Source organism: Acipenser ruthenus, chromosome 55 (assembly GCF_902713425.1).
Source record: "Acipenser ruthenus chromosome 55, fAciRut3.2 maternal haplotype, whole genome shotgun sequence".
Taxonomy (NCBI): domain Eukaryota; kingdom Metazoa; phylum Chordata; class Actinopteri; order Acipenseriformes; family Acipenseridae; genus Acipenser; species Acipenser ruthenus.
Window position 1 is genome coordinate 6,328,220 of NC_081243.1, and position 72,089 is coordinate 6,400,308.

Sequence of the window (72,089 nt, forward strand, 5' to 3'; positions counted from 1 at the left end):
TATGACGATCCCACATATCCCATAATTCTTTTCAACGTCCCATCCCTGCAGCACATTCAAATTTCAAAATGTACAGACAGACACGGAGCATGATTTAGCTTATTTGTTTTTAAGCTACTGACTGTCTCTGTTGAACCGAATACTGTTTTGTTTTTAGACGTATTTTTATTTTCATCGGCAGATGCGCTCTGGATGCAAGCACAGTGCTGACATGTCATTTCATAAAATTATATTAAGCAAGGTTTCAGGTAAATATATAAAGAAAAAAGGCAGTGTGTATTTGAGCACTACTACAAGACCATATACGGAACTAAAACGAGTGGACTAAATAATAGTAATTGTTTTGTAACAATTTAATTGGTTTAAAAGCAAACAAGATTATCCATAAACTATGTTCACAGAAAATAAATATAAAAAGAGAATTTTGACAAAAGCTGCCGCAAAGCACTATGGTTGAAAGTGAAAACGTTACCCACTTAACGTTTTTTCCCCCAGAAAGCAGAAATGCAGAAAAATCTGTTAACGTTTCTCTAGTGAGACTGGGTTGCACCACTACCCCATACTACTGCCAGATTATCAATTCAAACAAGTGGTGGAAGTGGTTGTAGTTTCTGGAAGTGAATGAGGAAATAAAAATACGCGCAAAGACAATCCCGTTCACCGCAGAAGAAAACGAGTTTGTGGACGCGGATTCATCGGTCTCGGTTCGCTGTGCACATAGGCAGCCTGGCCAGGGCGAACGAAACTGAATTGGCGCTCCACCAGCGTTAAAACGTCAGTCTTATTAGAAGCGAGATCGCTGGAGTCAAGCGGTTTGGCAGCGGTGAGTTTGTAACCTCAGTGGCGTGCCGTGACCAAATGGACTGAGTCGTTGCACCCCTCTCCCCTCTCCTCTTTTTTTTTTTTAAGTGGCAGCTACCTGAAAGCCACAGATACCTGTCATAATTTGAATTCTGAAAGTGTCGAGTATATCCTTCAGCTTCCTGTGTCAGCTCGGGGATCTGTGGTGTATATCTCCCTTTTTCAGAGAAAGTTCTCCTTGAAAAATGATTTGTAACCAAATCGACTATGATGTCTCCTTTTTCTCACATTTTTATTTTTTTTATTTTAGTGTAAAATAAAATTCGAAATAATTAGATGTTGTAAAGGTATTTGTATTTATCAATGTATATTTATAAGCAATATCGTGCAAAATCCAACTATCCTCCTAACTGCATTGTTAACCAAGGAATATGGGGTAGCAGTGTGGAGTAGTGGTTAGGGTTTTCGGCTCTTGACCAGAGGGTCGTGGGTTCAATCCCAGGTGGGGGACACTGCTGCTGTACCCTTGAGCAAGGTACTTTACCTAAATTGCTCCAGTAAAAACCCAACTGTATAAATGGGTAACTGTATGTAAAAAATAATTTAATTGTATGTAAAAAATAATGTGGTATCTTGTTTCAATTGTAAGTCACCCTGGATAAGGGCGTCTGCTAAGAAATACATCATAATAATATTCATATTTTGGTGTTGCTCACTAACGATTGGTCAGCTGTCAGAGCTTGACTTTTCCATTGGTTGCTAAGCAGGGCCTTCAAGTGAGGCAGAGAATACCCTAAGAGATTTATGGCCGGCCTCTGCTCACTCCTGATTGGTCGCCTGTCTAAAAAAAGGACATTCTTTGACTCGCCTATTGGTTAAACTCACCCAAGACCTTCAACTGAAACGGAGAAATACTCTCAACTGTTTTGTTTTTAGCGTCAGGTCGTTGTTTTAGACTTATGCGGGGGAAATGCAGATCTCTTATTGGCTGATCACATCCCCTTCAGGAACCCTAGACTCTTAAAAAAACCTCTAGTAAACCCTGTAAGTCATCTTGGATAAGGGCGTCAGACAAATTAACAAATAATAATAATAGAGTAGTATGTTTCATAGTATAAGCAAGCACACTGTACGCAAGTGAGTGAGGCAACGTAATGTCATTTGACTGACGGTTTACTTGGCACTGTCTGGTCAGCAGAGAATACCTTGAAGGTCCTGACGGCGTGCCTTTTTATGCGCAGCAGATAATTCTTATGTATGAACTATATAGGGCAGGAAATGGTTTCGTCATTTGGAAATGTTTGTGACTGTGAAGAAGCTTCACATTGGGGTGCATTCTCCAATGCAATATAATCTTAGATGTCGTTTATAAACAGTGCGTCTTCATTTTTTTTCCTGAAAGTCTATGTAAGTAAATCCTAACAAGTTTTAGTATTTTGATTAGTCTTTTATTTTGTTAATGTGAAGAGTGGTCAAAGTGGGTGTCGCTTTGAACAGGATGGAGAGAGAGAGAGAGAGAGATAGAATGTATATACATATGTAGAGTATGTATATTTTATATGAAAAATTAATTATTGCATATTTTTTAGAAGAATGAAGAGCGTTATTATTACAATATTTATTCATATTAAGACATTTTTGATCAAACTCCTTCCTGTGTTTGGGTAGAAAGTGAAAGTAAGCACAGTTTGCTTTTGACTGAGGTTCTCTATTCTCTACTGCAGACTTGCATTCAGTGACGGATCTAGCCTTGTAACTTGACAGTTTCTCTAATTTCTTGCCTGGGAATATATCTTGAAATGTTTTAAAAAGGTCGATTTTAGAGACAAAAAGTCCCACAATACAGATCACAGAAATGATTAGCCTAATAATTTAACACAAATTTGTTACATTAGCCAGTAGCAAGCAACTGTTTTTTTTACGTTTGTGTTTCATTTTAGTTTCATACGACTTACTGCCAGACATAAAGAAGTGTAACATTTCTTTACGTTGTCAGGGATCTTTGTAGCCATTTCTGTGCTTAGGTACTATGGGATAATTAAAATAATATATAAGTTCACATGGTTTGAACTTATTGAATCAAGTCCAGCTACTTGTAACTAATAGAAGATCAATCTTTTTTATACAGCTGTCGATTCAACTTTATAGGACAAAATATTAAATATAGCACTGTGCAATTTGGCAACTTGCTTCTCTGAAAATTGCTGTGTCACTAGATTTGTTGCTTGTCGCTTTGACCATGTTTTTTTGTCACTAGGAAAACCCAAAAGTCGCTAGATCTAGCTACAAAATCGCTAACTTGGCACAGGATTCCAATGGCTGTACAATGGTTGATTATTAATTAAAACAGTAGTTATTTCTAATCAATTCATTACACAAAGCACTGTTTCCAAATCATATCCTGTTGGGGTCACAAAGACAAATCTGCCCAATTCCAGCCTTGCTGAAGCACCCCCAGATGAGTCCAATTTTCAGCTTTGCCCAACACCTGGTCGTCTAATGGTTAGACGGAGACCTGGAGAGGCCTACAAGCCACAGTGTCTCGCACCCACTGTGAAATGTGGTGGAGGATCGGTGATGATCTGGGGGTGCTTCAGCAAGGCTGGAATCGGGCAGCTTTGGCATGAATCAAGCCAAGTACAAGGTTGTCCTGGAAGAAAACTTGCTTCCTTCTGCCCTGACAATATTCCCCAACTCTGAGGATTGGTTTTTCCAGCAGGATAATGCTCCATGCCACACAGCCAGGTCAATCAAGTTGTAGATGGAGGACCACCAGATCAAGACCCTGTCATGGCCAGCCCAATCTCCAGACCTGAACCCCATTGAAAACCTCTGGAATGTGATCAAGAGGAAGATGGATGGTCACAAGCCATCAAACAAAGCCGAGCTGCTTGAATTTTTGCGCCAGGAGTGGCATTAAGTCACCCAACATCAATGTGAAAGACTGGTGGACAGCATGCCAAGACGCATGAAAGCTGTGCTTGAAAATCAGGGTTATTCCACCAAATATTGATTTCTGAACTCTTCCTAAGTTAAAACATTAGTATTGTGTTGTTTAAAAATGAATATGAACTTATTTTCTTTGCATTATTCGAGGTCTGACAACACTGCATCTTTTTTTGTTATTTTGACCAGTTGTCATTTTCTGCAAATAAATGCTCTAAATGACAATATTTTTATTTGGAATTTGGGAGAAATGTTGTCAGTAGTTTATAGAATAAAACAAAAATGTTCATTTTACCCAAACACATACCTATAAATAGTAAAACTAGAGAAACTGATAATTTTGCAGTGGTCTCTTTTCCAGAGCTGTATATATATATATATATATATATATATATATATATATATATATATATATATATATATATATAACAGTATGGTAAACAGCTTATCATTTTGACTTGTTTGCTGCACACAGTAATTCAGCAACACTATTCATCTTAGCAGATATATAGGAGCTCATTTACACATTCATTTAATTCAGTTTAGGGACAAGTCTAAAACCCGTTCTGTCTCAAAGTGTCCTGGGATTGTGGAGCCTGTTTGCAATCCTAGTTCATTGTCCAGACTGCCAGGCTTTTACAATAGATGAGGTTTGCTTTATTGAAGACTAACTCTTCTCATCCGTTCCATCTTCGCTGTGTATTTCTTTTTCTCATCAGGCAGTAGATTTTCTCCTCTGGAAATCTTCGCCAGCAGGTCAGAATTTTTCTTCATTGTTTCTAAGTTTTGGATGCGGTCCTCGAACCCGGGTTTTTTATCTTCTTTCTCACTGCGAATGAGGAGGTCGATGTATTCCGATGTTGACAGAGTTTTGGGTTTCAAAGCGATTTCTTCAAGTCGAGCCAGACAGCTGGACGAGAGCCCAATGAGTTGCATCAATTTGTCTTCAATACTGTAAAACTCATCTTCCAGCCTTGTGAGAATTTCTTTGGTGCTCATAAACTCACCGGTTGCTTTTACGAAATTTTCCTTTAGCTTCGAGACTGTAGTTTTTACCTTCACTGGTTCGTATTCCCAAATTACTTTTTCAGATAAATGGGAGTCGTAGCGACAGTTCCCAGGGCATATTACACAGTTTCCATCATCATCCATGACTGCACATGACCTTATCTCTTCAGGCGTGGGCAGATAGCAGGCAGGGTGGCAAGAAAAATTACATGTGTTGCAGTTGGTCGACAAAACGTGTGTTACTTTCCTTTTACCTTTCAACTCTTGTTTTTCAACTTCAAAATCTTTATTTGCATTTATGTTTGCTTCGCTCTGTTCCAGGCATGACTTTGTACTTTTGATTTCACTCAGCTTTAACAAGCCTATTTGGATCTGAGGCACCAGTTTTTCCAGGGCGATCTCAAGGCGCTGGCGCTCTTCAAGCACTTTTCTCGTTAAAACTAAACTCCTTTGTTCCACTTTCTCCAACATCCTAAAGAACTTTTTCATGTTTTTTGAAGTGTCAACCCAGACGTCTTTCTTCTTCCGAAGGATGTTGTCCTCATCATCGCTTTCGGAATCTGAATCCGAATCCTCATCATCATCAAAAAGTTTCTTCATTGCAACATTGCTTATATATAACGCAGAATTATTAAAAGCAAAATTAGTCGGTTTCCCTTTTTTATCTTTGCTGCAGGGCAACTCCGCTGCCTTGATAGCTTCTAAAGCAGGGATATCTTTACAGTCTGCAAATGTGACCACTATCAATATATTGTTCTCAATGTCTTTTCCGAAAATGGAAAGGATTGAATCAAAGATGTACTGTTGTGTTTTAGTAAGGCGCGGCAGAGAGGCCTGGACAACGAAGCACACCGCGTCGATATGATCAACTCCATCTGGGTCTGAAAAGAAATCTTTAAGCTGCTGAGTGATCAGTTTGTCTTTATCCATACCTCTGGTGTCTCCAAACCCAGGTGTGTCGATGATGGTGAGAGAGAATGGGACCTGGAATCCCTCCTGGCGACTCAGTTCATACGCCGTCACAATGGAAGTCTGGCTTTCTGCTTGCGTTCGTTTCGTATCTTCATGGATCAGTTTGAAACGAAAATGATCTTCCCACTGAACCCCCAAGATGTAATTTACCATTCCATTGATGAGGGTGGACTTCCCTGCTCCTGTAGCCCCCACAACCATCACCACTTTATTGGTCTCCTTTCCCACCCCCCTTCCGAATATAAACTTCTGATAATGCTCACTGTTCCCCAGGGGCTCTTCATGTAAGGACAGCTGATGAACTGCAGGAGGCCCTTCTCCTATAGGAATGGAGAATTCTAGGAATCTTTCACTCTGTATTTCATCCTGAAGTTTTTTCTTTGATTTAGCTTCCTCCTCCGATAGTGTTGCAATTACTACTTCAGCACTCAGTGCACTCTTCCCTGCTTCTCCACAATCAGAAGACACCCTGAATCTGTAGCGATGACTGGGTTTTAGATTCTCCACTGTGTGCAGGCACTTTGTTTTCTGTGTTTTTACTTCAGTCCATTTTCCAGTTTCATCGCAATCTTCTCTGTATTGAACTGTGTAGCAAAGAATAGTTGCTCCCTCTCCTATAGACAAGGGCTTATCCCAAACCACTGTAATGGACTGCGCGTCAATGTGGTTCTTTGAAAGATTATCAGGAGGGCTTGTTGGGAGTGTCTTGCTCTCTGTTGGATCACTAGTCAAGCTTTTGCCTGGTTTGCACACTGCTTCATACTGAAACATGTAGTTTGTATTCGCTTCTAAACCCGACACGGTAAACGATTCGGTTTTGACTTTAGTATCCAGTGTGATCCATTCACTGTTCTCCACTTTCTGGTACATCACCTGATACTTCACAATCTCACTGAAGCCATTCTGCAGAGGAGGGAATGTTAGCTCCATACTGTTATGAGTTGTTCTACCGACAACTGGTGGCTCGGGTTTGGAGGGGAGCTCAAAGTTTTTACTCTCCAAAATCCCTCTTTTAAAGAGATAAACTGAAGAACCCAGATTGGTGTCATCTTGTATGGAGGCCACAATGAACTTGAGGCTCTCTTTACTTTTGTTTGCTTCCTCGAAATCCAAAAACAATCGCACACGTTCTGTCACCTGCATGGATATCTCGGCAGATCTGAACCATTTATCTTCTGCTTCCTCTGACTCACAAGTGTCCGTTGTTTTTACTTCACTGATTTCAGATGTTTGGCATGCTAGGTAGGTTCTTAAACTCTTCAGATAAGTTTCTTTTTGCTTTAAAGAAGTAAACGTGAAGCACACTACAAACTCATTGCTAGGATCCAGGACTATGTGGTCCAGCTCACTGCTTGATGACACCAGCGTTGCATTTTTCATGATGCTGAAATGGGACCTCAAGACATTTATCTCTCGTTCTTTATCTTCCAGCCACCCTGCCAGCATCTCGTTTCGGAACGGTGACTGCTCCTTGCCGGTCAGTATGTCTGTCACCACGCCTTCCTCTTTCCCCCCTCCACGGATGGAAGGCAGTGTTCTAGCTAAAGACTTCTGAAACACCAGCTTGTACTCTGAACACATGCCTTTGAAATTTCTGATCTTTGTTTTAATCTCTGGAAACTGGACAGCGATTCGGTCGTTCATCAGATCATTGCATTGTGCATCGCATTCATTTAACTCTTCCAAGACTTGCTGGGAGCGCCGGATGAGCCCAATGCTAATTTCCCTCACAAGCTGAGCTGCTTGGGAGTCCAGTTTATTTAGTGGGTAAAGCCACACCCTCATGGGTACAGCATGTTCACCGTTTTGCCCAAGCAGTTTTGGGGAGAAGGCTGTAGGTTTTAATTGCTTCCTCAAAAGTGACAGGATTGTTTTCCAGAGCAAAATCACCGTAGAATTTGCAACTGAACTGCTCAGTACTTTTTTTTTCTTCATCTGTCATTTTGAGAGATCCTTCCCCTTCAATTGATATCAAAGGTATTTTTTTTATCATAACTTTCAAATTGCCCTGAATGTCTTGTTCATTCTCTTCAGAAGAAACCTGTTTATCAAAGACAAAAAACGCCTGGGCGCCATATAACACAGCAGTAATGACATGAGTAGCTGTCCCATCTTTAAACACATTGGGATAGGTTACATTTTCAGGCCCTAGCTGGTTCATTGTGAGCTGTTCGAAGCGAGTGTGTGTCAAATACTGCACGGTGACACGAGATTGCCTTTTAGAAGATTTCTTGTCATTTAAATACTTTGCAGATCCTTCAACCTTGACCAGGCCACACAAAAAGCTTGCGGACAGCGATGCTTCAATATTCAAAGCTGATGCTTTATCCTCTATTGAGTCTGACGCAATGATCTGGAAATCTGTGTAAGGTTGAGGACGTCTGTCGATGTCTTTTTGCAGCTCCTCAAAGTTCCACAAGGTTACACCTAGTGAGAAAAAAACAGATCATAAATGCCTTGTTTTATTATTACTGTATTGGCCTCACTGTAAGGTGAGGTTGTTCTCATAAAGTCAGAGCTCAAGAAATACAACTTGCTTTATATTTGCAGACTATACTCAGAGTCTAATTGACATGCTCACTTATGTCTGTAGCCTACTGTGAGAGAGATCTAATGATTCTTGGTGTTAGATCTCCGTCCCGACCATGGGGGCACTGTATAAAAAGGAACAGAGTACCCTTAACTAAATGCCACGACAATTTATTCCTTAGGGTAGGTGGAAGTTGGTCATTTAGGAAGGGGGCAGAGCTACGGTACCCAAACTCAATGACTTAGACGGGAAACGGAGTGACATTCGAGGATTGGAGGAGCAGATGAGCTCGTTAACCTAGGGGTCATGAGTGAGGGTATAAATAGGGGGCGTAGTGCAAGTGATCTGTTCCTTGGTAAATAGTTAGTGTTTTAAACCTACAATGAGTCTGTGTTGCAGTATTGTGACCTGTGAGTTTTGTCTTGTGTTTGTTAACTGTTGACTGTTTTTTAATAGACTACCTGTAGCATGATCCGGAGCTGTAGCGAAAGCTAGCATAAACCCGGACATCACTTTCATCCCTGCATTTCACAGAGAACTGTAATACACCTCTTGCACTTATTCACTATCACTAGGAACTGTGTTTGTGTTTTGTGTTTTGTGTTGGTGTGTAAAACTGGACTTTTGGTTACGGGTCAAACCCGGGGATTTACAAATACCGAGTGATACACGCCGCTGTATCACTCCATTATTATTATTTACAGGTGTTTGCCATAAGGCTCTGGGCATTTGTCAATTAAATCAATAATCACCCTTGCATCTGGAAATCATTGTCTGTCTGTTTTGTATCCACTCTGCACTGCACTCACCTATATTCAAATCACCACTTTGCCACACCTACATATGCATACTGGTAATGTTTGGCTGTCAAGTGTGAAATGGCGTAAGTGCGTTGTCACTGTACTGAGTGTTAGAAAAGGTCTGCATCTGAAAATGGATAACCGAACTGCAGTAATCATATTCATTGCTGGAATTGATAAATTCAGGCCAATATGGTATTATCATCATCATCATCATCAAAAATGGATTGAAAACAGAGGCAGTTATCAAAGGGATAAGGTTTAAGATCATGATTATAATTATAATTCAAGTTAGGGGCAGTTCTATTAAGAGCAGATACATAGATATATTTCAGGGCAGTAGTGTGGAACAGTGGTGGTGACGGTGGATTTGTATGTATACAATATTGTGATATAATCTTGTAACAGCTGCATGTTGACATGGATAAGGGGGGCAGAGGTTTCCTTGTTGTCTTTTTGTTTAAGTTAAGTTTTTTTTTCTGAGATCGTCTATTCTTGTCTGGTCTTACCTGGAATCAGAGCATCGCTGCGGCAATCGTACAACATTCCGAGCTGGAAAGGTCGTCCCAGGGTCGCCAACTCAACAGCACTCTCCGAGTCGGACATTTTTCCCTCCGGATCGCTGCTCCAGGAAAAACTGCGATTGTCGAGAAAACAGCATGGCTTGTTTCACAAACTTTGATCAGCACAAGTCAGCACAAGTCTTTAACTACCTTGCTTAAAATAGCATTTAACGGTTCCTATAAACCAGAGGCAGTGTTGCCTCCTACTTGAGGAAAGTTACTGGATCCTCTGTAAGAAAAAAAAAAACAGCTTGTCGCTAGGTAAGGATATAGATACTAAAACATGCAGGTAGGTGGGAAAGGGAGGCACACTGGTGGTATTTGTAAAATATTAATACTATGCCTTGAGTGAGCAACAAATTTATTTATCAAATTATGATGCCAGTTTACTAATTTACAGATTGATTGTTTCTACAAAAAAACGGAAAACACTGCAGTAGCCAACTATTACTGAAGTTGTGCAGCACTGCTAAAATAAAAAAATATATATATTTATATAGCGACTTTCATAACCAGTATCTCAAGACACTTTACAATGATTAAAACATAGAAAACCAAGATAAACCAACAATTACAAAAACATTAAAAAGCAATAATATAAGACATGGGATATATATGGGAAATGGACGAAATAGTTGTACATGATGTTGTTTGTTGTGTTTGTTGTATTTACTGATCTCCGCTTGGTGTTGTGGATGTGTTGCATGTGTTGAATATGTTGAAACCCTGTGTGTCACCGTCTCCGAGAGAGTGGTAAAAATAGGTTCGGGGGGCTCTTTTGTAAGGTTGTTATTGAGTGATTTAACTGTGCCTATGGTAGGTGTTAAAAAAAAAAAAAAACACTGGTTATATGCAGCTTCTTAAGAATCAGTGGAATTCTTCATCAAACCATTACATTGGTGTTAGAAGCGCATTTGTAATGGGAATTGGATATAGATTTTTTTAAGTATATCTAACTCAAATGAGAAAAGTTGTCCTATCAAAAACTAAATGAGTAGCTAAGCTTAATTCATTTAAGGCAATGAGTTTACTTTACGGTAAACTTAGCTTACTAGGTTTTGCAGTGTGCATAACCTGACGTATTAGTGCATGATGTAAATGGGAAAAACACATTCCCTACGCAGTGCGGCACGAGTTATGTTTTTATGTTTGTCCGTTTTATTTGAATGAAGTTACATCGAAGTTCGTTGGTTTGTTTTATGAAAACCTTATTTCCAGCTTTTTATATAAGGGGAAAACAAACAATGAACTAGTAGACTTTTCATCATTCAAAAAACAAACATGTGCTGTGCCTGTGATATTATCATTATTTATATAGCTATAGTTTAATTTTTTCTTAGGATACGCCCCTTATTCAGAGCGATGTACTGTAGTTGTTACAAAATATTACATTCCAAATTCACTGTATGCAGTAGCGACTAAGAGGATATTCAAATAAAAGCATACAATACAGATTTCAAATAAGGGCAATTTTAAGGCATATACAGGCTATGTTCTTGTCTCTACTTGCTACCTCCTGTGGTCCAAAATACTCTGCCTGGCCCTCTGGCTCTCCCGTACAGTTTACGCTCATGTGTGCTGGTACAGTTTTAAAAAAAACAAAAACAGCAAGTTCCACCCAGCTCCCCCGAACGGCAGAGGTTAAATCGATACTGTTAACATGAAGTAATGCTTTCTTCTTGATTATTTGCAAATCCAAATTGAATGTAAAATAACAATAGCTATTATGTATCCCTGCATTGTGTTCTTTTTTTAATTAACGTGACATGCAGAATAATTAACTAAATCTAGTAGGTTTACAACATGGGAAAAAATAATCCTAAATGTGATCTTTAAAATAAGATTGTCAGTTTATTAACTTCCACACTGCGTTTAGTTTAGTTTCCTGTAGTTCTATTAGTTTGTTTTCTCTCTCTATCTCCCCCTTGCTCATTTAAATAATGTTTCCCTTTAAATGCTACCTACCAGATAATAAAACCCCAAAACTAGAAACATAAACCACAGAGAGCTACGGTAAAGCAGATTCCAAAAACTGGGCAAAGTACATCTACATATAATACTCACCAAAAGAGACCAAACAACACTCATCAAACACTGGCAACGCTGAAGTCTTTGTCGTCAAGAGATATCTTTTATATGTGAAAGAATTTAAAACCTTACAAAGGTTGTGAGCAGCGTGCATGTGATCAGTGTCATAAAGAAGTGATGATTATGCTTTTTCTTATCATGTGCAAAGACCATTGCTGTTCCTAAATCAGAGTGCATGGAATTAAATGAGATAAGGACGAGACAAAGGTTAAATGCTTAAATAAACCTTCACTGACAAATATGTAGGTGCTTAAAAAGGGCTCTTCATCTAAACAGGTAAGAACTTACCGTCTTTTCTTAATTTATTATTATTATTATTATTATTATTATTATTATTATTATTATTATTATTATTATTATTATTATTTACTAATAGTTTTTTTATCAGGCATTTAAATCTAAAAGTAAACCCGGAGTGAAATTACATAAGAAATATGCTAAATATATTTATGGCAAATAGTCTATATATAGGCTCTGTGTTAAAATATATGTTACAATACACCGTCATATTTTCATGGAAAATATATTACAATATCTTGTAATATACTTTTAAATATAATGTGTAATTTAATGAGGAATTACTTGAATCTTTGTTTTCTTTTAATCTTTTTTTTGTTCCCTTTGTTTACATCTTCCAGGAATTCTTCAATAAAAAAGAAAATAAAGATGGGTGGAGGTCGATCTAAAGTTAAACGCAGAGAAGTTCATGTTACTAAAGACATTTATCATTGTTGCAATTGTGGATGTGAAACCGATGGTCATTTCAGACACGGACGGGCAGTTTATTGCCAACCGTGTTACAATGTTGAAGCAGGAAAAAGGGCAGATGCAGAATCTACAAGGAAAAAAAATGTTCAAGATCGATATAAGGAGGCGGAGGAGAGAATTCGAATACAAAGAGAAGTGAAGGACAAAAAGATGAAAGAAGAGCAGGCGGCAATGGCAGTTCAGTAACGCCTCAAAGAACATTTTAGTGCATTGCAACAAACAAATAAAAAATAATCAGAAGTCATGATCGCTTGTTTTTGTGACATTGCAGCAAATTGCAATGTTCTGGGTCCCTGCTGTGTTTAATAATAAATGTTGTGTTTTGTAATGAACTGCAGGGTATAATAATGAACTGCGAGGTTTAATTATGAAAGCTGTGTTTTATAATGAGCTGCTGTGTTTAATAATGAACTGCGAGGTTTAATAAGGAACTGCTGTGTTTAATAATGAACTGTGAGGTTTAATTATGAAAGCTGTGTTTTATAATGAGCTGCTGTGTTTTATAATGAACTGCGAGGTTTAATAAGGAACTGCTGGGTTTAATAATGAACTGATATGTGGATAAACGATGGCCATACCAAAATGCTATTATTTTAAAAACAAATAAAATCTATTATTTCTGTTGCTTTTTTTTTACTTCCAGTTCTATTTTTTCCAATTCCATTTTTGTAAATGAAAGCAGTTGTATTCTGTTCTAAACGTGTTGATTTTGAACTGCAATTAAAGTAATGTGAAAAAGGTGTTATTGTTGCTGTAAAAGTAAAAGGTATTCTGAAACTGCCATAATAGTAATACTAGTCATATTGAATGAATGTCAATATGAAGACTGTATCTAAAAGGCTTGGTGTTTGTAATTTTCTTTCATTATTATTTGATTATGATTGTTGACTCTGCCTGAGACCTGTAACACATAGGCATAATAGGGGCGAGGTAAGGTTGCATACCTTAATGTCCCATTTCCTGACTGCAAAAATGTGACTGCAATGCTGAAATAAAATGTATACTACCACAGTGATGTGGCACGTCAATATTATTATTATTTATTTATTTATTTATTTATTAGCAGACACCCTTATCCAGGACGACTTACAATTATTACAATATATCACATTATTATTTTACATACAATATATACAGTCACCTCCAAAATTATTGGCACCCTTGATAAAAAAGCCTGTATAAAATAAACAACACAGGTAATGAGCTCAAATATATGGGAAAACCATATTATTTTATTCTAATACAATTGCTCAGAGAAAAAGTTTTTTTATTAACAAGTAATACATTTTTTTTTCAAAAGATAGCTGTCAGAATTATTGTCACCCCTAAAGATTCTTATAAATGAAATCAAACAAAATTAAATCTGCATTAACATTCTACTTCTTTAAGTTCATCTCAGTCTTAAGGAACAGTATTGTGGCCTTCCACGGCTTCCTGTTTCACTGGGATATAAAAATGAGGTAACACATTCATTTGTTATCTATCGCCATGAGGAAAGGCAAATAACTCACAAATGAAAAGAGACAAATGGTTGTTGACCTTCATAAATCAGGCAATGGGTACAAAACAATATCTAAAAACTAAATATACCACTATTAGGGCAATAATTAAGAAGTTCAAAACCACTGGAACAGTGGTAAACTGGACTGGTAGAGGACGCAAGTGTATCTTGCCCCCACTCACAGTGAGGCAGATGGTTCAGGAGGCAAAGGGAAATCCAAGGGCCACAGTTGGAGAATTACAGAACTTGGTTGTATCTTGTGGTCACCAAGTCTCCAAATCTACAATTAGACGCCACCAATAGGCTATTTGGAAAGGTTGCCAGAAAAAAGCCTTTACTGAGAGCAACCAACAAAAGTAAGCACCTGGAGTTTGCTAAATGGCATTGGCACTTCAATTGGAACAGGATGCTATGGTCAGATGAGACGAAAATAGAGCTCTTTGGCCACGCACACCAGCGGTGGGTTTGGCGTTGAAAGAAGGATGTGTGTGCAGAAAAGAACCTCATACCTACTGTAAAATATGGTGGTGGATCTTTGATGTTATGGGGCTGTTTTGCTTCCACTGGTCCTTGGGCCCTTGTTAAGGTCAACCGCATCATGAACTAAACCCAGTACCACGACATTTTAGCCAAAAACCTGGTTTCCTCTGCCAGGAGGCTGAAACTTGGCCGCAAGTGGATCTTCCAACAAGACAATGACCCCAAGCACACATCAAAATCCACAAAGAAATGTTTAATTGACCACAAAATCAACATTGTGCAATGGCCATCTCAGTCTCCGGACTTGAACCCCATTGAAAACCTATGGTTTCAATTGAAGACGGCAGTCCATAAGCGCAGACCGAAGGACATCAAGGATCTTGAAAGATTCTGTTTGGAGGAATGGTCTGAGATCCCTTCCAATGTGTTCTACAATCTCATTAAACATTATAGAAAAAGTGTCATGCCGTTATCCTTGCAAGGAGAGGGTGCACAAAGTACTGAAAACAAGGGTGCCAATAATTGAGACACTTCATTTTTTTTGGAAATAAATTTATAATTTGAGAAATGTGTAATTTTGGTTGATTCCATTGAATCATTAATCAAGTCAAATATATTCCACATGTTGGAAAGTTACAATATAGCTCAATAATGGTATTATTTATTTTATACAGTCTTTTTTGCTCATCTTTATCAATGTGCAATGTGCATTATAAATATCATATGGGAGATACTGAAATTGAAGAAGGGAACTATGAAAAAGACCTAGGAGTTTATGTTGGCTCAGAAATGTCTTCATCTAGAAAATGTGGGGAAGCTATAAAAAGGCCAACAAGATGCTCGGATATATTGTGAGGAGTGTTGAATTTAAATCAAGGGAAGTAATGTTAAAACTTTACAATGCATTAGTAAGACCTCACCTAGAATATTGTGTTCAGTTCTGGTCACCTCGTTACAAAAAGGATATTGCTGCTCTAGAAAGAGTGCAAAGAAGAGCAACCAGAATTATCCCGGGTTTAAAAGGCATGTCGTATGCAGACAGGCTAAAAGAATTGAATCTATTCAGTCTTGAACAAAGAAGACTATGTGGTGATCTGATTCAAGCATTTAAAATCCTAAAAGGTATAGATAATGTCGACCAAGGGGACTTTTTTGACCTGAAAAAAGAAACAAGGACCAGGGGTCACAAATGGAGATTAGATAAAGGGGAATTCAGAACAGAAAATAGGAGGCACTTTTTTACACAGAGAATTGTGAGTGTCTGGAACCAACTCCCCAGTAATGTTGTTGAAGCTGACACCCTGGGATCCTTCAAGAAGCTGCTTGATGAGATTCTGGGATCAATAAGCTACTAACAACTAAACGAGCAAGATGGGCTGAATGACCTCCTCTCGTTTGTAAACTCTTATGTTCTTAAGGGTGCCAAAAATTTTGGAGGTGACTGTATATATATATATAAGTGGCTATATATTATTATTATTATTATTATTTGTTTATTTAGCAGACGCCTTTATCCAAGGCGACTTACAGAGACCAGGTTGTGTGAACTATGCATCAGCTGCAGAATCACTTACAATTATGTCTCACCCGAAAGACAGAGCACAAGGAGGTTAAGTGACTTGCTCAGGGTCACACAATGAGTCAGTGGCTGAGGTGGGATTTGAACCGGGGATTTCCTGGTTACAAGCCCTTTTCTTTAACCACTGGACCACACAGCCTCCTCTATCTGCATCAAATCATACATACTGTCCGCAAATTCTCTATTGATATCTACGATTCGAGAAGTGTAGTTAGATATATAAAAAAAGTGTGCACCAGGTGTAGGACGCCCAAAACACTCCTCCTTTCAAATCACTCTAGGGTCTATAAGGAAGCAAAATAAAATGCTATTACTGCTATTTCTTACAAGCCATACAAATTGCAATTTTACCATTAACCAATTTTTCTTTAGATTCTGATAATAGTTTGATAGTTTGCGTGCTGCAAAAGCTGAGTTCATTTTTAACAACAATTTGAACCCTTACAATACTGTAACAGTTCAAGGGTAAATGGAGCAGCTCAACAGCCCTTATAAGGACTATGATAGAGGGGAGCAAAAGCAATACTAATACACTCACATTGTGTGCACACATCACCCTGTGTACGTGCAAATGTTCCCTCCGGATCACAGCTCCAGGAAAAACTGTGAATTACAGGAAAACAGCAAGAACACCAACAGTACAATAAAACAGACTTGAACTCTTTTGGCTTGTTTACAAACCTTGATCAGCACAAATCTTTAACTACCTTGCTTCAAATATAACTTAACAACAGTACAATAAAACAGATTTGAACCCTTTTGGCTTGTTTACAAACCTTGATCAGCACAAGTCTTTAACTGCCATGCATACAATAGCATTTAATGGTTACTATAAACCAGAGGCAGTGTTGCCAACTCCTACTTGAGGAAAGTTACTGGACCTGCTGAGGCCGGTTGCAATAAAGTTGGTCTTGAAGTCTGACTTGAAGCTGGACTAAAAGTCAGACTTAGTGTCAAGTCGGACTAGGATAAGCCTGGCTTGAGAAACTGTTGCAGTATTGAAGACTTAAACTAGCTGGACTTGAAGTAGGACTTCAGTAGGATTTACATCTTATCAAGGGAAAATAAATGGCCACACACACTGTGACTTTTCTGTATTTTTATTATCAATATTGGATATAGGCTACTTCAATTGGAACGAGCATTTATTATATAACATGTAATAACTATAGCTAAGCAGACGCCACTTTTAATCACGACAACATTATAATGATCTACGTATTTTGTAGTTGCTAACTACAATCATAAACCAGTATCCCAAACAAATGTGTATCTTTGACTTGGAGTTTTAATTACACCAAATGCTAATGCAGCCAAGGTTCTCCCCACGAATTTTTACTAGCCGGGAGGCAGAATTATTATTATTATTATTATTATTATTATTATTATTATTATTATTATTATTATTATTATTATTATTATAATATTTCGCATAAACAAAAATCTATATAGAGCATTTCAAACTGAAACATAAAATAAGACAGAATACTGCCACATTTTTAATCTATAAAATGCAATTCTAAATACTGAAGTCTTGTAGGCCTATTATTTTCTCAATAATATTCAAAATTCAATTCATATTATTTTTTAATCGCGTTAGCATTCGTTCGTGGTGCAAGTTAAAATAATGCATTAGTTGAATGGGTGGATCCACACATCCCAATCACTCGGCGGAGCTGCAGTTTTCCTGAAACATCACGTAAATCTCAGGTTGAGTATCGGTACTTGTATTACTTCTGATTCCACTTCTGTAATCTTCCTTCTTATACCACTACTCTTTGTACATGTCAACGGATTCATTTTAAATTCTTAATGCACCTGGAAATAGGGCTGTGGCAGGGCAGGGCCCTGCCTGTAAATAATAATAATATTGTTGTTGTGCGGAAATTTTGGTGGTGGTTGGCAGGGATGGGGTTAATTTACTATCCCTGCCAAAATGCACGTGAGAATGTGGCTGGAGCTAATTGAATAATTGATAATTAGGCTCCAGCCACATGGTATAAAAAGAGAAAATCCTTTGTTTGGTGGTGGGAGTTTTGGGTTGAGTGAACAGTATGGCACCACATTTGTTTGGTGTGACAAAGTTCAGTGAAGGCTCTGCCCAGCCTGAGCAGTTTAGTTTAAACTTTTGTTTTGGCCCTTGTGCCAGTTATTTTGTAAGTGTTTATTGTGTGCGAGATTTGTTTTTGTTTAACTGTTTTATTTTTGCTCTGTGTTTTGTTCAAGTTTTTGATTTACTTTTGTTGATTAAACTGCGCAGCAGCGCTTTAACTGCAGTTTCCTGGTCTCTGAGTCTCTTTGCCTGGGCCGGCAAGGCTACCCTCTCACAAGGGCCCACTGTTTTGAAATGCACTCTGTCAGTTGTAGTCTATACTCTGCCTGAAAATGCTCTGCTTTGTTTGCACTCCGGGAGTTGCAGTCTACAGCCAGAGATTTATTACCTCAATAAGCCTTGTGTAGGCCTATGTACTGTATAATGTTAATGTGTAGGGGACCATGGGTGTTGTTTTGTCATAATGTTTATTTTACTTCAAAACAAAGGTAACAACTCAGGTAAGACAGCCATTAAATGTATTTATCTCAATGCTAGAAGTCTCAGAAACAAAATGTTAGAATTTGAAGCTACTGCACTAACAAGTAACTATGATTTGGTAGGTGTTACAGAAACTTGGTTGTCTGAGAGTGAAGGAGATGAATATAATATTAGTGGGTATACACTGTATAGGCAGGAGAGAAGAGGAGGAGGGATAGCGCTATACATGAGAAATATTCTTGAAGCCCAGGTGTCAAATCTGGACAAAGAAAACAACGCTGATTCAATGGGTCAGAATAATGGACAAAAATAATCTGTTATACAATGACATTAGAAATGCATGTAGAAAAGGAGAAGCCATACTAATGGGGGATTTCAACTTCCCCCGTATAAAATGGGAAAACCAGGTGGGAAGCACGACGGAAGAAATTAAAATGGTGGAAATGACAAATGACTGCTTCCTAACGCAATTTGTCAAGGCACCGACTAGAGGGGAGGCATGCTTTGATTTAGTCTTTTCAAATAACTAAGACAGAATAACTAAAACAGAGGTCAGAGAACCATTGGCAAACTCAGACCACAACATGGTCTCATTTGAAGTGATTTTTAAAACCAAACTAAAAAGCAAACTATGAAGGTCTGAAGCAGAGACTAACAGAAGTAAATTGGAGTAAAATAGAGAAAACATCCACTGAAAAAGGATGGCTGTTTTTTAAAAAATGTAGTACTAGAGGTGCAAAACAGTTACATCCCAAAAGCAGACAAAGCTAAATCTAAAACAAAATGGCCAAAATGGTTTAATAGATCAATTAAAAAAAATATTCAGTGAAAAAAGGCACTTTACAGAGCGTTTCAAAGAGATCAAAAACAAAGTACACAGAAAGAGTACTTGGAACTGCAAACGCAAGTCAAAAAGGAAGTTAGAAAGGCCAAGAGAGAGACAGAAATGCACATTGCTAAGGGGGCTAAAACAAATTCCAAAATGTTTTTCCAATATTATAACAGCAAGAGAACATTCAAAGAGGAGGTTAAATGGCTAAGCGATACAAATGGCAAAATCATAGACAAAGTAAAAAAATAGCAAATATATTAAATTATTACTTTTCACAAGTTTTTACAAAGGAGGATACAGACAACATACCACACATGTCAATCTGACCTGCTAACCTGCTTGACTTCTTTGAGGATGCAACATTGACAATGGATAATTGCAAAGTATACGACATGGTTTATTTAGATTTCCAGAAAGCTTTTGACAAAGTCCCGCGTTAAAAGATTAATTCTCAAACTGAACGCAGTAGGGATTCAAGGAAATGTATGCGCATGGATTAGGGAGTGGTTAACATATAGAAAACAGAAAGTACTGATTAGAGGAGAATCCTCAAAATGGAGCGAGGTAACCAGTGGTGTACCGCAGGGATCAGTATTAGGTCCTCTGCTATTCCTAATCTACATTAATGATTTAGATTCTGGTATAGTAAGCAAACTTGTTAAATTTGCAGACAACACAAAAATAGGAGGAGTGGCAAACACTGTTGCAGCAGCAAAGATCATTCAAAATGATCTAAACAGCTTTCAGAACTGGGCAGACACGTGGCAAATGACATTTAATAGAGAAAAGTGTAAGTTACTGCACGCAGGCAATACAAATGTGCATTATAAATATCATATGGGAGTTACTGAAATTGAAGAAGGAATCTATGAAAAAGACCTAGGAGTTTATGTTGACTCAGAAATGTCTTCATCTAGACAATGTGGGGAAGCTATAAAAAGGCTAACAAGATGCTCGGATATATTGTGAGAAGTGTTGAATTTAAATCAAGGGAAGTAATGTTAAAACTTTACAATGCATTAGTAAGACCTCACCTAGAATATTGTGTTCAGTTCTGGTCACCTCGTTACAAAAAATGATATTGCTGCTCTAGAAAGAGTGCAAAGAAGAGCAACCAGAATTATCCCGGGTTTAAAAGGCATGTCGTATGCAGACAGGCTAAAAGAATTGAATCTATTCAGTCTTGAACAAAGAAGACTACGCGGTGATCTGATTCAAGCATTCAAAATCCTAAAAGGTATAGACAATGTCGACCCAGGGGACTTTTTTGACCTGAACAAAGAAACAAGGACCAGGGGTCACAAATGGAGATTAGATAAAGGGGCATTCAGAACAGAAAATAGGAGGCACTTTTTTACACAGAGAATTGTGAGGGTCTGGAACCAACTCCCCAGTAATGTTGTTGAAGCTGACACCCTGGGATCCTTCAAGAAGCTGCTTGATGAGATTCTGGGATCATTAAGCTACTAACAACCAAACAAGCAAGATGTGCTGAATGGCCTCCTCTCGTTTGTAAACTTTCTTATGTTCCTATGTTCTTACCTCAAAATGGAGCAAGGTAAACAGTGGTGTAACGCAGGGATCAGTATTAGGTCCTCTGCTATTCCTAATCTACATTAATGATTTAGATTCTGGTGTAGTAAGCAAACATGTTAAATTTGCAGATGACACAAAAATAGCAGTGGCAAACACTGTTGCAGCAGCAGAGGTCATTCAAAATGATCTAGACATCATTCAGAACTGCACAGACACGTGGCAAATGTCATTTAATAGAGAATAGTGTAAGTTACTGCACACAGGCAATACAAATGTGCATTATAAATATCATATGGGAGATACAGAAATTGAAGAAGGAATCTATGAAAAAGACCTAGGAGTTTATGTTGACTCAGAAATGTCTTCATCTAGACAATGTGGGGAAGATATAAATATGGCCAACAAGATGCTTGGATATATTGTGATAAGTGTTGAATTTAAATCAAGGGAAGTAATGTTAAAACTTTACAATGCATTAGTAAGACCTCATATAGAATATTGTGTTCAGTTCTGGTCCCCTTGTTACAAAAAGGATATTGCTGCTCTAGAAAGAATGCAAAGAAGAGTGACCAGAATTATTCTGGGTTTGAAAGGCATGTCGTATGTAGACAGGCTAAAAGAATTGAATCTATTCTTGAACAAAGACGACTACGCAGTGATCTGATTCAAGCATTCAAAATTCTAAAAGGTATTGACAAAGTCGACCCAGGGAACTTTTTCGACCAGAAAAAAGAAACAAGGACCAGGTGTCACAAAAGGGGCATTCAGAACAGAAAATAGGAGGCAGTTTTTACACAGAGAATTGTGAGTGTCTGGAACCAACTCCCCAGTAATGTTGTTGAAGCTGACACCCTGGGATCCTTCAAGAAGCTGCTTGATGAGATTCTGGGATAAATAAGCTACTAACAACCAAACGAGCAAGATGGGCCGTATGGGGCCTCCTCTCGTTTGGAAACTTTATTATATTCTTGTGTCTTAATACACGCCGCTGTATTACTTATCAATATTATTATTTACTGTTTGTTTTGCCATTAGCTACTCAACATAAAAGAAATAAAAACAAACCTTTGCACCTGGATTACAATTGTCTGTCTGTTCTTTGATCACCTGTACCTGCACACTTTGCCACAATCCCATACACAGTGAAAGAAAGAAAGGTACAGTTACTGATCTTTACCAAATGCTTCACATACCGGATGACTCTCTGGTAGACTGGGAGAAAAAAACTAGACCTACTGTGTTTCCCAGACTTGTACACTCATGGAATTCATGCTGAACGGATGCCCCATTTGAATCCAACAGAGTTTGTCAAAGCTCTGCTTCAGTCATGCCATGTGCAAAAGGCTGAATCAGCAATATATCTTTCACCTGTAACATCAGGCCAATCTTTGCCAGATTAACGGAGGACCTGGACTGACCTGGGACAATACATAAAGGTGAATGGACCAGGGTTTGCAAACATGCCCATCAGTGAACTTGTTGCACAAGATCCTGTCAGTGTATCTCAGTTCATGCACAACACGTTTCTTGCAATCTTGAATTTTATCACATCCCCAAATGGCCCTCTGGGGGAAGTTACACTTTACTTTTGGTGCAGAGAGTACCAGGGTCATGGAAGGCAGAACTTCCACATAGAGAGTACCAGGGTCATGGAAGGCAGCACTTCCACATAGAGAGTACCAGGGTCGTGGAAGGCAGCAATTCCACATAGAGAGTACCAGGGTCATGGAAGGCAGCACTTCCACATAGAGAGTACCAGGGTCGTGGAATGCAGCACTTCCACATAGAGAGTACCAGGGTCGTGGAAGGCAGCACTTCCACTTAGAGAGTACCAGGGTCATGGAAGGCAGCACTTCCACATAGAGAGTACCAGGGTCATGGAAGGCAGCACTTCCACATAGAGAGTACCAGGGTCATGGAAGGCAGCACTTCCACTTAGAGAGTACCAGGGTCATGGAAGGCAGCACTTCCACATAGAGAGTACCAGGGTCATGGAAGGCAGCACTTCCACATAGAGAGTACCAGGGTCATGGAAGGCAGCACTTCCACATAGAGAGTACCAGGGTCGTGGAATGCAGCACTTCCACATAGAGAGTACCAGGGTCATGGAAGGCAGCACTTCCACATAGAGAGTACCAGGGTCATGGAAGGCAGCACTTCCACATAGAGAGTACCAGGGTCGTGGAATGCAGCACTTCCACATAGAGAGTACCAGGGTCGTGGAAGGCAGCACTTCCAAATGACCTGACAGCACCTGTACTCAGAGACTGTGTCTTGAAATGGCAGCAACATAAATGCAACAAGTACTGTCTAAGATCCAAGAAAATAAAAACAAGGTGGTGACAGTTTGTTGTTTTGGATTTCCCAGAAAAGAACAAACCATGGTGGTAATCCGTGATGTGGCTGAAGCCATTGCTGGCTGGAAAGCACTCAAACCTCACAGCAGACTCTATGATCTCCCACGGAGTGGTACAGAAGTCAGAACCAATGACTACAATCCAGCCATTTTGGATATTCAGTTAATTTGTGAACAATATACAGCCCTCAACTGCTACATTACAAAATACCTCTCAAAACCTGAAAAGAGTTTTGCCCTTGGCATCATGAATGACATTAAGTCTCTGGTCAGCAGACTGTGGAATGTTGCACTCCGCAGCTTGAACAGAGAATGCGGTTCACTTGAAGCAGCAGACAACCTCCTAGGCTTACCTCTCTAAGGCACTTCCCATACACTTACCTTGCATTCTCATTATCCTTTGCACTCGTTGCCATTATTGGTCTTGTTCGTCATCTTCATTGTTGGAAATATATTGCTTCATGCTCTTTGAGGTATTCTTGTATGTATGGGCTGAATGTCTGTCCATATGTGCCCTGATCTACCTGTGCCTTACCTGCATGTTGTCCGTGTGTCTTCCCAAAGCATACTTGTCTGCACCTGTGATGACGCCTCTCCCATTCCCTGTCTGTCTTTCTCTCTGTAGTAGAGCTTGTAAGGATAACCAAGAACACTTCAGTCTGTGTTGAGCACTTTCCTTGGCACATGTATCTCAGCATCATTATTCTCGTTACAGCCAAGATGATAAGGGACATTTTCAAAGAGCATTTCAATGTAAAGTGGAGCGATCAAAAAAAGAAGCCAAGTTAGAATTAACAATTGTGTGAATGTTGGGCCCCAGCACCTTTCCAATTGTGCCTATTTGCTTGATACTTGACAAGGTTGCACCAATTGCTTCTCCTAACGGGCTTTTGTGTTTGATATCACCACTTTAAACGGCTGTTGCATTTTTCTAACTTGTTTTTTTACATTGACAATGTTTTTGCTATAGATATCACTTCTTTGTTTACTTCATCAAATAATGAATAAAGTGAGGGAAAGATATTCGAGAATATGTATGGTAAATAGACATTACAAGAGAATAATAAGTAGATTAATATAACAGAAATGAGTAGATTTTAAAGTGAAATAATGGTATAAGGGACTGTAACAGGGCAAGGAGCCCTGTAGAGTTATTTGTTTATTTATTTTTAGAACAGGGTCTCCCCCTCCGCCCCTGTGTTATTTTGTATTTGTGTTTTATGATTTATTATTGTATTTATATATGACGGCGAAGCGCCACGTGTTTTGTTATTGTTTTGTTTTTAGTTAAAATGTTCTGGCAGAGGCGAGATTAGTGCTTGTCGTCTGCCAGGAATAATTAAAAACCTTGTGCAGAAGGTGGCCATTTCCTGAGTTAAGTGATTAATTTGTTGCTAATCAGGAGATGGTCACCTGTATATAAACCTGCAGCTCTCTACCCTCTGGGTGGGTTGTACAGAGGAGCGTACGGGAGAGCGAGAAGAGAGAAATTTATTTAAAAAAATATTTAGGTTCAGTGAAGGTGATCGCCCAGCCTGAACTGTATTGTTTATTTTGAGTAAGTGTTTTTTGTTTAAACCTTTTATTTTGTTTTTGTCATTTAAAAAAATAAAATGGCTCAAGCGCCTTTGCACCGTGACTGCAGTACTCACCTGGTGTCAGTTTCTTTTCCTTCCTGCTTCTGGCATGACGTCACCACACGACCACCCTGCCACAGGGACTTTATTCTTTTGGTTGCAAATGTACATCCATCAGTGGTGAAAACAATATGTCTATTTTGATAGGTATTTATATATTAATATTTAAGTAGGTACAAAACTACAATATTATGAATGGTTAAAAAGGTACATATGCATGTCAGTGCTAAAGAGTAGTATACTAACACATTTTAATGCTGGAAAAAAAAAACATTATTATCCTTGATATAGTGCTGTTATGAACTTATGCCAATGTAAGGCATAGATACACACACACACACACACACTTTTTTAAATAGCTTTATAATACAACTGTTTTTCTTTTTCTTTCTGCTTATGAAGTTTAGTAGTATGCATCCTAGTACACTCTGCTACAGAACATTGGAAGACTTCTAACAAAAGAGCAGAAATTGAATAAGCAACTTTAAACTAGTGGGAAAATATGTGAAAGCAATGCTGTGGTAAACATTTACCTTTGTAAGTACCTTTTACGCATGCAATACTTATTTCCATCATTTTTGACACTCACTGCAGGTTCAGTTTTCCCATACGGGATGCACATTTTATTGTTGGTTTTGTGAACTGCTAAGGTTCATTGATTGATTGATTTGTTTATTTTTTTAAGAGCTTAACTCGGTAGAATATAGTCGCTAGACTAGCGAGCGAGTACAAAAATGTAAGGAAAATCATCTAGCGAGTATATTCTTAGGGAATAACCTGAAAACGTAGCCACACATGCAAATTAGGCTATGACATCACGAAACATCACAGAAAATTCCCTTTGACTCACTAGAATTTGCATTGGAAAACTATTTTTTCGCCCTTGTGTCGCTACTATTTATTTATTTTTTTTCAGCAATTTTACCGAGTAACTTATAAACCTGCTGATAAATGGATGGAAGGCACACTTGTGCAACCATTCAGTTCAGGGTGGTGAGCATCGGATGTAGTTGCCACTAGAGGCCGCTAGAGGGTGCAAAATAATTTAACAAAACTCACACACTCAAAAACACAGAATTTTATCATCCTTGACCTTTATTATATTAATTTAAAGAAAAAAATGTGGAAAATAAAAACAAATTCTAAAGTTATCTACAAAAATATATACTGAGCATCAAAAGAAACTCATCACTTAAATTTGAGCATCAAAAGAAACTTATCACTTATATTTGGATAAAATTCACTAGAGGTTATCAAAAAATGACAAACTCTGTTTTAGAGCAGGTGCAGTGACTTTTTATTGTGCTGATTAACAACTGACATCATGAAGATGTTGGAAAATGATCTGTCAATCTTGGGCAGGTGTTGTGATTTTTGGTCTCCCAGTTTGTGGCCTGTCATTGGCAGAGTGTGTCTGGTTATACCGTCTCACTAGGTTTGAAATCGCTGGCTGTGAGCACCCAAGACGGTCAGCCACAGTACCTGCCCTAGTCCAGCCTCCAACACGCCCATCGCACGAAGGCGCTGCTCTCTTGACAGACGTGGCATATTGTTTTTTTTCTGTGATTTACTTTATTGCTTTTATTCAAGCTTGCAACTCAACAGCTGAAATCACTCCACATCCAGCGTCCAATCAACTGTCTCACTAATTAGGTGATTAATCAATCAATCTTTATTTTATATAGCGCCTTTCATAGTGGACCCCCATCACAAAACTCTTTACAAGATGCAGTAACAACAAGAAAATCCATAATAATTTAAATACAGAGAAATGCATAATACATAATATATAATTTAAAAAATCATAATACATTAAATACAGTGGAAAGTGCAGAATACATGATAGTAGCATTATACATTAAATAGTATCAGCAGCACAGCAGATAATAGCAGCTATCAGGCTTAAAGAGCATGGAAAGCAAGAGAGAACAGGCGGGTCTTGAGAGTTGATTTAAAGCGAGCGATGGTGGGAGCATCACGCACCAAAGCTGGGAGAGAGTTCCAGAGAGTCGGAGCCATGAAGCTAAATGAGCATTCTCAAAGTGTGGTGCGCTTTTGCTTGGGGATAACAAGCAGTCCAGAGTTGGAGGACCTCAGCTTGCAGGCAGGGACATAGCGGGTCAGCAGGTTGAGGAGGTACTCGGGGACCTGTGTGATGAAGGGCATTGTAGGTGAGCAGGAGTTTTGAAAATAAACCTGAACTTTACAGGTAGGGCAAGACGGGGGGTGATGTGATCACGTTTTTTATATCTGGCAAGGATCCTGGCAGCGGCATTCTGGACTAGCTGCAGTCGGTTTATTGTGCGTTCCAGGAGACCACCATATAGAGAGTTGCAGTAGTCGAGTTGAGAGGAGACAAATGCATGACAAACTATCTCCGCATCTGGGAGGGAAAGATAGGGATGGACTTTGGAGATGTTTTGAAGATGGTAGAAGGAAGATTTGACCATGGAGGAGATGTGGGCATCAAAGGAGAGGTTGCTTTCAAGAAGTACACCAAGGCTTCGTACTGTGGGGGAAGGCAGCAGCAGACAATTTGAGGTTCAGGGCAGCTATATTTAGATTCTTAAGTTGAGTTATTAAGTGAATGTGCAACAGTCATAGTCACTCAAGTGTGTCATGGTCAAGGATGAATGATCGAGTGATTAAAAAGAAACATTTTGTCAATGTCCATCATTTATATAGCTTATTTTTTTCGAAAATAAATATGTTATAATAGTGATAAGTTTCTTTTGATGCTCAGTGTAGTAAACCTGCCACTCACTCTTAACCCCTACATCTAACCCCTAAACCTAACCTCTAACCCCAACCCCTAAACCTCAACTCTACCCCTAAACCTAACCTCTACCACAACCCCTAAACCTAACCTCTAAATCTTACCCGTACAACTAAACCTAAACCTAACCCCTAAACCTAACATCTTCCCAAACCCTAAACCTTACCCTAACCCTAACCCCTACCCCTAAACCTAACCCCTACCCCAACCCCTAAACCTAACCCCTACCCCTAAACCTAACCTCTACCCCAACCCCTAAACCTTACCCGTACCCCTAAACCTAACCTCTAAACTTTACCCGTACAACTAAACCTAAACCTAACCCCTAAACCTAACCTGTACCCCAACCCCTAAACCTTATCCCTACCACTAAACCTCACCTGTACCCCAACCCCTAAACCTAACCTCTACCCTAAAACTAACCTCTACCCCAACCTTAACCTCTACCCCAAACCCTAAACCTTAACCCAACACCTAAACCTACCCCTACCCCTAGGGGTAAGGGTTGACAGGACACATTCACGTCTATCAGTTTACAGTAGGATAATATACATAGGGCTTCTGATTTTCGCTTTTAACCAATAAAACCCAATAAAACACCCGATACAAAATAAATTAAATTGGTGGATAGCCAATAAACACCAGAAAACACCTAAAAAACTCTGGAAATGGTTAATCAATTCATGTTGACTTTACCCTCTTTCTATTAAAAAATAAAACCTACTACAATAATAATAATAATAATAATAATAATAATAATAATAATAATAATAATAATAATAATAATACATACATACATACATACATACATTAACCGTACAACTAAACCTTACCCGTACAACTAAACCTAAACCTAACCCCTAAACCTAACCTGTACCCCAACCCTTAAACTTTACCCCTACCCCTAAACCTAACCTGTATCTCAACCCCTAAACCTAACCTGTACCTCAACCCCTAAACCTAACCTCTACCCCAACCCCTAAACCTTACCCCTACCCCTAAACCTAACCTCTACCCCAACCCCTAAACCTTACCCCTACCCCTACCCCTAAACCTAACCTCTAACCCAACCCCTAAACCTACCCCTAAACCTAACCTCTACCCCAACCCCTAAACCTTACCCCTACTAAACCTAACCTCTACCGCAACCCCTAAACCTGACATCTACCCCAATCCCTATACCGTACCCTAACTGTCACTATCAAACTGTAACTATTATTTTAACAGTTTCTTTAGCACCCTCCAGCGGCCTCTAGTGGCTACTACACCGTGAATTAAAGATAATACGCAGTAACGTTTTAACCTATATTTCATTAATACATTCATAATTTCTGTATTTTCCTGACTTTATATGTGTTAAAATGACCAAATAAAGATTAATGAGCAAATATGTGATTAGTTGAGACAAGCAGTTTTTGTAAGATGAAGTAAGCGAGCTGAGAATTCTCTGGATTTTGTTATATTTTTGAGGGGGGGGGGGGGGGGGGGGTCGACAGGACACATTCACGTCTATCAGTTTACAGTAGTATAATATACATAGGGCTTCTGATTTTCGGTTTTAACCTGTGGAAATGGTTAATCAATTCACGTGGACTTTACCCTTTTTCTATTAAAAAATAAAACCTACTACAATAATAATAATAATAATAATAATAATAATAATAATAATAATAATAATAATAATAATAATAATAATAATAATAATGCATACATACAGACATACATACATACATACATTTCCCTGTGCTGCTCGGCAATGTCCCGCCTCCCTGACTGCATCTATCATTGATTCGTTCTGAATACTTTAAACCCGCCCCAACTACTGAGTGACAGCACATTCCTACATTTCTATTGGAGACTCCGCTGGCGAGATTTAAAACGAGATTACAAATCAGGATGGAGGCTTGCTAGCGGGATTTCAAACTATATTGCAGTAAAGATACGGAGCATTTAAAATATAATTGTGGCGAAATGTACAAAAATGCTAACACACAAAACCCCCCAGAAGAATGTGCCCGTAACCATAGGGATTTCATTGTGGAAGACAGCAAAGGAATGAACGTACCATTTAAGTGTGCAAATACTGTGGAGTTAGTACTATACATATTTTGACAGAAAAAAAAAAACGCTCAAGCATTTTGGAAACTAACCAAAAACACTAATTTCATACAGTATATCAAAAACGAAAGCCCCGAATTTTTTTTTTACATAAATCTCGAAAATAGCTAAAAAAAAAATAATAATAAGCACCAAAAAATGCAATTAATAAAAGCTGAAAAACAAAAGCCCTAAATATACGAGAGTTTAAGTTGGTAAAGTGCGCCACCTGCTGTTGAAATTGAATAATGCAGAAGACTGAAGGAGAGGTATCCACTAACTAAACCCACAAAATAGTCTCACAGCAAATTTATTAGCAAATCGGTTTTTTTTTAATCTCATTCTGAGATTGAAAATTTTTAGTTTCCTGTGAGTGTAACGATCATTGTGGTCCCTATTGGCACAAGGAAATACGGTTTCCTCTCTCTATACTGGTCTAAATACATAAATAATTTAAAAATAAATATTGAAATAAATGAATACATAGACATGTATGTATTTATTTACTTAGCTTGATATTTATTTATTTATTTTTCATTATCATATAAACAATGACATTTAATACTGTATAAACGAAAATAAATATTCAACAGCTGTTGTTCAATTGTATATTAGTGAAGATTTGTGTACATAAAGGTCGTCATGCTTTCATATATTTTTACTTTCAAATAAAAAATTATATTATAACGAACCGGCCAATTGCTTTGTTGCAGGACTTGTCTGTTCAGTTTGTCTAGTCTGTCTTTTATGATACATGTATTGTAAGGGGAACGTGACGGGTCACGCTGTTAGTGAATGGGGAGAATGTGTGTTGTTGTTTACGGGGGTTGCAGAGCATTTGGGAATGCAACACCGTCTCCTTTTCTTTGATTACTGTGTCGGGTAATGAACATCGTTTTATTAAATACAGGTGGTAAACTATACTTAACAAATAGGGCAGATCTAGAATACACAATCACGGCAAGCGGTTTGCACTCCCTGTTAATTAAAACAATAACTAAACACAGAATTATAATTTAAAACTAGCGGGAAGTGTGGCTCAATATCTGCACAGAGACGTAGCGCACAAAAAAAACAGGAGAGACTCGTTTCGTGATTGTTTAAAACGCGCTCATTGCCTCGCTGGTGTGGGTGTGGGTGTGGCCGGAGTTGTTTGCGGTGACTCTTACCTGTGTTGAAGGTTGAACTGTGCAGGATGCTGCCAATTTCGCTGCTTATCGAGACGGACCAATTGTCAACGGCTGTTTCTTTTACACATTTTTATTTTCTTTTGTACTGGAGTTCCACGCTGCCTCAGTAGAGTGGGACTTTATGGTAAAGTAATACTGCAGCTACAAGCATCCGCTCTAACCAAGGAGTTTAAGTGCGCCAAGGTCAGACTGGAAATGACATTAGTAGAGTCACGTGACAAATGCGTAAGGGAGGCAGCACCTCTGCTGAAAACAGGAAGAAAGTGGGAGGCAAAGAAAGCTGTGGAGGATGCAAAGGCTGCCCTTCGAATTGGTGATATCATGGGGCAAGTTCAGCATGGAAGAGGGGGTCTTGGTCTCAGTTCAGCTCCTCCTACATGGCACAAGGCAGCCCCAGCTCAAAGGAGGAAGCTGGTAGTCAACAAGGTGCAAAAGCAGGAGGAGAGGATGAGGTATATAAAGGCCATTTCCCAGGCCAAGTAGGGAGAATGGATGAGATGGGAGAGTGTGGAACACCGCAAGATTGGCTGACAAGACCTATGGACAATGGAACAGAGCAGGATCAGTTTCCTCATCAGGTCAACATATGATGTTCTCCCATCACCACAGATCCTAAACCTCTGGGTAGGAGAGGATCCCTCATGTCATTAAGGCACATTTTGACAGGATGTAAGGTGGCTCTTAGCCAAGGACGGTTTACTTGGCACCATGACCAGGTGCTGCGATGTTTGGCCTTAGCATTGGAAGATAAGCGTAACATGACCAATAAGTTGCCACCTGTTCCATCAGAACATTACACACAAAAGACAACATTCCTCCGTCCAGGAGAGCAACCACCAAGAAAAGGTGTTAAAACCAATCCTCGCCCAGGACAACTGGAAGCTGCTAGAGAATGGAAAATGCTGGCAGCTGTTGGTCAACGGCTTATTTTTCCACCTGAGATTGCCACCACTAACCTTCGACCAGATATTGTCTTGCACACCTTGTTCACCTGGTAGAATTAACCGTGCCATGGGAGGATGCTGTAGATTAGGCGTATGAGAGGAAGAAACTGCGGTATGCTCAACTAGCCACTGAAGCGGAACAGCGAGGATGGAGAGTCTAGGTGAAGGTGGGTTGTCGAGGATTTGTGGCACAATCTACAACCCGGTTTCTCAGAGATGTCGGATTCAGTGGCCAAGAGCTGCGTCGCACAGTGAAGAACTTATCTGAAGCAGCAGAGAGGAGCAGCAACTGGCTGTGGTTGAGACGGAAAGATTCTGGCTGGGGATCTCAAAAGAAACGCTGATGTACAGGTAAGTAAACTGGGCTGAGTTGAGTGGGGGACGGAGGGGGGTGATTCTGGGATGCCAGAATCACCGTCGAGCCCTCTTGAGGTGTCGTGGGCTAGTCGACGAAACACCGAGGATGGAAGGTGCCCACTTGAAGACCCCAGAGATGTACCCTACTTAGCTCAATCCAGACAGTCATCAAGCTGATGGGGAGACCGCACTGTGGTTATTATTTGTTTATTTAGCAGACGCCTTTATCCAAGGCGACTTACAGAGACTAGGGTGTGTGAACTATGCATCAGCTGCAGAGTCACTTACAATTACGTCTCACCTGAAAGACGGAGCACAAGGAGGTTAAGTGACTTGCTCAGGGTCACACAATGAGTCAGTGGTTGAGGTGGGATTTGAACCAGGGACCTTCTCTATCACTCCCCTCCTCAAAAAACCTACCCTCGACCCCACCTCCCTCCAGAGCTACCGTCCTGTCTCCCTCCTACCCTTCCTCTCCAAAACCCTCGAGTGGACTGTACACCGCCAGCTCTCTGCTTTCCTGTCCAACCACTCTCTGCTTGACCCTCTCCAATCTGGCTTCTGCTCTGCTCACTCTACTGAAACCGCCCTCCTGTCTGTCACCAACTCACTTAAATGTGCCCGAGCTGCCTCTCTCTCCTCTGTCCTAATTCTCCTCGACCTCTCTGCTGCCTTTGACACTGTTGATCACTCTATTCTACTATCATCTCTTGCTGACCTGGGGATCTCTGACACTGCTCTGGCCTGGTTCTCCTCCTACCTCTCCAACCGCACTTACCAGGTAACCTGGCGTGGAGCAACCTCCACACCTCACCCTCTCTTAACTGGAGTCCCCCAAGGGTCAGTCTTGGGTCCTCTCCTGTTCTCTCTCTACACCCGCTCCCTGGGCCCCCTCATCGCATCCTATGGTTTCTCATACCATTTCTATGCTGATGATGCTCAGATTTTCCTCTCCTTCCCCACCTCTGACTGCACCATCTCCTCCTGTATCTCTACCTGTCTGTCTGCTATTTCCTCCTGGATGCACTCGCATCACCTCAAACTCAACCTCTCTAAATCTGACCTCCTTTTATTTCCCTCCTCCTCCCCCTCCTCTGATCTCTCCATCTCTGTTCCTCTGGAATCTACCACACTCTCTCCCTCTTCCTCAGCTAAGAACCTTGGAGTCACCCTGGACCCCTGCCTCTCTTATTCCCAGCACATCTCCACTCTGGCACGCACTTGCCGATTCTTCCTGAGCAACATCCGAAGAATCCGACCCTTCCTCACCAACTATGCTACCCAGCTCCAGGTCCAGGCCCTGGTACTCTCCCGCCTAGACTACTGCAACTCCCTCCTGGCTGGCCTCCCTGCGTCCGCCACCCGTCCGCTCCAGCTCATCCAGAACTCTGCTGTCCGCCTGGTGTTCTCTCTGCCTCGCTTCGCCCACGCTACTCCACTACTATGCTCGCTCCACTGGCTCCCGATCACCGCTCGCATCCAGTTCAAGACTCTTGTACTAGCCTACAGATGCCTTGACCAGTCTGCACCCAGCTACCTCCAGACCCTCATCTCTACCTACACCCCCACTCGACCTCTCCGCTTCGCCTGCACTAGAAGACTAGCTCTACCACCGCTACGCTCCCCTGCCTCCAAAGCCCGCTCCTTCTCCACCCTTGCTCCGCAGTGGTGGAATGACCTTCCTACAGATGTCAGGACTGCCCAGTCCCTGACCACATTCCGGCGCCTCCTTAAGACTCACCTCTTCAAAGAGCACCTGTAGAACTCCTCTGTTTGTATCCTGGGACACTATCACCCTTCATGTAAATGTGCTTTATTTTGCTCTTATCAGCCCCTATTTTACTGCATTTAATCCTGTACATCAGAATACTGTAATCTGCCAAGTTTTTAACCTGTAGTACTTTGTATTTAATCACATCCTGATGTAACTATCACTATTTAATCATATCCTGATGTAACTATCACTATTACCTACTGTATTATTGAATTGTGGTTTGTCAAACTTGTACTTTACTTGAACAAAAGTTATTGTATTTCTTGCTCTTATTGTATTACTTGTATTGTAACGCTTGAACTGTTTTTGCTTACGATTGTAAGTCGCCCTGGATAAGGGCGTCTGCTAAGAAATAAATAATAATAATAATACAAGCCCGTTTCTTTAACCACTGGACCACTGGACCACACAGCCTCCTGCGATGCTGGCTCCGGTTGATCCCCGGAGCAAGCATCGCAGCCGTTGTGTGTGCTGATGCGCTAGGGAGGCAAAATAAGCTGATCCCTGGAGCCAGCATTACACTTCAGCCATCAACACCAGGCAGAAGGATATCTACATCATCATATGGAAGGAAACGTAAATGGACGGAGACACCTATGGATCACTTTACTGTCAAGCTACGTCTTAGTTGGTGCTTATCTTATCTTAGCTTATCTTAGCGAGAGCCGAGTTCAAATCAGCATGAAGTTTTAACATCTACTCTCGTTGTAATGGAAATCACGGAAGGCATAATCTAATATATTATATTTTGCTCTTTGAGTTTGTGTGTGTTGTTGCCACAAGGCGAACTGGTGTTTTTTTGTTTTTTGTTTGATTTTTTTACTTTTGATCACTTGTTTTGTATTGATTTATCATTTCACCTTTTTATTTTATTATGATTTTCTTTGCACATGTTTATTTTGGTTTGTAGTTGGTTTCATTTTGCTCTAATTTGAATAGCACTGCTATTTAAATTAGAACAAAGTGAAACCACCTACAAACCAAAATAACTTGAGACTAAACTTATAATTTATATATTCTCTTGCGTCACTCAAAACTAAAATATTATTGTTTTACACGTTAGTGAAGTTAGCAAGCGGAACTTCACTAATGTTATTTACACATCTCCTTGAATCCAGGCTGGTGTGGGTTCTGGTGGCCTAGTGGCAAATTGTACTCACTTGTGTAAAATCTTCGGCATAATTTGCAATATTATTTTCTGAAGTGTTTTGTTTTTATAATAAATTATTTAAATATTTCAAAATGTTACAGATGTCTCTGCTTACCTTAATTTAATTGAAAGGGGTCTGCAATTTGCGGAACCTGCTCTTATAAACGTGTTTTAACAAAAACTATTTCCATGGTGACGTGGTCAAACAAAATAACAATTCCACGGCGCGTTTTGCTCCACATGTATTGTCGTGTTAGAACAGCTAATTGCTTCTGCATTTCACATGGTTTTATCAAGTCAGTTCTGCAGCTGTACTTGAGAAAATAACATTTTACCAGACACAACATGAACGTTTCTGGACTGTTATCTTTTGTTTTGTTGAATTTTATGTAAACAGCAGCATTGGATTACATTTCAATGATCACTGATTCTTCTATGGGATTAATGCACGTTTGGCTAGTTCTGAATTGCACACGTATTTGACGAGAAACGGCCCACCGAAGCAATTGGGCCAGTCGTACAGTAAAAGACCCGGGGGGGCGGGGGGCCCGCGGAGCGCGGGTTAGGCAGTTCGCTTCCCCCCGGGGTGGGGGAGGCCGCCCACTGCGCCCCCCGGCGCGCCGTCTAAATTGTTTTAAAAAAGCCCCCGGGGTCGCAGCATCGACAGTATCTGCCTTAAAATAAATAAATAAAAAATCCACATTAATCAGTGTGTCACATGACCCGGTGCGCAAATGCGCTCTTAATACAATAATAAAAAAGTATCGGCGTTCCAAATAAACAACCGTCCAGATCACATCCAAACATTCACTTTCCTACAGTCCCTGTACTGTTTTTAAATGCATTTACTTTTAAAACTGGTCATATTTTTATAATACAGATTGTGTAATGTTTTGTTTTTATTCTAGTATGCTCTAGTTTATTTGTTTTTTATTCTAGTATGTAGAATGTCGTTGTGAAATATGATATATAAAACTGATAGAATAATGTATTATGCATAATAATACTACGACTACTACTACTACTGATAATAATAACAATAATAATGATGATGATGAAATATTAATGATGTCAACAGTAAGGAAAACTCATGGAGAAGATTTTTTTTTTTAAATCAAATACTATGTATTGCTAATTGCTTTCTATTACAGGCATTTTAAAATGAAATGAAGCAATAGAATGTACTTAAAAATAAGATTGTATTTTATTGATAAATCTTAACATGTTACAAAAAAAAGATAAAACCACAGATGAAAAATGCATTAAATCCACACCAGGCAATTACATACAATTTACTACAGGACATTGTTCTGTTACATTGCATGAATGGAAATTAAAGGCATATCTCGTGCAATAGGTATACATCTTTTATTTCAATGTTCAGTGCAGGTGTTTATGAGAAAAGCGATGTCCAGAGATACAGTGGGGCAGGTAGTATGAAATATGAATACCATACTGGTTGTAAACTAGAAATATTTAATTGCATTGAAACACAATATCGTTTTCAACATAGTAAACAAAACATGTACATCTGGAACAAAACTGATTAGAATATATGCATTTCAGTGTTTAAATCCACACCAAACAATTACATATATATGTATTAGAGGAAATTATTCTGTTACATTGAATGCATACAAATTATTACATACATGTATATTTATTACAGGAAATTATTTTGTTACATTAAATGAATAGAAATTAAAGGCATATCTCATGCAACCAGCAAGATGATCTTTTGTTTCAGTGTTTCACCCCCACCTGTCTGTCTGTCTTGATTACATCAGGCTAACATACAAGGACATGGTGGTAAACCCAACGTGTTTATGAGAAAAGTGATGTCCACAGATACTGATACTTTTTAAACAGTGGACCAGGCAGTGCAATATATGAATAACATACTAGAAATATTTAATTACATGGAAAGACAAATTCAACAATACAGCTTTCAACATAGCAAACAAAACAGGTCAAACTGGAACAAAACAGATTATAATATATACATTTTAGTGTTTACATTACACTTGTGGTTCAATACTGCGATCAGCTTTACACGTAGGGGCTTTGACCAGAGGAAAGTCGAACTTGTGCTGAATGAAATGCTGTATAGGTTTGCTGGGGTACATTAGAACACAAAACAGAAAAAAGAAACAATGCACCACCATAAAAAAAAAAATGTTTCGGAGGACGCGAGTGCTTGCCTTCGTCTCCCCTGAGTCAATATGGGCAAGTTGCAGTTGTGAGACAAAGCCTTAAAATAATAAATTGGATATTGTAAAAACTGGAAGCAGCTGAAGAAGTGGAAGGAGATGAAGTGGGATGTGGCGCAGGGGTGGCCGACTGGTCCAGGACTGCGATCTGCTCCGTGGCCCCAGGGCGTTTCTGCTGCTTTGCCTGACCTGCGGTGTTTGGGGGGCATGGAAAAGACATGCGGCTGGTGTCCGTATGTCATGCCCTCCTGTAGCAGCGGGCGCGGCTGCGGTTGAGGCTCTGGGTCCACTGCGCTGGCGCTAGGGGGTGCGACCCCCTGTTGAAGGACAGCATGCTCCTGCCCTTTCTGGCATTTGTTGTGCCTGAAACACAGCAGATGCATGACATTGTCAGTTTTATGTTTCAACAGAAACACAGTCACTTGTTTGTGGTAGTTGTGTAGATTATGTGCGTTTTTCTTTCAGCCTTTAACTTCAAACTGTATAGCGATCGAGATGTTGTCATTCTTAATGGACATCTCAACACTATGCTTTTCGAGGTGTAATGTCATCAGTGTCCAGTCAAGAGACGAAACTTACCATTGAGAAAGGGTGTGCTGATTCAACTCGAACAGCTGGAGGGTGGTCTTCTCCATGAGCCTCGGGCTGCCCAGCACCAGCTCTCGGACTTTGGAGTAGTCGCCGAGGATAGCCGCCCACCGGGAAGTCCTCACACCTTTGGAATTGGTGGAGGATGGGTGGAGGTGGCAGAGATGGCCTCGACGAATCTGCTCATCTGTGGCCACTGGGCAGGTCCCGAGCCCTGTCCGAGCAGGCAACTGCAACCAAGCAACAGGAGTAAAAAGTTTTAGTAGTAATGGGCACATGTTTATAATTTAGGGTTGTGTGTGTGAGTTACATATATATATATATATATATATTTTTTACTATTGTAATGACATTACACATGAACTAGCTCACCGTTTCAGGCTGTCAGTGCCCAGGGTGTCATAGGAGGTGGTCTTGGTGGTCTTGAATCGCCCCTGAATCAGCCTGTCCTGGTGACGGGCAGGGTAGGTGAGGCGCTGCTTGTCTCCGTTGCTCAATGAACTCATCTACCTGCTGCTCCGTCAGACAGGCCAACCCACGCAGGCTCACCACACTGCTGGCCAGGCGCTGGACACAGTGTACGCCTTAATGGCGGCAGAGACAGCAGCAGCTTCTGGATCTGGATCCCCCAGATTGCTTTTTACTTGGGATTTACGGTGGTCTGCGCAGCCAACCAATCCACTTTTTAAAGCATTTGTCACGGGGATAGGCATTACCTGGGATTGAACTCACAACCTCCCCAGTTATGACCACCACTACGTCACAGTTGATGCAAGTGAAGGATCAGTAGTGTCTCATTGTAGAACTTTTTTATTTAAAAAATTTGGATAAAAGCATCAGCCAAATCAATTAATATGACTTTTTTTGGCTTGCTTTTATGAATGTATTTATATATTTGTAATATAAACATGTATTCATTTCTATATTTACGGGCTAAGGCCGTGTGCTCTTCAAGGATATGTGCTATTTTAAAACATAAATAAATTGTTTAATATAAATGGTGTGGATATCAAACTGCTTGCATTCCCTGGTTTATTGTGAAATCACATGATTGGTAGATGTCCAGTTATTTAGCTTTTCTGTTTCAATAGTCGCTATACACTATTAAAAAGTAAGAATTTAGAGGAAGAAGCAGAAGGAGAATAACAATTTTATATCTCATTATGTATAAGAGGTCATTACATTTTTTCACATTTGATTCAAGAAAGTTTCAAACTTTTGGTACTGGAACAAATTGTAATTCTAAGTGATTTACTGCACTTTGCTGCTACATGGTGACAACAGCAAAACACTTGGAGCTGTATAGAGTCTCGGCAGCTACCGTTCCTCTCAATCGGCAGTTTCCAGCAAGTTTTTTGAACTTGTGCTCCTCTTAGGTTCCGTTTCTAGCGCTTTAGTGACCAATTTGCGGAAAACAAAACCTAACTCTGTTCTGAATAAACACTTTCTTTTCTTTTACCCAAAATCAGCAACCGGACAGCTACTCTGCTTACCGGTAATAAAAAGAACAGACGTTGCACAAAACAAACACATTAAACAAAAAGGTTTTCCCACATTACCTTTTTTTCTCTACGGTTGCACCCACTCACAACTGTGCTCTTCACTCAGCAGCCCAGAATGCATGAACTGTGATGTTTTTATACCCTACTAATAGTACTCAATAGTACTCAAAGAAATGAAAGAAGCTATTTACAAACCACTAACCAAGATCATGCAACAGTCTCTTGACACAGGGGTTATACTAACAGACTGGAAAATTGCAAACGTAATACCGATCCACAAAAAGGGAGACAAAACCCAACCAGGTAACTACAGACCAATAAGCCTGACTTCTATTATATGTAAACTAATGGAAACTATAATAAGATCCAAAATGGAAAATTACCTATATGGTAACAATATCGTGGGAGACAGTCAGCATGGTTTTAGGAAAGGGAGATCGTGTCTAACTAACCTCCTTGATTTTCTTGAGGATGCAACATTGAAAATGGATAATTGCAAAGCATATGACATGGTTTATTTAGATTTCCAGAAAGCTTTTGACAAAGTCCCGCATAAAAGATTAATTCTCAAATTGAACTCAGTAGGATTCAAGGAAATGCATGCACATGGATTAGGAAGTGGTTAACATGTAGAAAACAGAAAGTACTGATTAGAGGAGAAACCTCAAAATGGAGCAAGGTAACCAGTGGTGTACCACAGGGATCCGTATTAGGTCCTCTGCTATTCCTAATCTACATTAATGGTTTAGATTCTGAAATACTAAGCAAACTTGTTAAAATTGCAGACGACACAAAAATAGGAGGAGTGGCAAACACTGCTGCAGCAGCAAAGGTCATTCAAAATGATCTAGACAGCATTCAGAACTGGGCAGACACGTGGCAAATTATATTTAATAGAGAAAAGTGGAAAGTACTGCACGCAGGCAATAAAAATGTGCATTATTAATATCATATGGGAGATAATGAAATTGAAGAAGGGATCTATGAAAAAGACCTAGGAGTTTATGTTGACTCAGAAATGTCTTCATCTAGACAATGTGGGGAAGCTATAAAAAAGGCCAACAACATGCTCGGATATATTGTGAGAAGTGTTGAATTTAAATCAAGGGAAGTAATGTTAAAACTTTACAATGTATTAGTAAGACCTCACCTAGAATATTGTGTTCAGTTCTGGTCACCTCGTTACAAAAAGGATATTGCTGCTCTAGAAAGAGTGCAAAGAAGAGCAACCAGAATTATCCCAGGTTTAAAAGGCTTGTCGTATGCAGACAGGCTCAAAGAATTGAATCTATTCAGTCTTGAACAAAGAAGACTACACGGTGATCTGATTCAAGCATTCAAAATCCTAAAAGGTATTGACAATGTTGACCCAGGGGACTTTTTCAACCTGAAAAAAGAAACAAGGACCAGGGGTCACAAATGGAGATTAGATAAAGGGGCATTCGGAACAGAAAATAGGAGGCACTTTTTTACACAGAGAATTGTGAGGGCCTGGAACCAACTCCCCAGTAATGTTGTTGAAGCTGACACCCTGGGATCCTTCAAGAAGCTGCTTGATGAGATTCTGGGATCAATAAGCTACTAACAACCAAACGAGCAAGATGGGCTGAATGGCCTCCTCTCGTTTGTAAACTTTCTTATGTTCTTGGCTGATTAGGCTTACTGCCAAAATAACTAAACAATTCACATAATTACCCCAAAAATGTTCACAATTTTCATCCATTTGCCTTCTGGGGAATGTAGTCCTGTGCTCCACAGGACTACACTCTCTTTGCTCCTTTACAATGTATAACGTGTTTAAGGATCTGAAATTAATCATAAATGCTTACTTTAGTGCTCATAACAGGGAAAAAATACTCTCACACACAACTTATTAAGTTCATTAAGGCTCACAAAAGTAAGAATATAAAAGTTAAAAATAATGGTACCAGAATTATAAGTATGGACACAAGCAGGAGTCAAACATTTAAACAATCATTTTCATAAGAACAATGGCTTCCATAAGGTTACGTGCACACAGGATTCGCGCACATTACCTACAGTAGGTACGTTTACACTAGCGTTCCGGAATCTTTCTGATAAGATTCTGGGAGAGTCTGTACTGGAACAGTGCATTTACACGTGCTTGAAACAGCGGAGGGTAGTTCTTACAGGAGCAGACTCTGAGCATGCGTACTTTGAGGGGGAAAGAAAAAAAGGCTGACGTCCTGCTGTAGTGACAGATTTTTCCGCTGCCCGTTGGATCCTGTCTTCACTCCAGATAGATATTAAAACTCTGCTTTCTTCATCAGTGAAGTTGCACAAGCGTCCTTCAGACATTATTTCTGAAATCTGTAATCAGATTTAGCCAGTAGTTACTACACATCGAAAAATGTAAACTACATAACAAAATAAAACATGCAGCCACCACTGTTAATTGATATATCAAACATATTATCAATATTTAATATCCTCTCGATATGGAATATTTGTGCCAGTGTAAACACACCTAGTTACTATGATAAGCAGCATCTGTTGTGTTGGTCGGAATGAAGGCTACATTTTTGTTTCAACAAGTTCAGTTTGGAAACAGTTTCAATTGCCTTTAGTATTCAGTTGTAATCTCGAGTTACTTCAGAACTTTAGATCAATTCAATCAATGTTTAAATGGTTCTGATGTTCGTAGTTGTTTTTTTTTCAAATGCACACAATATCATCAGATCAGTTAAAGTCTTGTCTCAATTGTTCAAAGTATTTTTTAAAACGTGTTAAATTGTATTAAACGTTTTTCCTTCTGGTTTGCATGTAGGTATTTCCTATACAAACATAGTATTTTACTTGAGTCTTAAAGTCTTTGAAAGGTAATATTTATTCTGGAGATGTGGTCGTTGTTGAAAAACACAGTTGGAATGCAGTTGGTGTTTTCTCTGTAGTAGGTATTTGAAAGGACTCGACACAGTAAACCAGGAGCAGTGGTCTTACAACAACCTTTAATATGACGCGCAAAGGAAGCCAACAAATGCGTTCAAAACACAAGTCTGACTTAATGATACAGCCTTTCAGCACAGTTATACAGTCACTTACATCACATAGACAGTTTCAGGAGATTTCCATATAAGGGGTTGTTTTTCCAAGACTTATTTCTGAACATTCTGAACAATTTAGCACTATGTGCAAGTGAGCACGTACACATGAGGTTTAGCCTTGTTCCCTACCTAGTTCCTGTTGTCTAACCTTTTGCTGCTGGAGCATGCCATGATATTGCAGAAGCAGAAACACATCTTAGACACATTTAAGTGGAACTCCGCCCTGAGTCCTAACCTGAAACAATATTCTATATATGGAATAAAATGAAAACTTATAAGCAAATACTTAATAAAAACACATATATTTATACACAAACATCATGGGCCTCCCATCTTCTTGTTCAATACCCAGTCATTGAGGTGATCACCCTGTTAGCTCACACCTTACCCGCACATACAAACTTATTTCCATCTCTCTTTGTATCTAAACTAGACACAAATGTTACTTTTGGCTGCCTGCCCAGACATCTTATTGTGACTCCTGAGTTTGTGACGGGATGGAGGTGTCTGGTTTACTTTTGTAAAGAAAGCCACAAAGTGTCCCTTCTGAAATTTGCTTCATCTTAGCATGAAAATATAAAACTTCAAATATAAACTTTATAGTTATTTTAATACAAAATTACTGTAGCCAAGTAGATTATGAACGCAAATGCTCCCTGCTGATTAAGCATTAAAGGTTAGATATTCAAATATTCGGAAAATATAAATTGCACCTCCACATCTCTCAGAGAGTTGCAGTTGGATGTGGAGTCGACGTCTTCTAAGGATGTTTGCATTACATTCAAATGACGGCTCAATGGTTACTTCATTGTGAGTCCGAATCCAAGATAAAGAGAACGAGCTCATGCTTGTTTTTATTTAAATATAGATTCCAAAGAGGAGTTTACTTCGGTGATCCAATCCCTTCCAGGTAGATCAGGAAGCAAATCCCTGAGCAAAATCAGTCCTTTCATTGGCTTACAGTTTGAATGACCCTTACCTTTACACAAGCAATGTGTGTCATTAACACAGGTAGCTCCCCCTCCTCAATGGAGAGAGATACAACAGAATTCGTAACATTTAGAGAACAAAACTTCATTTTGTTATACCTTTAGTTATATTGATCATAGGAGGATAAAACTCAGTTTCATTCTCCTCACTGAATTACCATTACACACATGTTAATCATGTTAAGCAACAATTAAAGTAAAACCATTTAAGAATTATTTTCATTATAAATTTAATTAAAACAGAATAAACATTATAATTTTATTTGGAAAACATCCTAAAACAACTTGTTTCCGCAAGATTAGTTATTAAAATTATTCTAAAACCAATTTATCAGTTAAGTTTTACTTGTTTTTGTTAGATTTCACTCTCCTAGTTTTAGTAAATGTAAAACCTTGAGATTGTTAAGCAAGTTAATATTATACCCTTGTAAAGGTTTGTTTTTCAATTTACTCTTAGAATCAGGAAATTAGTCATTTCTATTCACTTAAATGTTCAATGCTTCATGGTAACAATTCATTTCAAGGGAGTCATGGCACCTCGTATCCACCAGGTGTCACACTTCTTAATCCGTTATAGGAAGCAAGTTGTATATTGATTTCAGACAGACATTCTTAATTGAAAGACAAACATCAGCTCTATTTGTTTATACCAGACTGGCAGGTCAGCACAGCAGGGAATCTAAACTATTCTCCAATGGAAATCTTTACAATCCTCTGTTACTAATATCTAGTGCTTTGAAGCAGATCTAGAGAATGTTAAGGGGGAGGACAAACTTCATTAATATCACAGTATCTGAAGTCTCATGGTTTAAGATTTGAAATGTCATTTTACAAAGTACACAATTACAGTTATGAATTTCTCACACACCCTTTATATACAAAGATACCAGACACCTACAGGAACTCAAACTCACTGTCAATGAAATCCTTTCTAAATAGCTAAGCTTGCCTTAGGATGTACAGTATTGTCACACTAATGATAACATACCAATACAAAATACAAGCAAACAAGCCATATTTTGCCCAAAGGAATAAACTGCTAATAGTGATTCCACAAAAGCACCAGCTCTGTTACTGTCAAACAGACTTCAAAGCAACTTCATCCTGCAGATTATTTAGATCAATTATTCATAAACTGTATAAACTATGAATGTAGTAATGATGATAATGTTGCAGCATGTTAACGAATGCAAAAATAGTGAACATTGTTTGCTTGCAAATCTTTCATGTTTTACAGTATATTTATACAGCTCTACTGTTGTAAAGCTGTCATAATTGCAAATACAGCAATCTACTCATTAAAGAAAAGGATAGGAATTGTATGTCAATCCCATTACACTGAAGCAGGACTCCAGCGTACAACAAGCTTGGAGTGTCTCATTATATAAACACTCAGCAAAGCAGATTCATTCATTCAGCTTGAACCACTTGAAATAAAACAAAATTAAAAACACAGGTTGTTTCAGCTTGTGTTTGCACTGGTGCAATAGCTTAGAGGCCATTCTAATTAGATGCAGTACACATTGCTGCCACACATGAAGATATTCTTAGTTTTAGTTTATTTTGAACAACTGAATTCTGTATCTTATGCTGTTCTCACTGACACTGGAACAGCAATGCCATTTACAGCTCCAGTTACATTTTAAAAATATGACGTATGTTATTGGCAGCTTTGTTTAATGTGTTGGTTTTGTATCACATGTATAAGCAGAATGAACCTGTAACTCTGTCCTAAATTCTCACAGCATGATGAGTGAGATTCATTTCCAATTCAGGATGAGTGGAGCTGAATCCCAGGGCTCTCCTGTTCATTCTGAAATAATGGGTCTGCCTCCTTCAGTTTGACACGCTCCCCTTCTCAGTGACTCTGGATTCAGGCTGGCTCTCATTCCTGGGGACACCCTTCATTTACTGCAGGATGAAAGAGACAAGGAATTAGACAGCTCTCCACACACTCAGACTGGCAGGGTGGAGAGGTGCAGGACTGGGAGGGAGGGAGGCTGGCTCCAGTGTGAATTCGCTGGTGTCTTTTTAGGCTTCCAAACTGACTGTAACTCTCCCCACATTCAGAACAGTGATACGGCTTCTCTCCAGTGTGAATTCGCTGGTGTATTTTGAGGCTTCCTGACACACGGAAACTCTCTCCACATTCAGGACAGTGATACGGCTTCTCTCCAGTGTGAATTCGCTGGTGTATTTTGAGGCTTCCTGACACACGGAAACTCTCTCCACATTCAGAACAGTGATACGGCTTCTCTCCAGTGTGAATTCGCTGGTGTTGTTTGAGGTTTCCTGACACACGGAAACTCTCTCCACATTCCGCACAGCGATACGGCTTCTCTCCAGTGTGAATTCGCTGGTGTGTTTTTAGGCCTCCTAACACACGGAAACTCTCTCCACATTCAGAACAGTGATACGGCTTATCTCCAGTGTGAATTCGCTGATGTTTTTTTAGGCTTCCTGACACACGGAAACTCTCTCCACATTCAGAACAGTGATACGGCTTCTCGCCAGTGTGAATTCTTTGGTGCGTTTTTAGGGTTCCTAACTGACTGAAACTTTCCCCACATTCAGAACAGTGATACGGCTTCTCTCCAGTGTGAATTCGCTGGTGTGTTTTTAGGCTTCCTGACATACGGAAACTCTGCCCACATTCAGAACAGTGATACGGCTTCTCTCCAGTATGAACTCGCTGGTGTTGTTTTAGGTTTCTTGTGTCAATGAAGCTTTTCCCACATTGAGAACAGTGATGTGGCTTCTCTCCAGTGTGAATTCGCTGGTGTGCTTTTAGGTTTCCTAACTGACTGAAACTGTCCCCACATTCAACATAGTGATATGGCTTCTCTCCAGTGTGACTGCGCTGGTGTCTTTTTAGGTCTCCTAACCGACGGAAGCTCTTCCCACATTCACAGTGATGTGCTATATTTGGCTGGGATATGTTTTCTGAATCCTTAAACAACAAGTCAATAGACTTCTCTTCAATGTGGACAGGCACCATTTCAGTCTCTTCCTCTTTGATGTGGACAGGCTCCAGTTCAGTCTCTTCTTTAATGTGGACAGGCTCCATTTCAGTCTCTTCTTCAATGTGGACAGGCTCCAGTTCAGTCTCTTCCTGTTTAATGTGGACAGGCTCCATTTCAGTCTCTTCTTCAATGTGGACAGGCTCCAGTTCAGTCTCCTCTTCTTTAATGTGGACAGGCTCCATTTCAGTCTCTTCTTTAATGTGGACAGGCTCCAGTTCAGTCTCTTCCTCTTTAATGTGGACAGGCTCCAGTTCAGTCTCTTCCTCAATGTGGACAGGCTCCAGTTCAGTCTCTTCTTTAACGTGGACAGGCTCCAGTTCAGTCATCTCCTGTTTAATGTTGAGAGTTATCAATTTCAGAACTTCCTCCTGTTTGATGTAAACAGACTCCATTTTATTTCTTTGGCGTTCACCAACGCAGTCCTGAAAACAGAAAATGAAATATTACAATCTTTTCTCTATTGGTGTTTACACTTACAACTTAGATCTGAACCGACTTAGGTTTGATCAGATTCAATGATTCTTTTAATTGGAACACCCCGTTTGTCATATGCATTATTTGTGTGCTTCTACTCCAAGGTTGTCATTCCGTGCCAATTAAGATTTCATTTTGCCATCAGAAATGGAGCACAGCATTGAAAACATGCATATCAGACATTTAAAGAAACAGCTGTGATTGTCTACATTTACACATCAGTGTGACAGAGAATGAAAGCAGGTGGCAGATCGTTCAGCTTCAGAGCTCCACAGTTGTAGAATGATCTGCCACGTTTCCACTGATGATTTTTACCACTGCTTTTTAAAGTAATATATTAAATAACTTGCTTAACTACTGTATGTCATTTAAGGGGGTACATTGTCACGTGACATTTTACTGTTTCTCAAAATTATTTTGTATGTCAATAATTGTTATTTTCATCTGTAAAGCGCATCGAGGTGATTTATCATGTAAGAAATTAAGATTGATTGATTCATTGATTGCACAGAGAGGTTAACAGACTTCCACGGTGCAACTGGATTGTTTCTTCAATTAAATGAAGCTGCAGCAACTCTGAAGCTGTTATAATAACTGTATATAATAACACAATCATAATTTAAAAATTAAATTTTGTGTGCCTGTACTGTGGCAAAGCCCTCGGCCAAGGCTGGTTTGCACCCTTAAAAATCACTGACTCAGACACAGAAATTGTATTTTAGCACGGTTGTGCACATTTATTTTTACAAACAAACAAAAACAACAAACAAAACCATAACTCCCCTTGGAGTCCTAACTAACTTTTTATTTTTCAAACCCCTCGCTATAAGCCGTTTACCAGTCACCAAAACTCCTTGTTACACAAACAAGTTCACACAGTATCTTATTGACCACACAGGTCTCTCTCCAACACCACCCCTATACTAGGAACAAAGGCCAGCTTTTTTGCCATAGTTAAGGTTGCAAAGTTCTTTCCATTATAAGCCCCTATTTTGTGCAGCTCCAAAAGTGGGGTTAAGTTCAATCAATCTGCCTGCCGTTTTGTATTTCCGGTCTGATTGGTAGGATGAATTTTTTCTTTTTTTTTTGAGTTTTGTGTTATTCTGTCCAGTAGTTCTTGAGCTATAGCACCTTTTAAAAACTGGTGGTTTTTCATGCAAGTTTGGTGCTGGGAGAGTGGTTTTTTTTATTATTCACCTTTAGGTAAACACCTACTGGACAGTTACTACTCCTATTTGGCAAGCTACTGCTAAAGTAGTCTTTAGTGCCTTTTGAGGGTGAGGAGGTGTCACAGATGGCTTTGTGTGGCGTGTGGGTGGTGACGTCAGGTTCCGGAAGCAGCAGTCAAAACAAGGTATAGCGGGGCACGACTGAAGAGCAACAGTGCTCAGCGCTTTATTAAATAATGAAACAAAAGATTTAATCAAAAACACCAACGAAAAGGGCACAAGGGCCAAACTAACAAACAAACAAACACTAAAACAAGTAGTATGCTGGTTGCGAAACCAGCATACGTAGCAATTGTTTATTTCTATTCCCACAGACTTACGTCTCTCCTCTGACACTCTCCGCCTTCTGAGCCGGGAGTAGGTCTTTATATTCGTGGCTGCAGCCTTAATACACTATTAATAAATGACCTTATTAAGGCTCCAGCCATATTCCCGTGAGAGTTCTAGGAAAGGGGTTTTAACCCCATCCCCACAACTACATGACCGGCTCTTCGCTGGCCTCAAAACAGCAAACCAAAGACAGAGGGTACTCAACCGCCCGCACATAAAACACAATAATAATAACAAATACATACATAAATAATAAAATACACACAAGACGTGGGCACACTGCCACAGGAGGTTTAAAAATGTAACTAATATAAAAAATCATTTTAAAAACGAGCGCTGTGTCTGCGCAGTTGTACGCTCCGGTAACCACTTTGCCCTGCATGCGCACTACAAACAAATCAGAACCATGGGAAAACAAGCTCACCCTCAAGCCATTTCTTTTTTATTCATTTTTTATTAAACATGTATACCAACACAAACATAAGGCACTGGCTTCATTTTCAACATAGCATAGCATAAAAACTACAGCAATAAAAAAAGAATAAATTACTCTATGCAGATGTGTCTTTGTGTGTGATTCAGTGCTGCTGAATTTATCCGGTTGGCTGGTCAGAATGGAGGGGGCTGGAGCAGTAACCAGGGAGATGGGATGTTTGGTTGTGGTGTGGCGGTTGGTAGGGAGTGAACTGTGAGAAAGATGGGGTGCGTTGCTTAATTCACCGGTTGCTATGGATCCGGTTGGCTGGTCAGAATGGAGGGGGCGTGTTAAGTAAGTGAGCCGCTCAGATTGAAAACGCTCAGAAAGCACACTGAGCAGATTTAAATGACTTAACGCTCTGCTCCACGAGAATGCGGAGCGACTTTTAAAATGGCAACTAACAATTCTTTGCTTTTCATAACTGTATTTATTTTTGCCATTTACCCCTTAGCGGTCCATTTATTCAGCGCATCTCAGGCACATCAGGTCCAATTTATTTTCACACGCGCAGTTTATTTTACATGCGCTGTTTAAAAGTATTATTTTCACAGTAAAACAGGTTTAACCCTTTGCGGTCCATTGTCGGACTGGGTCCGACATTGCAATTATTCCTCACAGGTCCTTTGTCGGACTGGGTCCGACATCATTATAGCAACGCAATAAACGGGTGTTTAGTCGTTTTTTCTCCGGAAAAAGCCGATAAAACCATTCAATTGCCGAGTGGTAGCGACAGGAGCCGAGACAAGTCGGAAAAAAAAAAAAAAAGGCGTATTTCATGAATAGTCATACATGGTATCAGGTATCAGATAATGGGCGTCCATAGTAAACAAGCTGGCTAAGTGCGTCAGCGCACTGAGACTATCATGGACATTTGCAGAGCTTTTTTCAGATGTTATAGTAATAAAATAATGACTTGGATCGCATTATTGAGGAGTTTGGTGATAAAACGAGTGATCTGGAGATGATCGATCGGTATGTACGACTATTATTATTATTATTATTTATTTCTTACATAGCTGAACGCTATAGCAAACAAAAGGGTGGGGCAGGGCTGGAGATGCCTAGTGTGTGCTTTGTTGATATGCAGGGCCATTTAAACCCGTTTGACTGTGAAAAAAAATACTTTTAAACAGCGCGTATAAAGTTAACTGCGCGTGTGAAAATTAATTAGACCTGGCGTGCCTGACGCGCGATTAATAAATGGACCGCAAAGGGTTAAAAGGCACTGCATATCAACAGGACACTCAGTACTGCATCTTGTTCGCTGTATTTTTCACATACCTCTTCATAGTAGTGCATACCAATAAATCATCTCTTGATCACTCGTTTTATCACCAAACTCCTCAATAATGTGATTCAAGTCATTATTTTATTACTATAATATCTCAAAAAGCTCTGCAAATGTCTGTGATATTCTCTGAGTGTTGGATGCGGAAGCAGCTATCTTGTTTGTTTATGTCCGTGTTATCTCTGTGGTGCCGGGGTGATGCGATGGGGTTAGAAGTTTGATTTTAATAAAATAATTTATTAAATGATTACACTATTGCTTTTGTTTAGAGCTAGACTACTGTAGTACAATTATTTCCACGTTTATTTCTAAGCTACTTGTATTTAAAATGTATCGTCTAAGAATAGAAGTGAACAGATAGAAATTCAGTTTTTTAAATGTATCTTAAGGTTTATTAAAAAAAAAGATAAATGTATAAATTTCATGATTTATTAACAAATCCTGTCAATTTCATATATACAATTACTGATTAACACATTACGAATAATATTATTAATACTACTAAAAATAATAATACATTAATAACTATAAAGCCAACAGGTGGAACACAACAAACTTGTTAAATTCATCGATGCGTCACCAGACTCACAAAGAAAAAAAGCTTGTGAGATTCACCACAAACAACGTTCTTTACTTTTGCTAAATATGGGCTATGTATATATCCTGACTGAGTTTGAAAGGCAGGAACAGCAAAAAAAATTTTAAAAAAATAAAAACTACCCATTGTACCCATTACCATATTACACCAGCGCAGGATAACTCAGGACACCATCCAGTCACCTTTTTTTTTTTTAACAAACAACACATCTTACTTTATTATTATCAACTCAGTTAAATTTAACAGCACAGAGTTTAAAATAAAAGCGCTATTTATAAGATTTTGAAAAAAAATATCTGTGAAAGCCACAAGGAGCGAAGTCAACAGAATGTGCTCCAGCAAAAGCTCCACATGTTTTGAGCTACATTTAAGAAAGACAATAAAATTTCAAAGGTAAGGATATGGTTTAATTTGTTAACAAAAACAAAAACACGCTGTGAACAGGATGGCTTGAGTGGCGTGTGTGGTGAAGTCAAACTAGAATCAGAAACCAAAACACAAGTACTGATGGGTGAAACTGAGGCGCAACGGCGCTCAGTGTTTTATTAAATAATAAAAAATAAATAAAACGGTTTCACAAAACAAAACCACACAAAACAAAACGGCGCGTTGGCCAAACAAACACAAACAAGTATCGTAACACTCTCCCTCACACAGACAAGCTGCAGGCTTTTATAGTGGTGACCGGGCGATTAACTAGCTAATAATTATATTATCCCTCATCACATTTGCCGTGGGTTTAACAAGGATGCTTGACTGTCAGCTAATTAAATACTCAGTAGCTGATCAGTCATGCATCCTCACAAGGTATTTAAATTAAAACAATAACAAAGAATGGCAAACGGCATCTCGCTCGCCTGCGCTGCAAATAATTATGCAAAAATAAACAAAATATATAAGGGCGGGACACTCCGTCACACACGCATATGTAAAAACATTCGGGGGAAAAAAGATATTCTTAAATACAATATAATCACCAAATAAGTGCATATAACTCACGGTTCCTCAATAAGAAGGCTTCCTGTGCTGTTTGCATGCTGACTGAACTGTTAAATAACAGTGGGAAAAAAAACATTGACATCAAAGTCCACTGTCTTAACATTGCTGCACAACTAAGATACGAGGATCTCTATATTTAGGAAACAGTGACAACTATGTGTTAGTATTACAGCCTTCCTCTGAAGTTAGCCTTTCTTTTAACAAAGACAATATCCTACAGTAATTTGGACTAATAAATAATTGGCACATTTTGAACTTTCTGCACAGTGGTTGCCTTTTTTGTGTAGTCTCCACTTCATGGGTTGCGGTACAATGTATTTCCCTCCACGTGCATAGGACCTTAATAATTGATACTGTAGAGGATTTGGGCAAAAAAGGGAAATTCATTAACAAAAACTTTGTTAAAATAAAGTTAAGGATGCAGTTCAACATCCCATATCATATTTTTAAGATATCATTTGTTATGATATCTTAAAAATATGTATGCATAGGTGCTTGTCAGATATATGGGGGGCTTCATGTATAGAGGCTGTACGGCAGGGGTGTCAAACGCATTTCGTTTGGCGGGCCTGATCCGATACCATAGTGTTTGGTGCGGGACGAGTGACAGTTATAAAAATTCAAGTTAGTGTATTTAACAAAAACTATCACGCATGGTATATTTATATTCCCCTAAATAGCACATGTTGGTTATTTTACTCACTGTCACGTGTGCAAACATGCCTCCAGCGAGTTCCTTCACATGAGCCACACAAATTGTCATGTTGCCAGTGTTGCCAACTTGGTGATTCTGTCGCTTGATCTAGCAACTTTTGCATTTCCCCAGCGAGAAAAACATTGTCAAAGCAACTAGAGATAAATCTAACGAAATTTACTTCCGACAACTGCGATTTTCAGAGAAAGACGTCGACAAATTGTATCATCACAACATCAGTCACAAGCAGCTCAATACACCACACTTCTCTCACCCGGAAGTACTACAGTGGTGGTGTTATTCACGTGACGCAGATTTCCGCAGTTCTGTACAGTTCTGGACAGAATCGCGCATGCATGGCTGCTGCGTGACGTCACTCAACTCCACCCGCAGAAATCTGTGCAGATCCTGCACAGCACAGCTTTGAAAAGCTGCTGCCGAGCTGGTTGCGGCTGTGAACCAAAGAGATCACGAGTGCCCTGCTAATCGTATTGCAAATAACTACTACTGCTGCCCCTTTGTTACTGGAAGCGAACAACATCAGTTATTTAAACAAACATAATGTACGAAATCCGTGAGAAGGGATGTATACAGTTACAATAAAGTTCATGTTAATCAACTACATTGACGGTAGATAATCCAGACAAATACACATATAAAAATGATCAACCGTCATTAATACTTTTAATATTCAGGGTTCTCCCCAGGAATTCTGTACAGCCGGGTGGCAGAACATTATATCCAGGCGCACTTTTAACAGAAAAATAAACTTGCCTTACCTTCAATATATAACACGACAAAGAATTTAAATAATGTGTTGTCTTTCGTTGACTATATCTGGTTGCACTTTTTAATCTTCTACATTTTTTTTCATTACTGTTTTTTATTATGGTAAATTACTGTGCTTATTTAGGCTCTATGATTTGACTGGGGAAAGATAATGTAGGGTTATTGGAGTTCACAAAAAAAGAAAGGTAACCTTTTCACTTCCTTTTTAGCTTAATTATTGAGCTCATTGCTTCATTTAAATTGTTTTCTTTATGTTAAGTTTTCAGGGCATTTTGTTAATGCACGTCTTTTTTTGTTTTTCGCTGTTCTATATTTTTTGGTTGCAACTGTTCATTTTAACCATTTTTTTACACAGCAGTACTCACACACGTTTGGTCACCATCACAACTGTTGCATGAAACCGAAGTGTAATAATCCAGGACCTCTGCACTTAAGCATTTGTATGTCAGTTGGCAATGTTCAGCTGATATCGCATCACGCCTTTCTTCTTAATGTACAGACTCTATATGTGAACCCCCAAGATCTCTCACAAGCACCTGGGTACATATTGTTACGATATCACAACAAAAGTAATACGTTTTTTTTTTTTTTTGTTGGTGCATATGTATAGCTATTATGTACTATATCACCTTACAGTACAATAATACGACAAAAAATATACTGAATGATAATACTTGAAAATAATCTTAATATTTTTTTAATAAAGTAGCCAGCACAAATATAGTATCAGGTGGTGGATTGTGCCGATCACCTGATTATTTTGAAAACCCTGCATTCTTTGTCACTATTTTTGCTTTGAAAATAATTGGTTCTTAACATTTTAGCCTCTCGAAGTGCTTAACACAGAAAACCCGCCCCTTCAACTCTCTGATTGGTTAAATGTTGTGTCAAGACGTAACACAGCTGTCATGTGGTTCCAAGATTTTTTTTCATCCAGCACAACTGATCTAGTCTGCTAGAAGCACAATCAGTCCTTATTGTTAAAGGCGCAGTAGCATCTGCAAGACGGGTGGATCGGGTGTTTTCAGCGGGGTGGTGACAGCCACTTTGCTGGGCGGCCAAACGTTTCCACACTTTTCCAGAAACGTTGTCGCATTTCATGACACTGACAGTTTCATAGTATTATGGAATTGGAAGTGAAATTCCTTTCCTTTTCAATTCCACCCATTTTTGTACAAATGCGTTTCACTGAATTGCTTGAATGAACAAATGTTTCACCCATATCATATCAATATTAATTAGTACTGAATTGGATAAATGTAGATTTAATTTATAGTCTATATATTCATCATAAAGTATTAAAGCATGACTTACATTTGCAAAGCTTTTGCATTTTGATTATGAAGAGTTTAAGTGTCATGGTATTCGTGGTGAAGACTGATTTAATAGTGTCAACTTACCACATCTGCATGTGCATCACACAAGGTAGCATGACCGATAAGCAGATTTCAGCTTGAGATGCCACTAAGATGATGAGCTTCAGAAAGATGAATTGCTCATTGGACTCTTGATAGGCAAGTCAGTTAGTATGACACTATCTAACCCTTGCTCATGACATTTTAGACCATAGCTTCATTAGCTGCCAATGTGACAACTGCTTGCAAGTACTTGTGAGTTAAATCATATTATCAGACATTTCACTGGTAGAATACAGTCTAGACATAAAGTGACACAATGTCTAGGAAGACTTCAGTCTTCGATCACTTTGATGAACCAAGTTCAAGTGGTCCAGTAGGGAACCGTTGTGATACATGTAAGCATCGCAGTACTGTCTCTGGTTTGACCAAGGCAACCTTCAACTTCAGAAGGCACCTTCAAGTAGGTATACGCTATCATAATTCATATCAGTCATGTTTTAAGACAGATACATTCATTCAATTAATAAAGAATGTTCAGTGTATAATAAAAGGTTTTGTATTTTGCACCCTGAGGTCCTGAAGGAGCTTGAGGCCACCATCATGACAGCATCTGATCTCCTGCCCCGGTCTATCGTAGACAGCAAAGACTTTCGCAACATCCTCAGCAGGGCTGAACCATACTTCACCATGCTTCACCCTGCCCAGCAGGAAACATATCAGCCAGAAACGTATTCCTCAGCACACTGCCAGAGTCCAAGATCAAACGAGGATCAAATGCAGCAAGCCCAAGACATCTGCCTAACCACAGACCTGTGATTGAGCACAGATATTATCAGCATCACAGGCCACTTCATCCTGGATTATACACTACAAAGGGAAAACACACTGCAGAAAACATTTTTAGAAAGCTGGCCCTATAAATGTGGTGACAGCAAAGGTTTCCAGACTAGTATCACATTGCCACAAATCCACCAAAGTCAGCGAGATCCTAGTAGAAGAGATCTCACTTTTTTTTTTTTTTTTATAAATTTAGTCGTCGCCAATTATTTTTACCCCGGTTTTCACCCCAATTTAGCATGCCCAATTATTATCTGTATCCCCGGCTCACCGCTCACAACCCCCCCGCCGACTCAGGAAACGGAGGCTGAAACACGCGTCCTCCGAAACGTGCTCCTTCCAAGCCGTCATTTTTCGCACTGCAGATCCACAGCAATGCTACCAGACCTATAGTGCCGGAGGACAACACAGATCTGGCGGCTCCGCTGCAGAGCCACAGGCGCCCTATCGGCCACAGGGGTCGCTGATGCGCGGTGAGCCGTGGATTCCCCTGCCGACCTAAGCCCTCCCTACCCGGGCAGTGCTCAGCCAATTGTGCGCCGCCCCCTAGGAACTCTCGGTCACGGTCAGCTGTGACATAGCCTGGATTTGAACCAGCGATCTCCAGGCTATAGGGCACATCCTGCGAGGAGCGCCTTTACTGGATGTGCCACTCGGGAGCCCCAGAGATCTCACTTTCAAATTGTTTAGGTGTGCTCATAGCTGAACTGTTTTTCTCTATGCAGCTCTGCAACTGTCTACCTACTTTACTGTCTGATTTAAAGAGCCCACAAAGAGGCTTCAGGATTCAAGTATAAAACATCTTTGAAGGGCTGAAAGCCCATGTGGGACACGATTTAACAAACTAACCTTTGGTGGGCTTATAGATGAGGATCTGAAGGACTTGTGGTAAAATAATTGACTTGCTAATCTGTGTCCTTCACAGTTTAATAAATGTACAAACATGAACAACATACATTTACTATGCTTTGGGATATATTGGACAATATTAGCAAATAGTTTGAGTTTAAACCAAGAAAAAGCATAAAACAAATAAATAAATCCATAAAACTAAAACCATAAAATGTGTCTAATATTTATATGCAAGTGGTTTGTCACGGGGCTACAGAGGTACTGTTGACCTCTTATTTCTTCTTTGTTGCCATCTTTAAAAATGGATTCTTGCAAAGTTCAGAAACAACAATTCATGGGTTAAGTTATGAGCACACCTGAACAATTTGAAAGTGATATCTCTTTCCTCTTCAGAAGGAACGTGCACTTAATCACTCCGGAATTTGACAACCCCCCCCCCCCCCCCCGCCCGCACACCACACCACACCACACCAAACCAAACACTGAAATACTAAAGCTGTGATACTAGTTTTACAAGAATTCTACAGATGACCTACTCGGCTATCTGTACAGAACCATTCATAGGGCTCCTGGCATTCTAAATATCATTGATAGGTCCTCAAAATCACTTCAAAATGAGACGCGTTTCAAGTATGAACCCCCCCCCCCCCCCCCCCCCTCCCAAAATATATATATATATATATATATATATATATATATATAAATAAATAAATAAATATATAAGCAAAATCAAAATCTTGAGGTGGGAAGCTCTGGTTGAGTTGACACGGAGAGACCAATGTGTTTAAAATGCTCACGTGTTTAAATGGTAAAAGCTGATCTATTCTTTTCCAATCTGTCTTTTTGTACATTTAACATGTTTTGGTCAGATGACAATACAACATTGAAAAAACATAAATGACTTGATATGATCTGCAATAAATACACACGATGTTTAACTTTTAAATTATGATTGTGTTTATATACAGCTGTTTTAACAGCTTCAATGATTAGAAGAAAAAAAGGCAGTTTTTCTCCGTGTGGAAATGTGGTAACCCTACTCGACACAAAGCACGTTGCGATCGCAGCGGTCATTGTGTTGCTGTTGTTGTTATTAACCACGCCGATGCACGTACAGTACAGGACCGGACAGTTTAGCAGAATGCAGTTCATGTACCGAGTTACAAACGGGACGGCGCTGCACAGAGCGGGACAAACTGTGCAATTCAAATCTCCTGTAGCACTACAGACGGGCCGCCGATAGTCTGATTAACCCAACATGAATATAAATAGGATCCGAAGTCAGTCTGATTCAAAGAGCACTCAGAGTGACGTCACCGGAGAGTCTGCGAGCAGGTTTATAATAATGAAAGCGCCTGTGTCTGCTCGAGTCTCGCATCAAACTCGCCGTCCTCTATATAATATAAACACATTACACACCCCGCTACCACACACGGGGTTTCCAGCGGATGCAGTGAATTCAATTCCAATAACTCACCGCTCTCTTTCTCTTTCTCTTTCTCTCTATCTTCTATTCCTTCTGTTTTCTCGTGTCTTTTTCCAAGCAGCTTAAACAACAGAACTTCCGGTTTCCACTGGTGCGCGGATCTAAAGATTCCTTCCCATCGGGTGAAACTAGTTCCTCCATGTTGTTCAGTACCGGTTTGTTAAGGAACGTGTTTCGTGAAAGTAGTGTAACCAATTCCTCGAGAAAATCATGTAATACAGAAATTCAGTGACAACACAGAAGCTGCTCTGTGTTCAAGTGAATAAAGTGCACTCATTAATTTGACCGCTAAGAGACACTGCAATTATTAATACTGACCACAAGAGACAGCCAGAGCACTACTACTGTCCATAATGTAATAACACAGTAATAAGACGATTGAAATATGCAGCAGTTACCTCCCCAGTCAGCCGGAGAGTATCCCCAGAGAGTAATAAAATGATGCTCTTTAATCCAGCGCAGTGGTTCTTAACCTGGGGTCCTTAGAGACAGTCCAGGGAGTCCACAGGAAAAAAAAAACTGAAAACCTGAAAACTTTTCACTCAACATTAGCAATGTGCAAAATCTAAATGTTTGCTTCTTGATAGGATTTGATTTCACAAAGTTTATGATGAATCTGTAATGATTCTGATGGATCTGTGTGGCAAAGTGGTGAGTGTATACAGGTGAGTGCAGTGCAGGTACAAATCACACAGACAATTACTAACAGGTACAAGGGTGTTTATTGATCAATTACTACAATGTCCAGAGCCTTAAGGCAAAACATCTGTAAATAATAATGCTGGAAGTGATTACAGTGGCATGTATCACTTCAGTTTTGTAAAATCCCACGGGTTTGACCCGCAACCAAAAAGTCCAGTTTTATCACCCACACAAAACACACAGATACAGTTCCTACAGTGTGTGATTTAAGTGCTTGTGGTGAAAAGACAGTTCTCTGTGGAAAGTGAAGTGCTGGTGACTGGGTTTAATGCTGGCCTGCGGCTGCAGCTCCGGATCGTGTTAGTAATCTTTTAACAAACGAAACAAACAAACAACGTTTACAAGACAGACTAACAGAACACTCATAGTTATTACATGCAGGGACATCTTTAAGGTTATTTCCTAACCATTCACAAAAGGAACAGATTACATCAGCTATGACCCTTATTTATATCCTCGCTCATGACCCCTAGGTTAATGAGCGCATCCGCTCCTCCAATCCTCAGATGCCACACCGTTTACCGTCTGGGTCATTGAGTTTGGATACCGTAGCTTCGCCCCTTTCCTAAATTACCGACTTCCACCTACCCTATGGAATAAATTGTCATGCCGTTTAGCTAAGGGTATTCTGTTCCTTTACACAGTGCCCTCACAGGTCGAGAGGGAGATCTAACACCAAGCACCATTCAATCTTTGTCACAATCTGTTAACCTGCAGGTCTGATTTTAATATTTTACAATTAATAATTATTCATATTGTGTAACAAAGCTAGATAATCACAGCTATGGCTAAGATGAATTGTTTGAGAGAAGGGAGAAGAGAGAAATAGCTGTGTTTGTACGAACTTATGAGTGGCAAAGAAACTGCATCAGTTAGAATAGTCTAAACTTAAGAGCACTGCTTGGCTATAAGTGGCTGCTCTGCCAAGGAAGACAATTTGCATAGAAAAGACACTTTGCATTGGCAGCACATGCTTCAGTGCTCTGGGAGTGTTTATAGCCCTGTGAGTTTAACACTTAATGATTGAGAGCTGCCCTTCATGGCAACAGAATCCACAACAACAATAACTTTTATCAGCATCTTCATCTGGGCACTTGTCATCTGCAGTCAGGGTAAGAATCATTTAGAAAAGTAATTTAAAAATCTATTTGTGGGATAATTCTCAATATACATGTATTAAAAGTAAAACAGGGAAACTGAATGAAACCAAATTAAAACATCTTGAAATGTAATCTGTTTTCATCATTTCTTGTAATTTTCTATATTATTTATTATGTTCAGAATTCAGTGGACAGTATACTGTGACTCAGACTCCAGCAGTGAAATCTGTTCTCGCAGGAAACACAGTCGCTCTGAACTGTAAAGTCAGCAGCGCAGTATATGGTAATAGCTGTTGTTTTTTACTTTTTATTGTTTTGTGTTTATATTTTAGAAATCCCGTGAGGATAACTGATCAGCTACTGATTATTTAACTAGCTGACAGTCACGCATCCTTACTAAACTCGTGCAGACTGTGGCTAAGATAATTACTAGCTAGTTAACCCCTCGGCCAGAATATATAAAGCCTGCAGCTTTGGCTGCACGGTGAAGTGTGTTTGAGAGGCAGAATGAGTCAGTGGTAAAGAAAAGTAAACCTTGAAGAGAAGTAAGCAATTGCTATGATCCCTGCTGTGATCAACCTCCTGTGGGCGAGAGATGGGGAGTGCTGGGAGGCCTGGGAACAGCAACACCACCCAGCATCCCTCCCAGTCATCGGAGTCATGGTGCTCAACTACCTGGCTGCAGATATGGGAGGGGCCCTGCCACTGGCGACTCATGGCTTGAAAAACTGGTGGGGCACAGCCCCCCCCCCCCCCCCAAAAAAAAAAAGAAAAAAAAACTGTGCTCAAACCCGATGCCCGATTTTAACCATTTTATGTAAACATTAAGCTAGCTTTCTAACATTACCAGATCTTTCATCACAAACAGTTCTATGCCAGGTTGTCACAATCAAGAGAGCTGCAAACAACACTTTACAGGCAAGGGTCTCTTATTGACAGACAGCTGCACCTGCACTAACCTGAGCGTTTGAAATGGAAGTATCGTCACACTCTCGTGTTGTTAATAACATTCTGAACTACAGAAGAGTCAGGTTCGGTTCCTGTTGATGTCTCTGGCATTGGTGGTTTAGCTTTTTTTGTTGCAGATAAACTCCAAACGTAGCTGTCTTTTTGCCATTTTAACAGGGCTCAAATTCACTCTGTTTTTAGCACATATTTTCGCTGACTGAAAAAAGTGAAAGTCTCACACGAGAACAAATATAACGGTGAAGGGTCTTAGACACTCTTTGGTTATGTTATTAAGTTTTGAAAGTTTGAAATAAACTGCGCACGTACGTATTTTAAAATAATAAACCCTGGCAACAGTGGCGTAGCCAGGATATTTTTTCGGGAGAGGGTGGAAATGGTAACTTGTTTAAGGTGAGTCGTCACAGTGGCGCAATTGGCACCCTGATTTGTTATTAGTGCATTGACGTTTTATTTTCGAAAAATAAAGAACAATCTTTTTTTATTTTTAACAGAAGAGCCAGTAACCAAATACACAGTTGTACAAAAAAAAGATTCAGTTTAGAACATTTCTGATTAAAAACAAAAAAGGAAATACAAAGCAAAGGACTTGAACTTTTAATATAATATATAATTTAATTCGTACTTATGGTTGTTCATTTTTGTTAACTGACATTTGGTGTTCAAAGCAAAACAAACCATTTTGTTTAATTTCACAAATCCTGACTAATTTAATTACCGTTTGACTGACGCAGGACTGCCGGTGGTACCTAATCTTCTGGAGGTTCGGCGGAGGAGGGACTTGTGCACACAGTTGCATTAACTACATTGTATAACTACAGTGCCTTTAAAATAAATAAATAAATAAATAAATAAATAAATAAAAATGTACGAACAGCTGATCCAAAGAAAAACTTGGGTTGATTGACAGCAAATCCAACCACTCATTTTCGCACTGCACTGACATTCGCTATCCTATCGGGCTTTGTTGAGCTGACGGATACGCTGTAGCCTAAACAAATCAGAATGAAAACTAATAGGTAACCGAACTCAGGAAATGAAACAGTTTTGACGTTTCTCTCTCAGCAGCGTCCATAACTGTTTTCATTCAGATTTATTTCTTTAGTTATTCAATTAATAATGGGTTGTACATTTACCGCTCCATCTCCAAGACCTGGATGGACGGTTACCGTCCCTTGATGAAGCTGGCTGCACAATCCATGAAAAATTATAATCTTATTAAGTAGGCTGGCCGCTGGAGAGGTCAGCTGGCAGTAAGATATGTTGTTAGGGGTGTGCATTCTACGTAAATACATAGGCTACTCATTACATAGTAGATGTCCTCTACCCCATCTATGTGTGTAGTAGTTAGGCTACATAGCCTATATGTTACATGCATCTGTGTGTGGTGCAGCTTGCTTATGTATTCTCATTGGTTGACAGCAATGCGCTAAATAAAAAGTTTGTTCCGTAAACGAAAAGAAAAATCAGCGCCGTCCGTGCCGCGTCCGCCCCGCATAGACTATAATGGGAAATGAGAAATATCACAATAATACAATTTCTTTATTTCTTAACACATGTTTCAGTGTGAACGATCCTAACGGAGTGGCTAAGCCACTGCCGGCAGAAATCTGGGGGGGCATATAACCAGGCGTGCCCCCCCTACGCGTCAACACTGGACCCTGCTGCCGTCTCCAGCACTAGAGGGAGAGGAGCCATCGCTGCCGTCTCCAGCACCAGAGGGAGAGGAGCCATCGCTGCCGTCTCCAGCACCAGAGGGAGAGGAGCCATCGCTGCCATCTCCAGCGCCAGAGGGAGAGGAGCCATCGCTGCCATCTCCAGCGCCAGAGGGAGAGGAGCCATCACTGCCGTCTCCAGCGCTAGAGGGAGAGGAGCCATCGCTGCCGTCTCCAGCGCTAGAGGGAGAGGAGCCATCGCTGCCGTCTCCAGCGCTAGAGGGAGAGGAGCCATCGCTGCCGTCTCCAGCGCTAGAGGGAGAGGAGCCATCGCTGCCGTCTCCAGCGCTAGAGGGAGAGGAGCCATCGCTGCCGTCTCCTGCACTAGAGGGAGAGGAGCCATCGCTGCCGTCTCCAGCACTAGAGGGAGAGGAGCCATCGCTGCCGTCTCCAGCACTAGAGGGAGAGGAGCCATCGCTGCCGTCTCCAGCACTAGAGGGAGAGGAGCCATCGCTGCCGTCTCCAGCACTAGAGGGAGAGGAGCCATCGCTGCCGTCTCCAGCACCAGAGGGAGAGGAGCCATCGCTGCCGTCTCCAGCACTAGAGGGAGAGGAGCCATTGCTGCCGTCTCCTGCGCCAGGAGGAGACTGCTTGCTGCTCCCACCACCTCCACTGCCAGCAGCAGAGCAGCAGGAGCTGCCTCTGTCTCCACCACCTCCACCTCCACCACCAGCAGCAGAACAGCAGGAGCTGCCTCTGTCTCCACCACCTCCACCTCCACCACCAGCAGCAGAGCAGCAGGAGCTGCCTCTGTCTCCACCACCTCCACCTCAACCACCAGCAGCAGAGCAGCAGGAGCTGCCTCTGTCTCCACCACCTCCATCAGCAGAGGGTGACTATCTGCTGGTTCCTCCTCCACCACCATGGGAGGACTGCTTGCCGCTCCCACCTCCACCAGCAGGAGAGTGCCTGTTGGTCCCACCTCCACTGCCATGGGAGGGCTGTCTGCCTGCCTTCACTTCCTCTCACTAACCACAGACACCTATTTAATTCTCAGAAATGAACGCAGAGCTGACTGATCGCTTCTCAGCAAAAAAGGAGAAGCTTGTTCTATTTTTTAGATGACATCTGCCACCAACAGCAGTGTGAGGTACACTTTCTGTCTATATGTCACTATCGCTTTCCCCACATCCTGTAAACCTTATTTCTACAGTGAGCCTGAATCTGTCACCTGCTTTCACCAGTAAACCACAAAACTGAATCTGGTAGTGCTCCTAAAATGGTTTGGAAGTAATGTATCTTTTGTTGAATGGTTACTTTCCTAAATGATTTCCAATCCAAGTTTTCTGTCATTAATATTCAATTTATGAATGGGGCTTATATTATTCATTCGGTCTGATTTGTTGGTCTCTTTTGTTTTGTTTCAAAGTCAGTACTGCCATTTTAATGTATTTGTCAATATTCATGTGTAAGTGAAATGTAAAATTGCTGCCCAGATTTGTTTATTAATTGATACAAGCAGATGATGGATGCAGAAACCAATGCTCAGTTCTTCTGATTATCAATGATTTCATATGCTTGTGTTCTCATGCCTGATGTTACGGCTGACAAAGAAGGAGAGAGGGAAATGCACATAAATCAACTGTAGGTGTTTAAGTACATATGCAGTGCCTATAGTAAGTATTCACCCCCCTTGAAACACAGCAAGTTCAGTTCGCAGTTTGGATCCCCTTACTACAACAGTGTGCTGCCTTCCAGGAGCCTCAGTCAAGCACATCACTGAGAATGTGGACAGGCTCCTAGAACGAACAGGAGACGACCCAGTAGTAGTCGTCCACATCGGTACAAACAACATTGGAAGAGACAGTCCAAGATCCCTGCAAAACAAATTCAGAGAGCTAGGAAGGAAACTAAAAGACAAGACCAAAACTGTGGTATTTTCTGGGATACTGCCTGTGTCTTGCAAAGGACCATATGGACAGCTGGAAATACAAAATCAAAATGCATGGCTGAAATCTTGGTGCACACAGGAAGGCTTCACCTTTCTTGAGACTAACAGAAGTAGATTGGAGTAAAATAGAGAAAACATCCACAGAAAAAGGATGGCTGTTTTTTAAAAATCTAGTACTAGAGGCACAAAACAATTACATCCCAAAAGTAGACAAATCTAAATCTAAAACAAAATGGCCAAAATGGTTTAATAGATCAATTAAAAAAAAATATTCAGCGAAAAAAGTCACTTTACAGAGCATTTAAAAGGGACCAAAAACAAAGTACACAGAAAGAGTACTTGGAACTGCAAACACAAGTAAAAAAGGAAGTTAGAAACGCCAAGAGATAGAAATGAACATTGCTAAGGGGGCTAAAACCAATTCCATAATATTTTTTCCAATATTATAACAGCAAGACAACATTCAAAGATGAGGTTAAATGTCTAAGAGACACAAATGGCAAAATCATAGATGAAGAAAAAAAAAAAGCAAATATATTAAATTATTACTTTTCACAGGTTTTTACAAAGGAGGACACGGACAACATGCCCGACATGTCGACCTGTTCCTATCCAATTTTAAATAACTTTAGCATAACAGAGGCAGAAGTGTTAAAGGGACTAGGAGCTCTTAAAATAAACAAATCCCCTGGGCTGGATGAGATCCTCCCAATAGTACTCAAAGAAATGAAAGAAGTTATTTACAAACCGCTAACCAAGATCATGCAACAGTCTCTTGACACAGGGGTTGTACTGACAGACTGGAGAATTGCAAACGTAATACCAATCCACAAAAAGAGAGACAAAACCCAACCAGGTATCTACAGATCAATAAGCCGGACTTCTATTATATGTAAACTTGTGGAAACTATGATAAGATCCAAAATGGAAAATTACCTATATGGTAACAGTATCCTGGGAGACAGTCAGCATGGTTTTAGGAAAGGGAGATCATGTCTAACTAACGTGCTTGATTTTTTTGAGGATGAAACATCGACAATGGATATTTGCAAAGCATATGGTTTATTTAGATTTCCAGAAAGCTTTTGACAAAGTCCTGCAAAAAAGATTAAAACTCAAACTGAACTCAGTAGAATTCAAGGAAATGCATGCACATGGATTAGGGAGTGGTTAACATGTAGAAAACAGAAAGTACTTATTAGAGGAGAAACCTCAAAATGGAGCGAGGTAACCAGTCGTGTACCACAGGGATCAGTATTAGGTCCTCTTCTATTCCTCATCTACATTAATGATTTAGATTCTGGTATAGTAAGCAAACTCGTTAAATTTGCAGATGACACAAAAATAGTAGGAGGGGGCAAACACTGTTGAAGCAGCAAAGGTCATTCAAAATGATCTAGACAGCATTCAGAACTGGGCAGACACATGGCAAATGACATTTAATAAAGAAAAGTGTAAAGTATTGCACGCAGGCAATAAAAATGTGCATTATAAATATCATATGGGAGATAGTGAAATTGAAGAAGGGAACTATGAAAAAGACCTAGGAGTTTATGTTGACTCAGAAATGTCTTATTTAGACAATGTGGGGAAGCTATAAAAAAGGCTAACAAGATGCTCGGATATATTGTGAGAAGCGTTGAATTTAAATCAAGGGAAGTAATGTTAAAACTATGCAATGCATTAGTAAGACCTCACCTAGAATATTGTGTTCAGTTCTGGTCACCTCCTTACAAAAAGGATATTGCTGCTCTAGAAAGAGTGCAAAGAAGAGCAACCAGAATTATCCCGGGTTTAAAAGGCATGTTGTAGGCAGACAGGCTAAAAGAATTGAATCTATTCTTGATATAGTCTTGAACAAAGAAGACTACGCGGCGATCTGATTCAAACATTCAAAATCCTAAAATGTATAGACAATGTCAACCCAGGGGACTTCTTTCACTTGAAAAAAAGAAACAAGGACCAGGGATCACAAATGGAGATTAGATAAAGGGGCATTCAGAACAGAAAATAGGAGGCACTTTTTTACAGAGAATTGTGAGGATCTGGAACCAACTCCTCAGTAATGTTGTTGAAGCTGACACCCTGGCATCATTCAAGAATTTGCTTGATGAGATTCTGGGATCAATAAGCTACTAACAACCAAACGAGCAAGATGGGCTGAATGGCCTCCTCTCGTTTGTAAACTTTCTTATGTTCTTATGTTCTTATGTTTTCACAGTTTGTTGTGTTACAACCTGAAATCTTGATGCATTTAAATAGGATTGTTTTTCCTTTGATTTACACAACCTACTCAACACTTCGAAGAGGCAAGATCATTTTTATTGTAAATCAACAGTTAATGAAAAATAAAAAATCAACTGAAATGTAGTCACCCCACTGAGTCAATACTTGGTAGAACCACCTTTGTCAGGAATTACAACTGTGAGTCTTTTGGGGGTAAATCTCTACCAGGATTGCACATCTGGATCGTGCAATATTCGACCATTCTTCTTCTTGGCAAAATTGTTCAAGCTCTGTCAAGTTGGATGGGGTTTGTTGGTGGACAGCAATCTTCAAGTCTTGCCACAGATTCTCAATCGGATTCAAGTCTGGGCTTTGACTGGGCCACTCTAGGACATTCACTTTCTTGTTTTTAAGCCACTCCAGTGTCACTTTGGCTGTGTGCTTGGGGTCATTGTCCTGCTGAAAGGTGAATTTCTGTCCCAGTCTTAGGTCTTTTTGCAGACTGAAGCAGGTTTTCCTCAAGGATTTGCCTGTATTTAGCTCCATCCATTTTGTCCTCTACCCTGACAAGCTTCCCAGTCCCTGCCGATGAAAAGCATCCCCATAGCATGATGCTGCCACCACCATGCTTCACAGTAGGGATGGTGTTACCTGGGTGATGTGCTGTGTTGGGTTTGCGCCAGACATAACGCTTTGCATTTAGGTCAAATAGTTCAATTTATGTTTCATCGGACCACAGAATCTTTTGCCACATCTTTTCAGAGTCTCCCACATGTCTTTTTGCAAATTCCAAGCGGGATTTTACATGGGCTTTTTTCAGAAATGGCTTCCTTCTTGCCTCTTCCATTCAGGCCAGATTTGTGGAGTACCTGAGATATTGTTGACACATGGACAGTTTCTTCCATCTCAGCCATGGAACGCTGTAGGTCTTTCAGAGTTGTCATTCGCCTCTTGCTGGCTTTTCTGACCAATGCCCTTCTTACCCGGCTGCTCTGTTTGGGAGGACGGCATGCTCTAAGAAGATTCTGTGTGGTGCCGTATACCTTCCATTTCTTAATGATCGACTTGACTGTGCTCCAAGGGATATTCAATGCCTTTGAAATCTTTTTATACCCCTCCCCTGATCTGTGACTTTCCACAACTTTATCCAGGAGTTGTTTTGAAAGCACCTTGGTCTTCATGGTAGTATCTTTGCTTTGAATGCACTACCCAACTGTGGGACCTTACAGAGACAGGTGTATTTAATCTGAAATCATGTGAACCACTTTTACTGCACACAGATGGACTCCATTTAACTTATTGTGTGAATTCTTATTGCTTGAACCTGAGCTTATTAAGGAGTGTCATAGCAAAGGGGGTGAATACTTATCTAATGAAGACTTTTCAGGTTTTTATTTTTAATTGATTTGTTTTTTCACCCCCCCCCCCCCCCATTTTTTCACACATTGAAAGTGTTGAGTAGGTTGTGTAAATCAAAGGAAAAAAAAAATCAAATTTAAATGCATCAAGATTTGAGGTTGTAACACAACAAACTGTGAAAACGTCCTAGGGGGGTGAATACTTACTATAGGCACTGTATTCGATTAATGTCATTTTGTCTGTACTGCACTTACTGGATTAAAAATGAAGCTGCTTCTGAGATAGAGGTTTTGGTGTAAAAATACAAATTCACAAGCTGAGCACATGTGTAGTATCCTGTGAAATCACCAGCATATTGTTGTAACAGTAGCTGGTGGCCAGTTAGCACTTTGAGATAAAAAAAAAAAAAACATCACTGAAGAACTGTGAAGCCCTACCAAAGTTTAAGGAAACTGAGGTTTTCTATAAAGAACAGTTTTGTTGCAGTTTTGTGTAGTTCCTGGCAGAATCAGGACGGGGAAACTCTACGTGTAAGTACTGTATGTGTAAGTACTGTGATACTGTTTGAACACGAATCCAGCAGCATGCCTCCCTGGTGAGGGATTACTGGCTTGTCAGTTTCAGGTGGTTTTTAAAAGGGGATGTTGGAGCAGGAGGATGTTGCAGGTTCTGTACTGTAATGAATGAAAGCAATTGTTTTTTCATTAAATAGTGATGAGCAAATACTATACTATAGTGGTCAACACTCACCTTAAAAATATCAAACATTTTTTCATGGCTGAGAGACTGTATTGAACTGTATTAAAACATGTGAGCTTATCATTATCAAGCTTGCTCTGTCTGCTAAAGAAACCTGTGAAGTTACATTCCTCTGTGTGTGTGTGTGTGTGTGTGTGTGTGTGTGTCAGTGTGTGTGTGTGTCTGTGTGTGTGTGAGTGTGTGTGTGTGTGTGTGTGTGTGTCAGTGTGTGTTTGTGTGTGTGTCTGTCTGTGTGTGTGTGTGTGTGAGTGTGTGTGTGTCAGTGTGTGTTTGTGATTGTGTGTGTTTGTGTGTTTGTATGTGTAATGAGGATGGTTTAAAAACTTTATAAAAGGCTAATTTAATCTACTTTAACACTGATTTGTGAATATTAACCTTTAATATGATTTTTGCATAGCACTTGCTGCCACAGGTGGTCAAATGTTGTAACTGCAGTATTCTGGGTGGGGGTTGTCATGTAATTGCAGAGGTAGGCACTGTTGTGAAGCAAAAGGTAAATATTCAGAGAGGAATCATTTTAACTAATAAAAATAGTAAGAAAAGAAACTGCAATAATGTAACTGGTCCTTCATGCGACCAATGTGTTTCTAGACAGTTTTACACAGTTATAATGACTCCTCTTAGGACGGAAATATGAATTCTGGTTGTAAATCTCCCTCTCGAACTGTGAGGGCACTAAGTAGCAAAAGGGAAAGGCTTTGGACAGGTTGTCCTGACAGTTCATTCCCTGGGTCGGGAAGTCAGTCAGCCTGGAAAAAGACGAGACTCCAGTGCGAGAATGTATTGACCTGGAAGGTAAACGAGGTAGCAGCTGCAGGCAATAGAGTCAGCTGTAATCGTTTACCAAGGGGTCATGCATAATCGCATAAAAGGGGCTGGAGAATTGTAAATCTTTTCCTTCGCTTTTGGTTTGGAAATAGACCAAGAAGGACCCGTGCACTGTGTATTGAGAGAATCGTGAGTGTTTGTTTGTTTGTCTTGTCTACAATTGTTACTTGTGCGTTTATAGACAGCTAACACGTTCCGGAGCTGTCTCTAAGAGCCAGCACTGAACCCGGAACAGCACTGCACTATTTGTCACTCTTTAAACTGTATCACCCACCACAAGCACTACAGGAGGCATCAAGGACTGGTGGCCGTGGTTGTATATTGTGGGAGAGATACTGTGTTTATTGTTTAGGGCTGCAATCCCTGTTACTGTTCTCTGTGTTTTACGAATCGCTGTGTATAATCAGATTTTATTATTTGGTCACCAGACCTGGATTATATCAAAAATAAAACATCTATTTTCTATACCAGATTACAAATCTCTGTCTGTTTATTCCTGCACTGCATCACCTCTGCACCTGTACATAGTCAGCAACCACTTTGCCACACTCTCCTTGTGTCTTTCAGTGCTAATCAGAGTGGCCTGCTTTGGACAGGATACAGGTAAGAGAAAAGTACACTCAGGAGTGAACCCATCCCCCAGTGAAGGGGCTCCAGAGTGAACCCATTCCCCAGTGAAAGGATTTAAAGAGTGAACCCATTCCCCAGTGAAGGGATTTAAAGAGTGAACCTATCCCCCAGTGAAGGGGCTCCAGAGTGAACCCGTCCCCCAGTGAAGGGATTTAAAGAGTGAACCTATCCCCCAGTGAAGGGATTTAAAGAGTGAACCCATCCCCCAGTGAAGGGGCTCCAGAGTGAACCTATCCCCCAGTGAAGGGATTTAAAGAGTGAACCCATCCCCCAGTGAAGGTGCTCCAGAGTGAACCCATTCCCCAGTGAAGGGATTTAAATAGTGAACCCGTCCCCCAGTGAAGGGATTTAAAGAGTGAACCCATCCCCCAGTGAAGGGGCTCCAGAGTGAACCTATCCCCCAGTGAAGGGATTTAAAGAGTGAACCCATCCCCCAGTGAAGGTGCTCCAGAGTGAACCCATTCCCCAGTGAAGGGATTTAAATAGTGAACCCGTCCCCCAGTGAAGGGATTTAAAGAGTGAACCCATCCCCCAGTGAAGGGGCTCCAGAGTGAACCCGTCCCCCAGTGAAGGGATTTAAAGAGTGAACCCACCCCCCAGTGAAGGTGCTCCAGAGTGAACCTATCCCCCAGTGAAGGGATTTAAAGAGTGAACCCATCCCCCAGTGAAGGTGCTCCAGAGTGAACCTATCCCCCAGTGAAGGGATTTAAAGAGTGAACCCATCCCCCATTGAAGGGGCTCCAGAGTGAACCTATCCCCCAGTGAAGGGATTTAAAGAGTGAACCCATCCCCCATTGAAGGGGCTCCAGAGTGAACCTATCCCCCAGTGAAGGGATTTAAAGAGTGAACCCATCCCCCAGTGAAGGGGCTCCAGAGTGAACCCATTCCCCAGTGAAGGGGCTCCAGAGTGAACCCGTCCCCCAGTGAAGGGATTTAAAGAGTGAACCCATCCCCCAGTGAAGGGGCTCCAGAGTGAACCTATCCCCCAGTGAAGGGTTTTAAAGAGTGAACCCATCCCCCATTGAAGGGGCTCCAGAGTGAAACCATTCCCGAGTGAAGAGATTTAAAGAGTGAACCCATCCCCCAGTGAAGGGGCTTCAGAGTGAACTCATCCCCCAGTGAAGGGGCTCCAGAGTGAAACCATCCCCTCGTGAAGGGTCTGAAGGGCTGTCACAGCCTGGCTTTCTTCTGGTCTCTAGTTTGTTTTAAACTAGACTACAGAAGTATAAAAGTAATAAATATTTCATGCAGCATATTATAATATGTATTTGAAACCTGTGAGAAATTAACAGAAATATAATAGATTTCTATTTGAAAATAAGAACCTTAAGACAGTTGAACAGTCAAATCTTCATCTCTTCAATGCACACAAGTCAGTTTTCTGTTCCCAAACAAATAGGTTCAGAACTTTATTAGTGTGTGCTCTGCTGCCACCTGCTAGTGATGTCATTTTTTAATGTTGAAATTCAACTGATGTCAAAACAAACTGCGTCAAAATTTTGACAGTTTAATTATCCTATATAATTTCTCATTTATTTTACATAACAAAATTGATGTGACTTCTGCTAGGAATATATACGATGAATATATTTTTCGAAGCATAAACTTTTTTGTTGTTTTTGTTTTAATACTGTATTTCACTAAGAAAATATACTGGAGTAATGGGATTATATTTCTATCCTGGATAATTAACCCTGGATTAATTTAAACAAGGATTACAATGTAAACCTGGTTTAAACTTTGGTGCAACATGAATCCAAAATAAATCTTGATATAATGTAATCCTGGTTAGTGATTGGTGCAGGTTTGTCCGATCATTATTATTACAGATGATCTTGTGCTTTAAGCCTGTCAGTCTGTGAAAGACACTCATCTCTCTGGCATAGGAGACCTGCTCTGTGCTTCT

At 40.0% G+C, this 72,089-nt stretch overlaps 2 protein-coding genes, 1 long non-coding RNA gene and 1 pseudogene across 4 annotated transcripts; 1 reads left to right on the forward strand and 3 right to left on the reverse strand.

Annotated features, from left to right (window-relative positions):
• Positions 1 to 4,404: 4,404 nt before the first annotated feature.
• On the reverse strand, positions 4,405 to 9,663 carry LOC117967554 (uncharacterized; annotated as a pseudogene).
• A 2,259-nt stretch (positions 9,664 to 11,922) lies between these two features.
• On the forward strand, positions 11,923 to 12,972 carry LOC131723406 (uncharacterized). Its single transcript, XR_009320262.1, has 3 exons — positions 11,923 to 11,984; positions 12,347 to 12,894; positions 12,935 to 12,972. It is a non-coding gene; the product is annotated as an uncharacterized LOC131723406 (long non-coding RNA).
• A 22,702-nt stretch (positions 12,973 to 35,674) lies between these two features.
• LOC117967555 (uncharacterized) lies at positions 35,675 to 38,522 on the reverse strand. The gene is made up of 4 exons (XM_059017117.1): positions 38,408 to 38,522; positions 38,008 to 38,230; positions 37,416 to 37,791; positions 35,675 to 35,842 (listed from the first exon to the last, which is right to left on the reverse strand). Exons 1-4 carry the CDS (start codon positions 38,520 to 38,522, stop codon positions 35,675 to 35,677), a joined length of 882 nt encoding a protein of 293 aa, XP_058873100.1.
• A 2,308-nt stretch (positions 38,523 to 40,830) lies between these two features.
• Positions 40,831 to 58,577, reverse strand: LOC117401743 (zinc finger protein 23-like). 2 transcript variants are annotated; one of them, XM_059017240.1, is made up of 2 exons: positions 58,406 to 58,577; positions 40,831 to 47,017 (listed from the first exon to the last, which is right to left on the reverse strand). In XM_059017240.1, the coding sequence occupies exon 2, from the start codon at positions 46,985 to 46,987 to the stop codon at positions 45,458 to 45,460; it is 1,530 nt and encodes a 509-aa protein (XP_058873223.1). In that variant the 5' UTR covers positions 46,988 to 47,017; positions 58,406 to 58,577; the 3' UTR covers positions 40,831 to 45,457. The 2 variants fall into 2 exon arrangements, with proteins under 2 accessions (XP_058873223.1, XP_058873222.1); XM_059017239.1 differs by lacking the exon at positions 58,406 to 58,577 and adding an exon at positions 57,999 to 58,332 and having other exon boundaries at positions 40,833 to 47,017.
• Positions 58,578 to 72,089: the final 13,512 nt, after the last annotated feature.

What these genes read in the sequence shown, in the direction of transcription:
- LOC117967555 (XM_059017117.1), bottom strand. Translation starts at nt 38,522, where the DNA reads ATGAGTTCATTGAGCAACGGAGACAAGCAGCGCCTCACCTACCCTGCC. An exon ending in CACCTCCTATGACACCCTGG is followed by an intron (nt 38,231 to 38,407) that starts GCACTGACAGCC and finishes CTGCTCGGACAG; the next exon opens with GGCTCGGGACCTGCCCAGTG. An exon ending in CAGCACACCCTTTCTCAATG is followed by an intron (nt 37,792 to 38,007) that starts GTAAGTTTCGTC and finishes GCTGTGTTTCAG; the next exon opens with GCACAACAAATGCCAGAAAG.
- LOC117401743 (XM_059017240.1), bottom strand. Translation starts at nt 46,987, where the DNA reads ATGGAGTCTGTTTACATCAAACAGGAGGAAGTTCTGAAATTGATAACT.